General features: G+C 43.3%; 2 protein-coding genes and 1 pseudogene across 2 annotated transcripts in view; 1 reads left to right on the top strand and 2 right to left on the bottom strand.

Moving 5' to 3' along the window:
* Positions 1 to 2,769, bottom strand: part of LOC146548139 (NLR family CARD domain-containing protein 3-like) — a 6,572-nt gene extending 3,803 nt beyond the window's left edge. The window contains exon 1 of the mRNA XM_085266215.1: positions 2,496 to 2,769. Coding sequence (XP_085122341.1) covers positions 2,496 to 2,769 — 274 coding nt within the window. The remainder of the gene's footprint in view (positions 1 to 2,495) is intronic.
* A 35,698-nt stretch (positions 2,770 to 38,467) lies between these two features.
* LOC146548137 (NACHT, LRR and PYD domains-containing protein 3-like) lies at positions 38,468 to 71,071 on the bottom strand. The gene is made up of 6 exons (XM_085265029.1): positions 70,798 to 71,071; positions 66,498 to 68,268; positions 66,245 to 66,418; positions 63,143 to 63,319; positions 45,933 to 46,109; positions 38,468 to 38,588 (listed from the first exon to the last, which is right to left on the bottom strand). Exons 1-6 carry the CDS (start codon positions 71,069 to 71,071, stop codon positions 38,468 to 38,470), a joined length of 2,694 nt encoding a protein of 897 aa, XP_085121155.1.
* LOC146548138 (uncharacterized) lies at positions 54,245 to 55,815 on the top strand (annotated as a pseudogene).
* Positions 71,072 to 72,089: the final 1,018 nt, after the last annotated feature.

The raw sequence follows: 72,089 nt of genomic DNA, 5'->3' as shown, positions 1-72,089 counted from the left end.
ATAAATAACTGCAAAGTGGGGTGTGCGTAATTATTCAGCCCCCTGAGTCAATACTTTGTAGAACCAGCTTTTGCTGCAGTTCCAGCTGCCAGTCTTTTAGGGTCTGTCTCTACCAGCTTTGCACATCTACAGACTGAAATCTTTGCCCATTCTTCTTTGCAAAACAGCTCCAGCTCAGGCAGATTAGATGGGCAGCGTTTGTGAACAGCAGTTTTCAGATCTTGCCACAGATTCTGGATTGGATTTAGATCTGGACTTTGACTGGGCCGTTCTAACACATGGACATGTTTTGTTTTAAACCACTCCATTGTTGCCCTGGCTTTATGTTCAGGGTCGTTGTCCTGCTGGAAGGGGAACCTCCGCCCCAGTCTCAAGTCTTTTGCAGACTCCAAGAGGTTTTCTTCCAAGATTGCCCTGTATTTGGCTCCATCCATCTTCCCATCAACTCTGACCAGCTTCCCTGTCCCTGCTGAAGAGAAGCACCCCCAGAGCATGATGCTGCCACCACCATATTTGACAGTGGGGATGGTGTGTTCAGAGTCATGTGCAGTGTTAGTTTTCCACCACACATAGCGTTTTGCATTTTGAACAATAAGTTCCATTTTGGTCTCATCTGACCAGAGCAGCTTCTTCCACATGTTTGCTGTGTCCCCCACATGGCTTGTGGCAAACTGCAAACGGGACTTCTTATGGTTTTCTGTTAACAATGGCTTTCTTCTTGCCACTCTTCCATAAAGGCCAACTTTGTGCAGTGCACGACTAATAATTCCCCCACCTGAGCTGTAGATCTCTGCAGCTCGTCCAGAGTCACCATGGGCCTCTTGGCTGCATTTCGGATCAGCACTCTCCTTGTTCGGCCTTGTTCGATTACACACAGGTGCACTCTATTTAGTCATTAGCACTCATCAGGCAACGTCTATGGGCAACTGACTGCACTCAAACCAAAGGGGGCTGAATAATTACGCACATCCCACTTTGCAGTTATTTATTTGTAAAAAATGTTTGGAGTCATGTATGATTCTCATTCCACTTCTCACGTGTACACCGCTTTGTGTTGGTCTTTCACCTGGAATTCAAATAAAACTGATTCATGTTTGTGGCTGTAATGTGACAAAATGTGGAAAAGTTCAAGGGGGCCGAATACTTTTGCAAGCCACTGTGACAGACAAACCTGAAAACATAAGGACAGCAGGGAATACACAGAGATGACACAAAGAAGGCTGGATAGAGAGACGAGTAGTAACACTGATTAACACAGTAATGCAGACGACACAACGAGGAACACAGGCAGACACATACTATAAATACACACAAGGTAATGAGGGAATGACACACAGGAGGGGAGCACAGCTGATCCTAATTCACAAGACGAGACACAAACCTTCAAAGTAAAACAGGAAACAGACTGTTTTACAACACAAACTCGGGGACACGAACAGAACACAGAGGAAAGACACAGGTAGAGATCAACCTAAGAACTAATACAAAATCAGAATTAACACAAAGTACACAAGGTGATACCAAAAATGAAACAAAACGCTGAACGACCCAGGACCATGACAGAACTAGTTTTTCAGCGTCACTCTGAGACAGGATATTTCTAACTTTAGAGATGTTGCACAAATGGAAGAAAGCAGTCTTGCATATTTGTTTAATATGTGCGTTGAAGGACATGTCCTGGTCAAAAATGACTCCAAGGTTCCTCACAGCGTTACTGGAGGCCAAGGTAATGCCATCCAGAGTAAGAATCTGCTTAGATACCATATTTCTAAGGTTTTCAGGGCCGAGTACAATAACCTCAGTTTGATCTGAATTAAGAAGCAGAAAGTTAGCGGCCATCCATCCATGATGCTGCCTAAGGGAAGCTTGGTAACGGGAGCGTTGCCAGCAGAAGGCTGAAGTGGAATCTCCCAGAAAGCTGCAGAAGAAAAAACATGAGCTGAAATGGTGGATTTCAGTCAAATAAGGAGAACTGTGGCTTTCCTCCAACCTTTGACCAATCACCTTAGTGTCCTGTTTATCAACCATAATAAAAAGCATTTACTGTCTGGGCATTTTTTTGTTTGGGTCTCCAAACAGCAGAAAGAAATGGCAGCCATTTTTTTAACTTTACCTTCAACTGGTAAATAGATTTAAGAGAAAGCACTTTGATCATATTTGTGACGTGTCCCAAACTGTTGTTGTCGCCTCATTTATGTTGATAAAACAGCTCTAAAACCAATCTGACAATATAAATCTGTAAAATGGGCAGAAAACCTGCTGCTGGTCCCATTTTAATCAAACCAACCCAAAGAGCAGATATTCATGTGTACACAGGAGGTTATTTGTGCAGCTGCATAAAACACAAACTGTTGGCTTTCTGCAGTCTCTCACTCCTGAAAGTGTTGGCAAGTGTTTTGGATTTATTATTTATATAGATTTTAATGGCACCTGTGTAATGTTAACTAAGGTTTTTATTGTTTATGTGTTTTTTGTTTAGTCATTCCCTGACTTACCTGTGGGTTCTGGGATGGTTTTATTTAAATTCTCCAACAGATCATTCTTGTTTATCCTCCCCAAAAGATTTTTAGCAACTTCAAAAGTGTTGATAGAGTAGGTATCAAACATCAGATCCACTATGTTCGTCCTCTCTGCATTCTCCAGTTTACTCACTGGGATTGCTGGTAAACCTTCTACAGACCCGTTCTTCAGATGCCACTTAAATTTTTCAAAGTCATCACGTTCCAAATCCTCCAAAGTCCCCAGAAGGATTTCTTTAGGTGTCGTCATCTTTTACCCTGTAAGGACCCGATAAACAAAGACTGTAACAACAGCTGGAGAGGTAATTGTCTGATTTATCAGAATTTAACTTGATTCTAACAGCAGTTCATCACTACCACCAATAAATTTCTTAGGCTCAGAATGCAACAAAATTGCACATGAAGAAGCACATAGAGAAGTATCCAAGTAACACTTTGCTACAATATAAAACAAACTATTATAAATAAAGAAAATATATAAACTAAATATATACACTACCCGTCAAACGTTTTAGAACAGCCCAATTTTTCCAGTGTTTTTGTCACGGTTTGCGAGCCGTGTGTAAATTATTAAAGGACCCTTTATGCAGGCAGCTCAGATGCAAGTGAGTTTATTCATCACATGGTGATACAAACAGAAATGGCGAAGGTGAGCATGGAAACTAAGCAAAAACCTAAACTGGGAAAACTAACAGTACACGAATATGAAGAATTACACGAAGGGAAGACGAAAACACGGAACACAAGGGGTGGGAGCAAAGCACCACAACACATCACTATAGGGCTTCGGAGCGTGATGTCACGGGGGTGGGCGTGGAAAGGATTTTGGCCCGATTCACCATTTTGGGGGTCTAAGCTAGGAGCGATAGCATAGCCATGGTTCGTACTTGCTGTGTGCTCGGCTGCAATCTTACGACCGGCACGGGAATAAGGTTGGATTGTCTTTTTATGCTTTCCCAACCTGGAAGCGACATGAGGCAGCTCGTGTATCGATGTTACCAAACGAAGGCGTCTAGCCTGGATAGCAGCTGTGAGATGAGCTGACGTGCAGCTCTCTTCCATCTCCAAATATCTGTTGGTGCTCCAGACATTTTCATTCCGGTAAGTTCTAAATATGTTCATATCTCTCTTTATAGCCTATTAGTTTCATTTTCGATGCGCTCTGAGCTCATAGCAAATTAGAACAAACATCCTACTGAGTGATTTTGCAGAACTACCGTCTATTTATAGAGTTGCTAATTATTTGGCATTATTGCAGCAAACCAGCCGATGAAATGGATGAAACATCATGACTGGTTTCCAGCGCTACACGAGGGACCTGCTTCAAACAAACCACCATGCCAATCAGATTACTTCTTCCATGTGAGGGTGAAGAGGTGACCCTTCTGGATAAGATGGTGAAGGTTTGCTGCGTTTGGTGAACAGTGTGATAATAAAACCAGAGAAGAATGAAACCTGCTCCTGTTAAATGTTCTTAAGTCTTGTGCTGTTATTTTTTCAAAAGATACAGTAAATAAAGTAATGTTAGTAGTGGGTGATATCATGTAAACACTCATGATTTGGTGTAAACATTTTGTCATTTGTAAACTGTAAATGACATCATCATTGCAACTGATGTGATGTTCTATAAAGTGGTTTTAATAAAAAAAAAAAAAAAGGCAAAATAATTTAGTTTCTTTATTCAACTTTTGAACAGTGGGACTCAGTCAGTACATATTCAGTAAATGCAAATTATTTACACAGCAGTGCACTACAGGCATACATCTAGACCCCTAGATAAAACATGATGGCATTATAGCAGTGACAACTCCTCCACAGTAGCAGGTGGGGTTTTTCTTTTTTGAGGACGGCTCCTTTTACCTGTCACTACAGATGGTCTGTGTATGTTTTGATCAAGAGCCTTTTTTTGGGCAGCTGAAGAGAAGTCGTCTATCTTATGGCCAACCTCTGGGTGTATCTTGGTATTATTACCAGGCAAAACCCAGTATGCAGGTTCATCTGTAACAGTCCTTGTGCCACGGATCAACACTGTTCCGTCTACTTTAGACAGAAGAGCAGCGACGTGGGTGCAGGTCTCTGCGACTCCGGCCATACAGGTGCAGCGGGCGGCTTCAACCTTCCCTGTGATGCTCACAGTGACCCATGGCTGCAATGCTGGTTCATTCAGTCTTAGAGTGCAGCACCTGAAACACACACAGACAAAGTTCATTTAAAGACAAGAACTATGAGCCAAGGCCGACACAAATGTGTTTAATCTACTTTATCATAAATGTAACAAAGTGTCAAGAAAGTTAGCACATACATGTAATTTTTCATTTCTTTATGTGTCCATCTATAGAACGCTGCATGTTATAGTCTAAATCTGTCTGTTCTGTCAGAAACCTGCCTGCAGAAAATGAACCTAAAGTATGTAATGCAAGGATGTCATCACTTTAGAGATGGAGAAAGCATAAAGTGACAATTATGAATCACTTAATATGTTAAGGAGATTCTGCAGGTCATTAATCAAAGTATAAAACTAAAATAAAATGTATTTTTAGTGACACAAGATACAAATATGGAAGCAAGATGTATAATTAGAATTATTTATAATAAACATTAATAAATCATTGCAATTTCTTTAACCATAGAGAATAACTAAATCCTTCAGGACAGTGTCTCATCAATGCACTGAACTCACTATGTTATCCACCTAACAGTCTCCACATGTTCTCACTGTAATTTCCCCTCATGAATGAATTTATGCTGCAGTAATCTGAATGTTTGCAGGGAAATCAAACGCATTTCACTCGCTGTACTCGAGCTGACTTACCTTTGATTGAATGACGACTTGTACGCGCTGACTCCACAGATAAGGTATGAAATATATCAGGCTACGTCAATAGCGGTTGGTCTTCAGGGTTTCTACTCCACGGCCGTATTTCATACGGGTCCACATTTCCAATGCACGCTATTTTCTGCAAGTACCGCCGCTTCGCCTCTGGACGCAATCGGTCTCTATACAGTCCATTCTCTTTTAAGCTGCTTTTAAGCATCTTGTAATCGTCGTTCCAACACAGTGTGTTTGATTTGATTCGTAGACCCCGAAAATGCCGCCGCGCTCCCACAATGCATTGCGGCGTGACGTCAACTCCGAAATAGTAGTGATGGGTCCAGCAACACTGATGCACCGACGCTTGTATCAAGCTCACAGAGCGAAACCTGTATCGGTGCGTGTGTCGCTTTAAGAAAAAGTCACGTGATCGATACAGCTGCTGTATCGCTCATTACCAACGCGCTAAACTGTGTTTAAAAGGTACCGCATCTGCATCTGTCAATGGGATGAGTCGCCACCAAACCCCCCCCAAAAAAACCAAAATTACTCTCGCAAAGATAAAAAAAATAAATAAATAAAAACATCTCTCCATAACAAAATTGAGCTTGAAAGAAAAAAAAAATGTTTCTGCTGTGTGGGATCATTTTGATCTTTTAACTGCAAATAAGGGAATAGTTTGTCTGTCTTTGTTTCAGTGTAATCTATCAGAATAGGAAAAACAGCAATGTGACTTGCAGTGTAAATTATTTATTTTCTATTCTGCTGAGCTTTGTTACACAATCAAAAGCACCTCCTCAGTGTTCAGGCATTACAGAACCAAACATGAAAATGAGGAGACAAACACACCGAGAATGAACACAGGTCGGCCTATATTGACACTGAACTGCTTTATCATCATTTTTTAATTAACATGCGTTTTATTATTTTGAAATCAAGCACCTAGGAAGTCTGTTCTGGACCATGCAGTCCTGAGTTTTATTATAACGGACTGCCAACCCCTTAGTATTGTGGAGAGTGTCGGAGAGAAACATTCCAAGATCAGAGGATCCTTTAACGTACTGGGGGAACAGGAAGACATCTTATCTGAACCTTTTCCACCTGGCTTTACAGTTTTTGTGTACCCCAGCTTCATCTGTGCCTCTGAATTTTCCAAAGCTGGGGAAATGCACCTTAGAACACACATGCATCAACACTACAATGAGCGGGCGGAGGGAGGTTTTGGAGTCTTCTCACACCCCCGTTCTCTGCGACAGGCACGTGCAGAGGGGGGGGGGCTAGAGGGGCTTGAGCACCCGCCCCTTTCCTGATGGGTGCCCAAGGTGCCCTTTTGTTGAGGCAACTTTTTAAAAAAAAAAAGTATTATTTTTTTTTAATGTGTGCGTGCGTGCGGAGTCCTGTCTGTGCCCTTCAACAATAATATTTAACTATTAATCACAGTTTTGCTAAATAAAAGGATCTGGCTTGCATCAGTCACATGATCACATTTAACCAATGATCGCCCTCGACGGCAGAACGCGCTGGTTACGAGCCGGGAACGAGCTCACAAAGAGCACGCGCATTTTTTGCGGTCCGGAGCTGTAAGAGAAACACAAGTTAACTCAGAGACACAGACTGATGCGACAAACCCAGTAAGTAGCTGTACAGCGTACACTGTAGTGTGTAGCACACAGGAGTATTAGCTTATTACGTACACGTTGGTAAGTTGTCTTGTGGCAATTTGACGAACTGAAACAAACGAGCGTGCTGTGTGTGCAACAGCGTGACAAACATTACCTGTCCTTTTATTAACTGCACATGTAGTGCTGGTCATAGCTGCTGGCTACCTGTGTAAGGCTGTCATGGGTCTGTAGCTCTGTCACCGTTTTAGTGAACATATTTAGTTTTAAAGTAAGTTACAGAGCATTTCCTGCCCTTCTGGGGGGATTATATTTCACTAAAAAACGATCTAATATACATGTCCACATAATTATGCATTATTATAATTATAATATATTAAAAAACACGCTGTATTTTAAAGAACATACATTAAGATGCAGATTATATTAGATTTATATTTTAAATAAGACAAAATTTGGATTTTACAGCAGTAAAATGATTGTATCTCTATACATGTAATAAGCTTTGCCCCTGCACAGAGTGGATAGTGAAACAAATGGAATCATCATAAATACATTATTTCATATTTATTACTTCCCCCTCCTCATTGCTTTATTATTGTAGCTCTAGTAATAAATAATAATGTAAGGATTCTGGATCAGCACCATGATGCCCATAGTATATACAGTATTCTGAAGAAGGTCTAAAATGTCAGTGTGTTGCACCAAAATATTTAAGTAATTATCAGTTTTAGTTCTTAGAGTGTACCTCAAAGCACACTGTGTTCTGTTGATCTTATGTGCTGCACAATAATGTTTAATATTTAGTATTTACTGTTATATTACTATATATCATTGTGATGTTGTTTATTGTATTGCTCTCGTTTTCTTCTGCTTGTTTTCTTTTTTCTTTCTCAACAGGTGATCCAGGTGATTGATGTATGTGTGTGTGTGTATATATATATATATATTTTTTTTTTGTCTGCTTATTTAGTTGGTTTTTGTTTTTTTGCCCTTTATCCCTGTCCCAGGACACAGCTGGGAGTGATTGACAAGATGAGACAGAGGAAACGCAAACTAAACACACTGACATGAGACACGGACCTTCACCACAAAGCAGTAAATACATAGACTGAGGCTACGTCCACACGTACACGGGTATTTTTGAGAACGGAGATTTTCCGTTTTTGTTTTCAAAAATAATCCCGTCCACACGTAAAGGCAGAAATGAAGGAAAACACTGCTAGGAACATGCCAAAGCAACAGGTGGAGATATATTCCTAACCGTGCAGAAATGCTGGCCAATCAGAAGTCTAGAAGCCTCGGTGGGAAAAAGTAAACAAAGCTGGGGCATAGAAGGAGAACCAAGTCGTATGTGTGGAAGGACAGTAACTGTGTGTATATGTAATCATTTAAACACTGCAGAAAGTACAATTAACACTAATAGTATAATAATAGTACCTGAATTGTACGGAGCCCCTCTGATGACATGGTCCAAAAATAAATAAATTGTGGCCACAAAATACCCTCGAAATACTATTTTCGAGAGCACGAAATGGGTATAACGTGGCAACGAATTACGCATTTGTGGCAACATCATATTGATACAATTCCTGGACAGCTGCGTAGAGACACAAGCATGAGAGTAGGCTAAACCTATACACCGTGGACAGAGACGGTATGAGTGAGTTTTATTTTAGGCTGGGAATGAGCTACAATGCATTTTAAAAAGCCTGCAATGCAAGGAACCATTATTACGGAGAGACATTTAAACAGGATACTGAGAGCCCAGTTGCTTTACAGGGCCTGGACGCCGGGATAGATTTTATTGTCAACCAACTGCAAGGGCCTGGGAAGGATCACGGTTATTGGTCAAGTGTTTCGTGCCCACAAATTAGCATTTCGTGCGCACGAAGTAGTATTTTGTGGCCACAATTGATTTATTTTTTGGACCATGTCATCAGAGGGGCTCCGAAGAATTGGGATACAGCCTCTGAGATAGAAAGTGTGCGACCGTGAACTCGACTCTCTTTATGACACATACACACACAGACACACACACAGACACTTGTTTTCAGATTTTAGTGAGGACACCAAAAAGCCTCAAAAATATCCTCAAACTCGTGAGGACGGCCATTTTGTGGGACTCTATTAGCCCACATAGTAGCATACCAACTCTTTGTCCTCACAAACATGTCTAAACAGGTACACACACACACACAGACACACACACAAACAGGTTTGTCAGGTTCCTCGGCTCGTTCTCTGCGTTCAGTCCATTGAAGGTGATTATTGAGCCAATCACAGCTACAGAGCTCACTGTGACTCTTCTTCTCTCTAAAGTCACACAAACAAACACACTCAGAGACTCTGACAGCAAAACTACAACAATGTGGTGTTAACACTCACCCTGCCTCAGCTCCACCGTCCTCCTGCTGCTCTGACGGAGGCTCAGCTGTTTCTCTTCCTGTTCCCACCTGCTCGGGTGGCTCCTCCCCTCTGCAGTTACAGGAAATCAGGTGTGTGTGTCTCTTGTTGAGACTGGTTCTTCCTGCTCTCTATCATCACATTGGGTGTTTCCAAATTCAGGGAGAGGATGCTTCGAATGCCACATTTGTAGGAAATTGTATCACATGGACGTGACGAAGGCTGTTCAAATTTGAAGTCTTCCAAATGCGTCCTTCATTTCCCTGAATTTGAAGGATGGGTCAGGTGTGTCCTTTGTGGCCCAACATATCCCAGGATTCATTGCGGGCCATACAGGAGATATTTTTCTGATAATGATAGTGATCGAAGTGGGAGTTAATGCAGGAGACGAACACTTTCAAATGTAAGTATATGAAAATCTGGTGGTGCAAAAGTTTTTATAGCGGGTGTGTTGTTAGGCTCTGGGCATCTGCATAGACATGTTCTTTTTTTGAGAATGTGAGGACAAACTTGAAAGAGAGACACTGTGAGAGTGGACACATCCACACTGCTGCTGCATCTGTGCTCACCACGATGGCCTCCTTCAGAGAGATGGAGGACTCACTCTGTCTTCTGGCTGATGTAAGTGTTCAGCTTTGAACAGCTGTCGTTCCAGCTGCTTTTAACTTTGTAGTTTCACATTTGTACAGACTTTATATTTTTTATAGACGTGTCATAAACCAGTCCTTAAATCATTTTCATTATCACAGATACAGTCTACACTCTGCATCATGAGCTGGTCAATATCGCAAAAGTTGTAATTCGTTTCATGTTTCATGTAAACTGCTCTGAGGTCACAGTGACACCAGCAGATGTAGTTACAGCCTCTCTGTCCCCACCATCCCGGCCCACGTAGACCGCAAAGGCCGGGTCCTCCGAAGGATGCAGCCGACGAATTGGAACACAGCTCATGTCTGACAGCAGTTTGAAGAGGAAATGGATTCTGTTCTGTTCTTCACTCATCACCTACCTGACAGCTGACACCTCACACCTGTTTCTCAGCTGCAGGTCAGACAGAAGGACACACAGAGGATGGAGGGAAGGAGGATGGATCTGCTAGTCTGAAAGTTGGTATGTCAGTTTCTGGTCAAGTTTTTGTTCAACAGGAAACATAAACAGAAGCAGGATTCATACCAGCCTCCACTTGAACAGCAGCCTGCTTAAACTGTCTGCGTGTCTCTAGCTGATCTCTGTCTCCTGCTGATGTCACAACGTCTCCGTTTTATTTGAACACTGGAGGTGAAGATGGCAGATTGTTGGCTAAAATGGATGTCTGTGGCATCCTGCATTTAATGTTCAGCATCTTTGTGAAAAACCCTTTAAAAGTTGTTTAACATGTCCAAAAATCCAAAACTGTTACAGATTACAAAGATGTTGTTTCTATGAGCTCAGGCTGTACTTGCTAGTTCACATTTCGGTAGTAATGTTGATGATGAGGATCATTATTTGTCATTGCTTTAGTTTTTATTCCACTGTTTCAAGGACATGCACTTAGTAGGGACAGCGGACTGGACAGGTCTTCAGTCTGTCTCGCTCTAAGACAGCTGGGTTAGGCTCCAGCGCCCCCGCGACCCTGAAAAGGATCAGCAGAAGTGGATGGATGGAGGGTCAGTTTGTCAACATTAGAAAAACAAACATACTACCTGCCTTAAATGTGAAATGGACGGGCTTTATGTTTGCTCGTTGTTTGCTAAAGAGACTTTTCTGCAGCATTTCTCTCCCGACTTCTTTGTAGCACCTTTCACTGTCACACATTTGATCTTTACAGCAGGGCTGTGCCATATCATATACCATACTATAGAATTTTGACATAGTAGCTATATAATGTTACTCCTACTTTATAGATCTCCATCACCCGATCCTCCGAAAACCTCTTGGAGTTGGCAGCACTCGACTGAGCCATTTTGTGCAGAAGAAGATTAAAATGATGCTTTAAACTCCAGATGTTATCTGAGCTCAGATCCTAAAGCCAGACCTCTGCATCTTCATTCTTGTGGAAAAGCAGAGCAGATGTTGTTTTCAGGAGGATGCTGCTATAATGGCTTTAGTTCCTTGCAGGTAATTATGACGACAGCGGAAGCAGCAGGAACAACAAACAGCCCAAACTAACAGACAAAATATTAATGAAAGTCCAACCCAATCTCCTCCATCCCCGTATCCTCCACTATTTGCATCTTCATCTGTGAAACCTGCAGAGCAGAAACAGTGTGTGGACAAAGTTAGCCGGTATGCAGACATGTTTGCTTTTGTTACAGGAGTTTGAAACACATCTGCAGCTCATTCAGAGGCTTTGGGGCCGTACACACTTCATTTTAAATCAGTACAGCCGATCTCACAGCTGCTGGATGTTTCTTTGAATCATAAGAACATTAAGACAAACAAGATGATCATGAAAATCATATTAATGATTGATTTGGCCTACGTTTGATGCTGAACTGCAGTAGCTCCTGACATTGTGCTTTTATTTCGTCTGGATTAGTTTGCAGCACTGCTGCACAGTTTACATTAAAGTGCACTTTTGCAGAGCAGACGACCCCCTGCACGACTGATGGGGTGAACCAAGGCCCTGCATCAGACAAAGAAGCATTATTTCAACTGTGAGTCATGCAAAGCAGCTCTAGTAGAGTCCTGTAAATGAACAGACTGGATCCCTGTAACGTACCACCTCAGTGACCAGTGGAAACATTCAAATGTTCAGGTAGTCATCCTAACTGACTTGGGGTTTCTGCCAGTGTGTTACAAGTGAAGCAGCTTGCCTGGTCTACACACTGGGACTCGTTTCTTTAAATCACCATTAATACAGTTTCAGCTGCTGACACATTCACTAGTGGGTAGTAATTAAAGCATGCTGCACCACTCATGAGTGCTATCATTCAGCACTCTCATTCATTTGTCTTAAAGCTGGTAATTAAACTCCCTGATGCCTCACTCTGTCTCACTCTTTTCTGTGTGTGAGAGAAAGAAGATGCAGCTGTGTTTCTAACAGCTGCTCTGGAGGAAGCCCTGCAACTCTAGAATCTCACCTGAGTCTGTGCCTGTGAGCTTGATGGAGTGCCTGAACTCCTTGATGACTCTCTCACCACAGATGCTGTGGTTGGTTGGTTCACTCACTATGTATTAACAGACCTCTCTGCATTGAATCATATCTGTTATTAATCTCTGTCTCGCTTCCACAGCATGTCTTCATCCTGTCTTCCTTCTCTCACCCCAACCGGTCAGCAGATGGCCCCGCCCCTCCCTGAGCCTGGTTCTGCTGGAGGTTTACGTTGAAACCAAGCACACCATTGTTTTTCTTGTGACATTACCAATAAGTTTGATGTGTCACATGGCCCTCTTCCTATTGAAAAAACAAAAGTTGTATCCAAGATGGCCGACTTCTAAATGGCCACCATGGTCACCACCCATCTTGAGGAGTTTGCCCCTCACATATACTAATGTGCCATAAACAGGACTTTAATATCACCAACCATTCCCATGTTATTACGGTGTATCCATATAAATGGCCCACCCTGTACTTACATTATAACCAATCCGCTCCTTTATCCTCACTTAAAATATTTTTACTGAACTATTGTAATATTTGCTGCCATTGCTGCTGTCCTCTTGGCCAACTTACTCTTACAAAAGACATGTTTAATGTTAATGAGATTTTTTTAACTACATAAATAAAGGTTATATAAAAGTCGCTGCCAAAAACTGATCGCGGCTTCTACCTTGTTACACGAATGTTGTTTGTGGCTCAAGATGACTTTATGTCATCCATGAGGGAAGCATTTGACATATGTTTCACATATTATAGCCCAACAAGTTACTTATAGCAGTTTAAATACGAGCAATCACTTTTTGGCAAATACCAGAAATCACTTTTTGGCAGACAATCACTTTTTGGCACAACACCGGTGTCTAGCAGGTTTTATATTTTAGAAAGTTTAAAGCTCAGCTTAATAGAAGTAGTGTGGTCGTGAGTTTTGCATAAACAAATTTGTGCAAACCTCAATGAAGTGAAGCAACATTATAAAGAAGAGTGAGCCTAAATGACTCCCCAATGATGTGAGAGACTGATAGTCATACAGAAAACAATGACTTTGAGCTGTTGCTGCTAAACGTGCTTCTACAAGCAACTGAATCTTGGAGTGCACTTTGGTTTGTCTGCTCATAAATTGGTGGTTCATGATGATAAATGAACTTCTGAACTGGTTTAACATCAGTGCAGTGGCTGGTCCATTCCTTGATGTATATGTCAACGTTCAAAATGAGCCATTTAAATCAGCTGTGTTGGATCAAGGACACATCTAAAACCTGCAGGACAGCGGCCCCGAGGCCTGGAGTTCCCACCCTCAGTGCAGTGGAAATAGTCTCGTGCCAGTCTTGGTGCTGCCTTTGAGTCTATATTGCCGAACACTGTGCGCACACATTTTTTTCCTTCCTAAACAAACACACATTTGTAAAGGAAAATTTAAATTGAACTCACAGTTGGCGGTTAATCGTTATATAGTTTAGATGTACACCGAGAGACGCATTTAGTGGGACTTTTACACCGCCACAGATTTTCTTCTTCTTTTTTGTTACATTATTGACATATACTAGATATTTTAACCTAAGCAGCAACAATCATGTCTCTGGTACAGGCACTTTCCACCATGCAGGTTAAGCTAAAATGTGACTTGAAACAAATTCTGGGTTTCCGTTCCATAAAGGTTCATTTCATCTGGTAAGTTAGCCCCTGAGGTAACAGTCTATGTGAACATAACATACTCACTGACTCACACTCAACTTGACTGATAGTGATTTCCTGAATTAGGCAAAGCGCACAGAGGAAATTCATTTGCATATGTTTGTTTTCACAATCACTGAAATCCAAGTTAGGCATGTTTCCCTTTGTTGTTGTTGTTCTTGACACGAGTGCTTCAGTTATTTTCTCATCAGTATGTTAGGACAGAAAGGATTCTGTTGTGGATTTATGATCATCTCACGTGTGTCCATCTTTCAAACTCTTAGATTGTGTAGACATTAATGCAGCTGTCAGACTGTAGGCCAGTTTCTTTGCACTGTAAGCATTGATTGGATGCTACTGTAGCAATCAGTGCTTACACAAAACGTCCCTGCGTAAACCCTCAGACACACAACAAACAGATCAATAGTATCTGAAATTCAGAGTACGGATCTTTTTACACATTTCTCACAGAAAATCACCTAAATCGCTTTCGTGTGAGATGCACATCATGTTTGCCTCATAAAGACTTGCCCTGTATGTATTCATTTCTTTTGACTTTCACGTGGAATTGTCACCTAATATAACAGGTCCATCAGTAAATGGTGTCTATCTTCAGTTTCTGTCTCCTAGACTTTGTCCCTGTCAGGTTACAGCTGAATAGATAGTCATATCATGCAGAGACTGCATCGTACTATAATGCTCGTATGATCGCGTTTGTCATAAGTGGACTGGTCTTGTTGAAACGTTGCATAAACCTTGCCCAGTAAACTGTGAGTGCTAACATTTCTATGGCATATGCAAATACTTTAGACAAATCCCACAGTTGTCTATATTTGTATATTTGACAGTTTAATGAAGCATTTAGAAATCAAAGGTCAGATTAAAATGCTGGATCACAATAGAATGTGATATCACACAATACAATATTTTTAATATCACACACAGCATGAAAGTTTGCTAGTGTGTATTATAAAAATATTACAGTATGTTGGTATAACTTTATCCCCTCCTAGTTTTTAAGATACAAATTTTGGCCCACACTGATTTGTGATCATATTCCTCTGTCCACTAAATGAAGATGGAGGCTCTGCTCTTTATTTCTGTGTTTCTCTGGAGAATCCTGGTAACATGATGGCTTTCTGTCTCTAAACACACACGAGCTTAACTCCGAATGAACATGATCAGAGTTCATTGAACCAACTCTGATCAGTCTTTTCTAAGGGTTTCAAGCCTTTCTTGTTCGAGCCTCTCTTTGTTGTTGCTACAGTTATGTGTAATTATTAATAGTATTGCAGATGTTAGCCTCTGCCTGCAGTGTTGATGTGGGTAAAGGCTTTAACCATGGATTAGCGGCAGGTCCCAGCTTGTAAATTGTGGAGCATTAATGCCCACTCCAGCTCCTATAACCAAATATAAACAGTTGGGATGAGAGTTAGCTCAAGCCACTACAACAGCCAGCAAGAATGATCTGTTCATGCTAGCATTAACAGTGCCTATACACATAGCGACACACGGGGGAGGGGCCTAACTAATAACCAAGATGACTACAGGCTTGGAGGTGCTAAAAGTCAGATATACCAGGAGCAGTTTGGGCTTTAGAACAAATTTTGTGTAATTATAACAATATGTAATTTAGGACCTGGTTACATATGATGCTGCTGATTTTTTAAATCTAATTTTTACGTTGCATTAATTTCTTTTTGTCAGACAGGGAATCAAACAAGTTCTGTTTTCTCGAATGAATCCCACTGTTATTTGTTTGTCCTACCAACAGGGATGTTTACATGGTATTCATGACTGCTGCACCTGATGACTTTCACAGCTTGAGGACTGCAAACATTTCCCAACAAGACATGAGTGGTGGGGTGATCGTTGGTATTCCTGATCAGGTGAGGATCTGTTCCCATCAAACCACCAAAACCAGTTGTTCAGGATGTTTACAGGATGAAGAATCCCCAGTTATTCTTTGTGGTTGGAATGTGCCTACATGTGGCTGTGTGGGATTCTGGCTTACTTTAGGGTCAGAGCAGTTGGTATGTGGAGCAAATACTGACACAGTCAGAGTGGGCAAACCAGCAATAGGCTTGTTGTCATACCTGGAAGTCTGAAAGCTCCCGATGCTGGATGGTCTTTCTAGTTTTTAATGACAGGTGGTCTAACAAAGCTTCCATGAGGTGCTATAATGGAGACTGTCCTTTTCAAGGAGTTTCTCATGTCTTATCCTACTTTTTTCTTTTTTTTAATTAACAGGAGGGAGAATTTGAAATCCTCTATATTGACATGATTACATTTCTTCTATTAAATGAGAAGTACATTTTGAACACAGTATAGTGAACACAATATCCAAGAAGCTAAATCTGGTGAAATGGTTTCTTTAGCTGTCAGCTTGAAAGGCTGATTGGGGTATTTTTGTCACCTTGCATGCGGGTGGCATGGACACCCGACTTTTGTGTGCATTTATCAAAAAGCTTGGATGATTTTGAAGATCAGTGGCATTCAACTCATGATCAGCGTTCAAGTTTTCTTAAAATCTTGTAACATGATAACTAGAAAGAAGACAGCTAGGATTTTCAAACTGATCCATAGATGGATCTACTATGAAGCTGAGGGACAGCACTGCTTAAAAGATCCTTTTTAAATGACTCCAGCTGTCTGATTTAATGAGACCACGTGTGCTCAAGTTTCCTGCTCTGACTCGGCCTCAGAATGTCTAGAGGCAGAAATCAAGCACACTCAAAGGAAATAAGCGTATCAGTGGGCATGTGCTCAGCACGCAGAGTGGGAGTGACTAAAGGTGCCACTGCAGAGCATCGCAGTTGTTTCGTGTGATTAAGTTGTGTGTTTATGAACCTGTGAGTGTTAGTCCTTTTGGCAGGATGACTCGCATGAAGCTGTTATAATTGTTTGTGCATGTTAAAGTTATGCCTCAGTTCTTTGATACCATGTTGGTAGGATTATTTGGCACTAAGTTAATAGCAGTGGCTGTAATCTCCCGCAGTCATTACATCCAGCGGTATTACAAATAAAGGACTTTTCTATTGTTTAGTTTAACTGTGGCTAGCTTGCCATGTCCGTGCCTTATGATTGGCAATTTGTATGACGTGCTATTTAGGCAATATATGAGCTATAGTGACCCCTTGTGGATATTGTGAGATATTGCTGTGTTGAGTACATTATGTTTTCAATTGTTTTTCTAGTTATTTGTGACTCTACTAATGATAAAATTGCCTGTTTCTGTTTCCAGAAAACCATTGCTCATAGTCCCACATACTATACAATGATAAGTTCAAGTATGGCTGTACCTAATTTGGATTAAGCCTGGCAAGCACTTTGATGTAAACATTTCTTCTGTGGGACTTAAAGACAGTTAACCCAACTCCTGGACTGCTGCAGTCTTCCTGACAGAAAGCTTAGGCCAGGCTTGTATGCCCAGTATATATATTCTATAACGTGTGTAACTACTTCGTTTAGTTGTTTTTGTTTGGATTTAGTTTTGTTTTGTTTCTTTTCAGTGTATTTCAGTGTCAGTAATTTGTGTAGTGCTCACTCACATTTTCAACTGGAAAAGACCTGCAATAGAAACGTATTTAGGAGCAAACAAGTGAATGAAAAGTTTGACATCATTAAGCCCAAACAGCACCTAGTTTTCAACAAAAACACATAACATAAGAGCAGCAGTGACGATGCAGCTGACACACATGAACCCATTTAAACTGGTCCCAGTGTTTTTAGCCTAACTTGAGTCTTGAACCATTGGGGCAAATGAGAAATTCCAGCAGTTCTTGAAAGCAGCAACTCTGTGCTTTTTTTGTGATGTTAGGGACATTATGGTAACTCGAGGCAGAACACCATCCAAATCTTGGTAAATAACACATGAAAGAACAAAACAAACAAACATGGTAAAAAGAAGCCAAACGTGTGATAACATTGTTCCATCACGCTCACTCACTATTCTCTCAACCTTTGCCTTCACGGGGCTGCTGCAACAATGTACCTGGGATTACCGTAATGATGCAAATATTAATGAAAAGTGCAGAGTTGCTGCTCTCAGGAATCATTGGACTTCTTTTAATTGAGGAAATGGATCAGGAGTTACGGTAGTTACAGATGTTTAATACAACCCTAGAAAAGAGCTTTCTGTAGTGCTGTGCGATACGGAAAGATGTTTTATGTATCCGATACAAGTAAATACAGGGCTGATATGATCTCTACTTTTTAATGTGGATGATGCATCATCAAAATGCCAAATTGTTTACATTTTCATGACCTTTACGTTGTTTTTTAGGGGGCTTCATCCTAATGATTATTAATGAGTTAAAACCGAGGACAGAAATAATAAAAGGATTTAGTTTGTAGCCCATAGTTTAAAAACAGTAATCACACATTATCCCTTTCTTTAACAGCAACACAAAAGGATCATTATATTCCATTAAATCTGAGCCATATTATATTCAGTATATTTATTTTAATTTCAGTAAATGTTTTTATTTAAATGACATGTTTCAGTGAGATAAATGTGTTATTTCAAGGTCGTTGCATCATTTTTACTTTTTGAGTTGGCTAAAATAAGAATTAGCCAGTTGCACTTTAAAGTAATATAACCAACATATCGCCACAGTTATCTACCTGGATATTCTTCAGAGCATGCTTTCTTGCATGTGACAACAAGAGACCTCTCGGTTGTCTGGTGGAGCATTTAGCGCCTCGCTACATGTTTCCAAATCGGCATTTCTTCTCAGTGAAAGCTGTCCTAGAGAAGTAAAGCAAGTTTGTAAGTTTCTCTCTCAATGTTTGTAACGCATTCCCACGTTAAGCTTAACAACCGATATATGGAGCGACTGCCGCGTCTCCTCTCCCCCTCCCTCTCCTGCTGCTACTTCAATCATGAAACTAATCAATGATCAGCTGATCGCAAGTTCCGTCTCTCTTGTTTGTTTCCCACTTTGCGCCAGAAAGAGGAAACCAGCAGATAAACCACAGCAGCACGTTTAAGCTTGATAAGCTGTTGTTAGAATTTATTTAATATTACTTTAATGCCTAATGCTATAAGTAGCTGACAGCTGGTAACTGTGCAGGGGCGGGTCTAGCACGGTTTTGCCAGGGGGCCAGCTGGGGCATTAACAGGGAAAAGGGGGCACAAAGAAATACTTTTCTTTCTTATTCTCGTTTAAAATGTCTCGCTTTTAATAAATAATTATCTGAATCTTACAACCAAAGTTTTTATCTAACGTAAAATGTATAGAAATCTGATATTGTATATAGTAACTATTAAGTCTAATATATACCCTAGTAAGTTATAGTACTTTTTCCTTTGGGAAGATACCATCTGTGCAGTCTGCAGTTCTGTTGAAGAAAGATATTGAATCTATTTAATTGTTGTTGAAAAATAATTGATTTCTGTGCATTTTTTTTAAATACATGCATTAAATTAAAGTCGATTATGTCGATTAAGCATCACGAGGCAGAGGGTGGGCGATGGTTCCCTTTAGTTTTTTTTTTTGCTGGGAGTTTGCAACCCTATTAGTTAGGTTGTTTAATATTTCTGCTAAGTACTCTTTAAAATACCAGAATAGGGAGGATGGTGCAGGTTTAAGTTTATTAGATTGGTCAGTGTTGCTGAACTATGAAATATTTTGGGTGCAGTGTGTTTTTTGCATACAGGTATAACTAAATAACTTTAATGTTTTATTTTTTTAAACTTGAGTATGAACTTATACAAAATAAAGAAAGATATTAAAAAAACCTGTTTTATTGATTATAAAAATACGCTGTATCGGATTCATATCGATACTGGACACAAAAAAGTGGTATCGTGCGTTCTCTAGTCCATACAGGAGAGAACCAGAAACTAAAGAAACTAAATTGCGTGTTTACCTTTATGTTGACATCAGTGTCTGTTTTTTTTATTATTATTATTTCAGCATTTCAGCATCTCAAAATATTTTTTAGATAAAAGCAGTCAAAATATTTTTTTTAACAGATGAATCATTAAAGGATGGCAATTTCTAAAATGGTAACCAAAAGACCCGTGTGTTTTCTCTTTGGAATAATAATAATTATTGCTCATTAATAAGAAAACTATTTCTAATCCAATTCAATTTTTGAACAATCAATAAAATACTTTATGACTAAAATGATGAATAACCGCAGCCCTAGAATAAACACATTTTAGAGAAACTTGTGATTTTTGAGATGATGCAGTTTTAATTTGATAGTTTTTCCCCTTTGGTAACTTTGCTGTCCTCGCCCTGAGTTCCTTAGTTTCACCAGCTAGACAGCGAGATAACGATGCTCCAATAACCAGACTTATTTTCCTTTCTGTGCTGATTTATTGAAGAATGGACTCTGATCATTGCCTTCTCTTTGACCATCGTAAAACTGAAAGTACAAAATACTGTATTAGCTAACTAACATTGTAAACTAGCTTGTTACACTCTTACTGCAAGCTAACAGTAGATTACAGCTCAGCATTCAATACCATCGTTCCCTCGAAGCTGGACAGGAATCTGCAGGATCTAGGACTGAGCAGCTCCCTCTGCAGCTGGATCCTTAACTTCCTGTCTGATAGACGCCAAGTAGTCAGACTGGGCAGCATCACCTCATCCCCCATCACACTGAACACTGGTGCACCACAGGGGTGTGTACTGAGCCCTCTCCTGTACTCACTCTACACCTATGACTGCACAGCCACTAACAACTCCAACATCATTGTGAAGTTTGCGGATGACACTACAGTGGTGGGTCTTATCACCAACAGTGATGAGACGGCTTACAGGGAGGTGGTCAGCGCCCTGACCCACTGGTGTCAAGACAACCATCTCACCCTCAACGTCGCAAAGACAAAGGAGTTGATAGTGGACTTCCGGAGGTGCAGAGAAGTACACACCCCCATCACCATCAACGGCGCTGCTGTGGAGAGTGAGCAGCTTCCGCTTCCTTGGGGTACACCTGGCTGAGGATCTTACGTGGTCAGTACACATAAACAAAACAGTGAAGAAGGCGCAGCAGCGCCTCTTCTTTCTCAGGAGACTGAAAAGATTCGGCATGAGCCCCCGCATCCTCAGGACCTTCTATCACTGTGCCATTGAGAGCATCCTCACTGGATGCATCACCACCTGGTACGGCAACAGCACCGCTTACAACCGCAAAGCTCTCCAGCAAGTAGTGCGGTGCTCTGAACGGATAATTGGAGGTGAGCTTCCCTCCCTCCAAGACATCTACAGGAAGCGCTGCCTGAGGAAAGCGGGGAGGATCATCAAGGACTCCAGTCACCCCAGCCATCAACTGTTCAGACTACTTCCATCAGGAAGGAGGTTCTGCAGCATCCGGTCCCGTACCAGCAGACTGAGAGACAGCTTTTTCAATCAGGCCATCAGACTGCTGAACACGTCATAGACACCTCACCTTCACTACTGGAACTTCAACATTATGCACTACATACCGTACAGTAATGCCACTGTTTTGCACATGTCCAACTACCAACCTCTGTATATTTTATTTTATTGTTTACTCTATTTAATTTGTAAAATATGTACACACACGCGCGCGCGTAGAAAAACATATTTAGTATACACATCCAGTAATGCATGTACTATTATATATTGTACATATATTTATTAGTCTCAGATTTAGCCGTTCTTATATTTTGCTTGTTTTACGTTATTGTATTTTTGCACAACTCTGTTGCTTGTGAAGCTCGCAAACAAGAATTTCACTCACATGTACTGTACCAGTGTACCTGCACATGTGATGTGACAATCAAAGTGATTTGATAACAAGATAAAACTTTCAAATGTACAAATTATCGTACCATTTTTACACAAAACAAAAGATAATAATTATTTTATCGTCACTCATACTTACAGACATATCTTGTCCAAGGCAACAACATTTTAAGGTCCATATCAGCTTAGAACGATAACTTTCCGCCATCTTTGATTTTTTCACCTTCTCATTGTTCCTTTCCCAAAGTAGTCAAACCCATATTACAAAGCAGCCACTAGAGGGAGCTCTAGGGCCGTTTGCAACCATAATATCCAGTTTACCTTATAAAAGGCAGAACAGTAACTATAGTGTTTGCAATAAATGGAGACATTTAAAAACAGAAAGCTATCATCTACTGTGATTCAAGTGTATAAACTAAACCACATAAAATGGCTTAAACTGAATATGGTCACGTTTTATTTTTTGTGTGGCCATTACTGCATTTTAATGGTGTTATAGATGCTGTCGAGGCTAAGCCGACATTTAAAGCCACTAAGCTGTTTGTTGGCAGGTTAATGCAATGTCACTGGTATGAATAAACGTATTAAACTTAGTTCAATAACTGAAACCATACTTATCTTGTCCTTTAGATTCTTTATTCCAACACAATTTAACATAACAGCGCAGCGGTCACAATCTGTTTGCTCCTTCCCAACAACAACACACCTGCTGCTAATGACCTATCTACCTTAAATAGACACACCATATGTAACACAAAAGGTGACCCCTAGTGGCATACATGAGGTACCCACACAAAAATGGCTCCTACAGATACTGAGCACAAATATGAGTACAGAGAATTTCCAGCAAGCTTTTAATACTGTCACAAAAAGGTCTAGAGGGATTTATCAGCATCATCCTGTCAAACTGGTTTTATGGTGGTTTTGATGAGAACAGATTATAGCTTGATCAAGAAGACCAACCGTCGAAGTCCTGTTGGGAAACCTTTGCACTTTTTCAAGGTGTGAGTATCATCAAGTGTAGCAGTGATGTCCTCATTGGTCGTTGACACAGTTGACAACTTGTTTGAGGGATGAAATTGTGGCGTTTTGGTCAGAAAGTTTATACTTGTAAATCAGACTGCAGAAATATTTCTGGAAATGTAGTGGTTTGTTTGTTTGTGGTTTGTTTGTTTGTGGTTTGTTTGTTCATGTTTTTTGTTTGTTTTTATTTCAAATATCTTATAACAAGATGAAACTACAATTGTAAACGCAATTTGGTTTTTTGGTTTTTTCTCAAACTTAAGTAACTGAAACCTTTCATTGAACTACAGCAGAAACAGATTGGAAATGCCAAGTTATTCTAACACTAGTGGACTTGTTAAACAAAACATTTGTTTCACTTCTTTCTCAACATGCAGCACCATTAAGAACAGTGGACCAGCATAGTTGGTCTGCATGAGCACACTTACTGCAACAGTTGTACATGCTGAAACTGGTTGCTGGCAGCTGATGTGAAAAAATGTCTGGACACATCAAAAGTTTTCTTTTTCATTTTTTCCCTCCCTTGGATAACATACACATGGCAAATAAAAACATGTAACTAGGGTGACGTGAAGTATGTATCATCAGATTTAACTCAAATATAATGAGGCTGTCCATCTGTGAAGTAATTGTTCCTTCAAAAACCACTGTGACAACAGATTTTATTTCATTCATTTGATGGTTTTCTATTCTGTATACTGGAACTTTTTAATAGCCCCCCTGTCCACACATCCTTGACATGAGACTTTCTGCAGAGTTGCACATGATGAATGCACACAAAACTTAAAGTGTTGCTGTCATATTTTTTTGGATGTGGTTTGTTGTCATAATCAAGAACGTGTCTTATTTTTTATTTGTTTTGTTGCTGATCGGCCATTGGACTGCTGAGCCTGCAGTGAACAGCCAGTCACTGACTCTTGATGCTAGAGCAAGGACAACTGAGCTCTCTCTCTCTCTCTCTCTCTCTTTTAAATAAATAATACGTTCGAGCTGTTTATGTTTTTGACTTGTTATGGACTATGACTGGCAATGGGAGGGCTGGCGGACTCATATTATGGAGGTGGAGGGTAGACACATTTTGTGTGCAAGAGACCACATACTACAGTGGTGATTGACACAGACTTCAATGGACATTTAGGTGAAGGGAACAGAGGTTATGAGGTGTTGGGTAGGTGTGGTGTTTAGGAGAGAAATCTAGAAAGACAGATGTGGGGCAGATTTTCCAAGTGGAAATGGCCGTGGTGCACACATACTTCAAGAACAGGGAGGAACTTGTAGAAATATATGAAAGTGGAGGAAGCTGCACACAGGGCAACTAAATATTATGCAGAAGGTGAAATCAAAAAGACAGGAGACAAGGAGGTGTCAGGGAGAATGCAGCTATGCAGCATCAAATGGTAGTTTGAAGGATGAGTTTGGACATCAAGAAGAGGAAGTGAGTGAAGGCAGAGACATGCAGGAGTATAAACAGGCTCTGGGTAGTAGGGAAGACTTACCAGATGGCTGGGATAGTACAGCTTTATTGAGATAAACTGCCAAGAAGGGCTTTGACGTCTTCTCTGCACAGAAGAAAGGGAAAAAAGAAAAGTGATTTTGAAAGTATTTGAAGGAAGAGATTTACAAAGAAAAAGAAGTGTAGTTAGCGAAATGAAGAAAATAGACCAAGAAACTGGGAGGCTAGGCATGTAGCAGAAAGAGGTGACAAAGGAAAAGGCTCAGTGCCACGTATGTGAAGCTGGACCCCAAGGAAATGAGGGAATGAGACTTGCTAGGCAGAGAGTGAGTTTGAATGGATGTTCAAACCCAAAAAGAAAAAGATATATTCACATAACATAGATTGAAAGAAGCTGCAGGTGGCACAGCAGCTTTAATGTCTTCCAGACAGGAAGTTTTGGAAAGAAATATCATCATTTCCCAGATTTTACTATCTTAGTGTTCTGTAACAAAATCACTGTTGTGCGCATGGTGTTAGAGATGATGATGATTACAAAAAAACTTAATGTGCTAGTCGTGCTTTTCTTGAGGGATTTGTCCTTCCACCAGTTTTCATGTCATTGGAATCATTTGTATTCACTGATTCTGGCACTTATTTCATCAAACCAAACTCCAAGTAAATACTTTCGGCTTTTTGGTTTTGTCAAACGAACTAATGTAAAGAATGCCTGGCTGTGCACTACACCACGCAGTGGGAATTTGTCTTCTCCAGTTAAATTCAGGATTAACTTGCTTTATAACACAGACCTCAAAAGTAACCGTTATAACCCCAAACACAAGAAAATGTGATCTACAGCACAGTGAGAACTGGCAACGCTTATCTGGAGGGGTCAGAGTGAATGAACTGGACACCTGTAGAAGCAGGATTTGATTTCCACTGATTTCCTTTCTGATCCGATACCAAGTAAAATTCAGGGTGGTATCGACGATACTGATCTGATACGATACTCTGAACAAAAACTTATTTTTTTACTCTATCTTTTATTTTATCTCAAATTATAGCGTCGTAATGATCACAGGACATCAGATTACTTGTTCTTATCACTTAATGATGCAGAATTATCATATAGAAATGAAAAACCTGAAGTTGTGGCTATTTGTTGCCTGCCTGCAGCATTAAAGGACTCCGTGAGAGACGTCTGTCTCGCCCTGGCAGCACCTCTCCCTCTCCCCCTCTTCAGTTCGCCTCAACATACGCTCGTCATATTCTGTGATGTGATTCACTCTGAGGTGTTTGACCAGGTCAGCGGTGTTACCACAACACCTCACATTCTTGCCACATGTATGGCAAACCACGTCTCAGCTGTTCGTGGAGGTAAAATACGTCTGCACATGACTCTGTTTACGCTCAGCCATTGTTGTGAGTGTGCACGCCAAGGGGCCGGACACAATGACAGGTATCGGAGGAATCGATATTTCAGTATCGATCCGCACATCACTAGTTGAGATACGTTTTAAAGTAGTCCAAAAAACAAATGCATATTTTCCCGAACCACTGTTCCTTGACTAAGGTGGATAACGTGATGAGGTCAAGGAAGGGTGTGACGGAGATTTGATTGAAAAACTTTGTCGTCCGTTAAAGTTTCACGTTGGCTTTTTCATCTTGAAAGCCCTCTCTGCTCGTGTCCAACCCGTGTGAACAATCATAGATGTGAGAAATGTAAACAAACCGTCCGCAGAACGCTGATCAGGTTATTTTAAGCGCAAGAAAACAAAAACGTTGCGCTCACCGTCGGCGTCACGGACGAGGCCTGGGGGTCCGGGCCCGTCCACAAAGGTCATTGTAACACAAATCATACGATTGCTAATGAAAATGCTATAAAGCTACATCGCAGATAAGTCTCTGGAGTAACAATCAAGGCCATGTTAGTTATTTGATGAATAGTATCTGTGCCACTCATGGCGCATGACTGAGGAGGACGTTGACCTCTGCAAGTCAGGAAAGTCTGCTACTCATTGTATAAATATGAGATTTTTTTAAAAAACCAGCCAGCCATCATCTCGGGAGGCTGACTCCAAAGTACCATCTCACTTCAAACTTGCAAAACAAGTCGAGTCGATCCGAGCGCACTGCTTGTTTCTAGTTAGTCTTTAAGGATGACAGCATTAGTCTGCTCCTTTGTATGAAATAAAGTGAGTCGAGTCCATGTGGTCTGGCACCCACCCACATTTCTCTGCTAGTGATCCATGAGGACTCCACCTTGTTGCCAGTTCTCTTGTGTGGAAGCTTCAGGAAATGACAGCTTCACTCTGACGTGTGTGAGCTGTGTGAGGTCTGTGGTTAGAAGTTTACAGTGTTTGCTCTTTGTGTCGTCTGTAATATGCTCTATGGCTTTAAAAAAATGGCCACATGTTTCTGTAGCTGAATTTGTCCATCTCTGACCTTCTGAGACTGTATTTTCAAACAGGGACGTTCTGACTTTTCTTCACCTTGTACTTCATTCTGCAAATGTTTTATACTCTATTAGAGTTATTACATTATTCTGTTATGCTATAAAATCAACCCCCATATAAGATCGTACTTAAGAAATACATTTAAAAAACCTTCCTGTGCAAATAACCCAAGTTATCTAGAAGAAATAAAAACTGCACCGCAAACCAAACTCAGGTGTTCGACCTGTTGAGCTCGGGAAACTAACTGGTGTTTCATTTTAGTGAGTGCTTTGTTAGATTCCTTCATTTGAACCAAATGAAGTTGATTAAAGTTGATGCATTGATGTGTTTGAAGTGTTTTGTTAGTTGCGATGGATCTCCTGCTGTCTTTTTTCCTCATTATTAAAAGAGGATTTCTTTGAATTTCAAACATCCATTTCCTGTTTATCTGGTCCCGGGTCACAGGTGCAGCAGTCTAAGCAGAGAATCCCAGACCTCCCTAAACAACCACTTCCTCCAGCATATCCAGGACAATACTGAGGCATTCCCAGGCCTGCTGAGAGATATAACCTCTCTAGTGTGTCCTGGGTCTGCCCTGGAGACTCCTCCTCATGGGACATGCCCCAAACACCTCACCCAGGATATTTTTAATGAAAACATCACAAATAAGTCGTCAGGTCTGATGGTCACATTTGTGAGATTCAACCACCATAAAGCAGAGATCACACAGGACACACTGTGTAACCCTCAGCTCAGGTGTGTTCAGGACATTTGCTTGGAAGAAGCCGTCTGTGGATAAATCCTGCTCTCCACCTCAGCTGTCAGGTTTATCCAGAGAGCGGCCGTCCTGACTTCCAGCAGCCCCACAGTCCTCGTTTCTAATAAACTGGCATCACTGAAATGAACTGTCTGCCTCGCTGTTCAATAATCTGCTCTTTGCCAATTTCCCAGCAGAAGCTTCCACTCATATCAGCATTTTTCTGTGATTCTCACATGAACTAAACATAAAAAGCTGAAGCCAACCTCAGAGTTCCCCGTAGTGAGGAAGAGTTTCCTCTGAGCCACAGCTGAGTTTGATGCGTCCACAAAGGAAGACTGACGGGAGGACAGACTCTGGGAGAAAGGCAGATATTAAAAGATATGAATACAAAGTACGCTGCAACAAACAGGACAGCAGATTATGAAGAGCGGTTAGACCTTCATGTGTCAGTCATTGAAATGTGATCAAAGTTACCTGTTTGACATCCTGATAGAAGAAAATCAGCTTCTTGGATCCGTTTGCAGCAAAGAATTCATGGATCAGACTGAACTGGAAGAATCAGACATTAATGACTCAAAGGTTCAACTCTGAGGAAGGATCACGTCTCTGAACTTACTCTGTCATCAGAGACGATGGCGTCTTCCACCGCCGCCTCCTCCAGGCTGCCGGCGTCGGCCAGCCTGCTCATCAGGTATTTATGTCGGGCATCCAGAGCTGCCCGCCGTTCCTCCTTCACGGCTCTCGCCTGTTTGGCTACTTCTCTCCTCGCCTCATTGGACAGCAGCATCGTCCTTTTACCAGACACCTGGAGAAACATCAGCTCAGTCTACAGACGCAGAGACCAGTGAGAGCTTGGCCCAAACATCTGCAGGTTTCTGAGGACCACGTTTGACCCTGACTGGAGGCATCGATTCTGAGTGTGACTGCCTAAACTGAGCTACTGTCCCCCCTCCACTGAGACGTTGTCCTGTGATGTGTCATGGGGGGAAGTGTTCCTCACGGTTGGACTCGTGACAAGTTCAGTCAGTTTATTCAAACTTTAAAAAGACGCATTTTCAGTCTCTGGATTTCAGCAGAAACAAATGTGAACACAGCACTTTTTGATTGAGTATAAAAGGATGAAAGAGTCAGTGATTAGTAACATTGTTGCTGACTGATGCTGTTGTAGAGCTGTCTTTGGATCCTCACCTTCCTGGAAGCCTTCCCTGGATTGCTCATATATCATTAACTTGTTTGTGTTCAGTAGAATCAGGTGTTGTGGATGCAGGTCGTAGCTGTGTGAGGCCTGTACAGTCAGCGCTGTGTGAGCGCTGTGTAACGTTAGCTTAGACTTCTTTCTGTTGTTATCATCCTTCAGGTTAATGTTGTTTTCATTATGCATCACAGGAAGTGTGGGTGGCTGTTAGCCTCACAGCTCATGGAGAGTTGCTGCTGCTCTGCCTCCTTTTTGATGTTTCTGCTCTTTGTGGCTTTGTGTTACTTTGTGTCGTGTCTGAAACAAAGTGAGTCCATGTTACTAACTGTAGTCGGCTCTCTGTCTCGTGCACAGCTGACTGTTGTCTGAATGAAAGTGTTTTTGTACTTTGTGTAATCTGTTGGGTCTTTGAGCCCTTTTTAAACAGCATATGAGCCATATGTATGTGTGTATATGAAAGGTTGTTTGTAAGACATCAAATTGTTGCTTATTCTAGAGCTGCTGCTGTGCCTGATTGGTCTACTCGCTCGAAACTGAAGGTTGACTTGATTCTTTTGGTTTTTTACATTTTGTCAATAAACCAACTTCTTTATGATTTGAACGGCGTCTCTGACGTGTCACAGGCCTGTCAGCTTTCTTGGTGATTGGTATAGATTTGAGCTTCATGCTCTGGCTGTTGTTGGGTTTTCCTCTTTCATATTAAAGCTTTTGTCCTACATTTGGCTCTAAAGTCTAATTCTAATCCCAGCACTGTGTCTGGGTGTGTGATGCTTGTTTTCCTGCTCTTTCTCATGAAACAGTCACAACATTCTCAGTCCAACTTTCACTCTTTGCTGCGTTTGCTGCAGCTGCAGTGAACATGGTGCCGTTTGCCTTTAAGAAAGTTGTGCACAAAGGCTTTGTTCAGAAGGGTTAAAGAAATCTGAGCTGGCAGCAATCACTTCAGAGTGTCGGGTCAGGACACTTGCAAATGTTCAGATGTGAGAGGAACAAACAGGCAGAGTCCAGGAATAAAGTTGTCATTCTTTGTATTTTCAATTGAGAATGTGCCCGCAGCTGGGCGAGATAGAGTGTGTGTGTGTGTATGTGTGGTTTCTGCAGACAAAGCATAATAATACAATCAATTAGGAATCAGATTACATAATAAACATAAAGATACAACTGAGGTGTACTCAAGTACAGTATATAGCTAAATAAGCTGACATTATACTTCAGCCTGGTTACATAAACTTAAAGTCAGACATTATGCATTAACACACCGCATACAACTATGCACTGAAGGCAACTTTACATCGGTTTATCATCTGTTACACAGAGCACAGAATCAACAACACGATAACAACGAATCTCTCTGCTAGAAGCTAATTAGCAAACAAATCTGTTATGCTAGCGAACTGCCACTTGTACATAACGTCACTTAAACAGAAGCAGAAACTGCTGGTAAGTCATCAAATACACTCATGGCTGAACACCAACATAACTGAGTGAAGTAAAACATTAACTTACGGTCTTATGAACGCACACACTGTCCGTTGTTTGGCTGCCGTTTGTCTCTGAACTAAAGTTGCGGACATGCACCCCGATGGTGCATTCAGGGGACATAGGAAATCCCATACACAACCCTAACCCTTTTGTACAGCCGCCCCCAAATTTGGTGTACAAATTTGACCTTGATGGAATGTCCTCTGCACCTAAGCAGAATCCTGGGGTAGAACAGGCAACCTGATGAGCCGGGCCACCGGGCGAGTGTAAGTTCGGTCCTTTACTCGAACGACTGCAGCTCTGACACGATCATCGGCCCCCGGTAGGATAGTTTTCACAGTTCCTACTTGCCAGAGCGCTCGTGGGGTCTGCTGATCAACAATGAGAACCACAGATCCAACTGCAATGTTGTCTGTGTCCTTGTGCCATTTCTGCCGTGGTTGCAAGGTGGGCATAAAATGCCGTATGAAGTGCTTCCAGAATTGGTCAGCCAGGACTTGAGTGTGTCTCCATCTCTTACGACTGAGCAGCTCGGATTCTGGATAGAACACTTGGGGTAGAGAGCAATCTGGCCGCCCCATCGACAAAGAGTAGGGCGTGATGGGATCTGGGTCTGCGATGTCTGAAGAAACATAACCCAAAGGCCTGGAGTTGAGTATACTCTCCACCTCAAGCAGGACAGTCCTCAGCACTTCCTCTGACACTATCTGCGCTCCCAACGTGGTGCGCAGAGCGGTTTTCACAGATCGCACCTCTCTCTCCCAAGACCCTCCAAAGTGTGGAGCACTAGGGGGATTGAAACAGAATCGGATCTGTTCTGCTGCCAGTTGCTGTCTAAGATCTGGCGTTAGGGCGATGAATGCTTCTTGTAGTTCCTTACTTGCGCCTCGAAAGTTAGTACCCTGGTCCGAACGGAGTTCAAACGGCTTCCCTCTACGGGCTATGAACCGTCTGAGTGACATCAAGAAGGAGTCAACATCCATGTTTACCAGCAGATCCAGGTGAACTGCTCGAGTAGTAAGACACTTGAAAAGGATGCCCCACCTCTTTTCTGTGCGCCGACCCACTTTAATGAGCATAGGGCCGAAGCAGTCCATTCCAGTCGAATAGAAAGCAGGTCGGAAGAGCCTCAAACTTGAGGGCGGCAAATCTGCCATTTTCGGGACCTCTGGTTGACCTCTCCACTTCTTGCATTCGGGACAGTAATGCTGATGTCTTCTGACTGCTTCTCTCCCCCTTAAGATCCAGTATTTCCGGCGCAACTCAGCGAAAACACGTTCAGCTCCCGGGTGGTTGAGCTTATTGTCACATCGCTGGATTAGAAGCTTCGTAACTGGGTGAGCAGGCTCTAGAAGTACAGGGTGTAGTACCTCAGGGCTCAGGCCTTCGCATCTGCGGAGTCGACCTCCAACTCTAATCAAGTCAGAAGCCTTGTCATACTCAGGAGTGAGGGTAATTAGCCTGCTACTGGATGGAATCAGCTTCTCTGATTTAAGTAATGTGAATTCTCTCGGGAAGCTCTCCATCTGAGAATGTCTAAGCAGGGCCAGCTCTGCCCTTTTAAAGTCATCAGCATCAGGGTGACTGGTGTCATTAGCCGCCCCGTGCATCACTCGAGCAGTGGCTTTCAGGAGTTCCTCATATGTGCTGAACTGTTTGATGTCAGGTATCGCTGGACTAGCGGATCCAGTAAGCAGACCACAGAACACTGGCTTCTTCAGCTCCTCCACTTCCTCCTTAGCTTCTCCCACCGGTGCTTGTGGCCAAAGGCTGGGTGGCAGCTGAAGAAATGGTGGCCCCCGGCTCCAGCGATTCGCACCAGCAAGCTGAGCCACAGTTTTCCCTCTTGTGATATCGTCTGCTGGATTGGTTCCTGAGTCCACGTACCGCCAAGATGCTGCAGCAGAGAGTTCTTGTACCTCTGCAACTCTGGTTCCCACAAAGACTTTATATCTGCATGAATCTGAATGGAGCCAGTTAAGCACTGTGGTCGAGTCTGTCCAGAACACCACATCTTGGATGTCAAGGGTCAGTTCTTTCTTCAGAACAGAAGCCAGCTGTGCTCCTGTAAGGGCTCCACACAACTCTAGCCTTGGAATTGAGAGTTGCTTCTTGGGTGCAACTCTCGACCTCGCAGCCAAGAAAGCCACCTGGACCTTTCCTTCTCCTTGGTCGGTCCGTAGATATGCCACAGACCCATAGGCACGCTCAGAGGCATCACAGAACACATGAAGGCTTCGATGGCTGTGACTACAATCCGAGCGTGAGTCAGTGTAGCATCTCGGCAGCGTTATCTGTGAGAGCTGGCTGAGTTCACTTTCCCACAAACGCCAGGCGTGGAGCAGATTCTCAGGTAAGTGAGGATCATCCCATCCTCTTTTCTTGTCCCAGAGGTGTTGCACGATGACCTTTGCCCTGGTTGTATATGGAATAAGAAACCCGAGAGGATCATACTGCTGGGCGAGCAGCCGATAAATGTTGCGCATTGTTGGCTCTGAACTGACACTCTGCTGATGCTTGTACCGGAGTGCATCAGTCTTACAGTGCCATACGAGTCCTAGAGTGCGCTCTTGCGGATCGGCTGACTCCTGGGAGAGCCAGAGAACGCTACCCTCTGACTGGGATTCAACTGGTAGGTGGCTGATGACCGTGTGGACATTGCTAGCCCATTGTCGTAGTTCAAATCCACCCTCCAAGAGGAGAGACTGCAGGCGATCCACCAACTCCTTGGCTTGGCCTTCTGATGGGAGGCTCTGCAAACAGTTGTCAACATAGAAATTACGTTCTATGGACAGACGAGCATCCTCTCCTGGCTCAGTGTGTTTCTGGACATGATCTTGAAGTGCAAAGGTGGCGCAGCACGGACTGCATGTAGTCCCAAAGGGAAGCACCTGCCATTGGTAGATGGTGGGTTTTTCGTCTACCTTCATGTCTCGCCACAGGAAACAGAGAAAGGGTTTGTCCTCATCTAGCAGACGGACCTGATGGAACATCCCCTTTATGTCACTGCTGAAGGCGACTGGGTGTTCCCTGAACCTGAGAAGGACTCCCAACAGGCTAGCTCCCAGTGTAGGCCCTGGAAGAAGGCAGTCGTTCAGGCTCTGACCCTTGTAGGTGAAGGAACAGTTGAACACTATCCTGTCCTTCCCGTTGTGGTGCACCATGTGATGGGGGATAAACCACGAACAGTTACTCACTGCGGCCTCTTCCGGTGCAACAGCTGTGACGAAGCCAGCCTGCAGCAGTTTTTGGATTTCCCGAGAGTAGGCAGCTGCCTTCTGTGGTTCTCTGGCAAGTCGTTTCTCTGTACCACGAAGCTGGGCCAAAACTGCCTCTGGTGTAGCACGAAGAGGGGGAAGATTCTTCTTCCACAGTAGTGGGGTGGCATAGCGATTTACTCCATCAATTGTTACTCGCATTGTCCTTTCCTCAAGTCTCTGAATGGCCTCAGCGTCTTGTCGGGACCTAGTAATGAGCCGCTCACTCCGGTATGGCAAGGTATCCATCTTCCAGAGTCTCTCCACATGGCTGAAGAGCTCAGCTTCTGGTGAGGCCCCAGAGGTGAAGAGACACTGCTGTGGGGTTAGCCGCTGACATAGGAATCTCGATGGACCCTGTAAAGTCCATCCAAGTCGGGTGTGCACAGCTGCAGGTCCACCTGGAGGACCTAGACGTACTGGCTCCACAGGAGTGAGAAGATGTGGATTATCTGACCCAATAAGCAGAAGGGGCTGTACTTCCTTTATGTCTGGCAGTGGCAGGTGCTTAAGGTGACGGTACCGCTCCTGTAATGCTCTTATCGGGTAACTATGGCGTGCTAGGCCAAGTTCCTTTGCTGTGAAGGCTCGGTGGATCTGGAAGGACTTGTTCGGCTGTGAGGCAGGAGAAATGGAGAATGACACAGCAGCACCATGGATGGTACAGCTATCTTGACGGACAGTGCGGAGTGCTAGGTCCTCTGCTTCCCCGTGCAGCCCCAAGCAATCAGCCGCTTCGTGCAGAAGTATGGTACGCTCTGATCCATCATCCAGTATAGCATAGGTTTCAACCATCTTTGTACTGCTCCTAATGATGACACGACTTAGCTTGAGTAACACCTGACTGCTATTGGTTTGCCGGTCTACGTACAGTGTCTCAGAGGTGGAACTTACTAAGCATGTGCTTTCCTCTGGTGCACTGGTTGAATCAGAGGCTGTAGCATCTGGGCTGGTATTGACATCATGAAGAACTTCAAGATGTCGGCGCCCACATGGTTTACACTTGGCTTTGAGGTTACACTTAGCTGCTTGATGATCACGGGCGCATCGCCAGCACCTCTTATTCACCTTGATCCACTCTGTCTTCTGCTCCTTCGACAAGAGTTTGAAGTTACTGCACTGATTCAGGTAATGCTGCACTGTATTACAGAATGGACAGTACTTCTTGGGCCTTTCTTGTGCCGCTGACATGTCACCTTCTATCTTTCTCCTGGGCTCACTACCATGGAGAATGGTGGCAACCTTCTGAAACTTATGCTCAGGACGTCTTTCCTTTCGTGAAACTTGCCTCTCCCTGTCAGAGTGGCCGCAATATTGGTCTCCAATTACCTGGACACGCACCTCATACTCAAGCCATTCAGCAAGATGAAGCAGTGTTGGTATAGGAGTGTTGATGGGATTGACAAATCTCTGGAAATTTGCTCTTAGGTCATAAGGTAGCTTAGCTAAGAGGCGAGATACGTGTGAGCCACACCTCAACTCTGTCCGACCTTGTTCTCCCAACTGGTGTAACATACCGACTAGCGCACGGACTTGTAGTGCAAAAGACTTGAAGGCTCTGATGTCACCACTCCTAATGTTGGGTCCATCCATCAGTTTGGTAATCCTTTTTAAGGCCAGATGTTGAGGTTGCCCATACATTTCTGTAAGTGCTCTCATGGTGTCAGCAAATGGGAATGGACTGTTACTGTATGAGTCAGCTACAAGTAGTGCATCTTCACACTTAAGGTGATCTGTCAGGATCTGGAACTTGAAGTGTTCAGGAGCATCAAGTGGAAGTATGTTATCTAGAGCTAACTTTAATCTTGCAAACTCACGTGGGTCCTCGTGCACAAGGTCGGGGATCGTTGGTTGAGGTCCGCGATAAGTCTCTATCGGTTGGGCTCTGCCGAGAGAGAGTGGTGTCTGAGGGCACCCACCTGGTTGCAGGCGATCGGTTGGACACTGTCGGCGGTCATCTGGATAGTTACCACAGCGCCTGTACGGATAACTCGAATCCTGATACCCATATCCATAAGGAGAACGATAGTGACTGTCAGGGCAGCTTGGGTGACCAGGGGTAGGATGCCTGTCATCTTGTCTGTAGTATGGATCATCTTCATAGCAGGCCCCTAGCCTTGGCAATCTAGGAGGAGTGGCAGGCTGACTGCAGTTCCTGTGGCGACGAGCATACACCTCGTCAACCCTTCTTTGGCCTGCATGATACGGTGATCGTCCCCTTGCTGCTGACGCTGGAAGTGGAGAGGGCCTCTCACCTGCTGTCATTGGTGAAAGAAAATCTTGAGATTCAGGGCATGAGTCGACTGAAGGTGATGGTGACTGTGCGCTGCGCTCCCTGTCAAGATCTGCGTCATTTAGACTGTGGGTGAGCTCCTCAATCAGGCCATGCTGGCTGTCCTTTGGATGGTGAGACTCATCCCCAAATGGCACCTGTGGAGCACTTTCAGGCTGATGTGGGCTCTTCTGACCTTTGATTGGCACCAGCTTACTAGTGTGGGCAGGTGTGGTTGACGTCCCATCCTCAGACCGTGATGTGGCATGCTGTGGAGCTAGTACAGGTGAGCTAGAGATCAATTCTGTCAGGCGTTGCACATCTAGTCGGAGTTGATTGTGTTCCTCTTTCATATGATGAATATATTGGAGAATTTCAGGATGAGTAGAATGCTTGCCCTGATCATCATGTGAGAGTCGGTTCTTAGTGAGGTCATCCACTTCATAGTTCTGGAGGTATGATGGCAGCTTGCTATGTCTGTGCGGACGGTCAGATTCTCTGTATGGGTATCGGCCTTCCATTCTGAACATATAAGGCTGAAGCAGTTGCTCACATCCGGCTCGAAGGACCAAATGTTCAGAAGGGTTAAAGAAATCTGAGCTGGCAGCAATCACTTCAGAGTGTCGGGTCAGGACACTTGCAAATGTTCAGATGTGAGAGGAACAAACAGGCAGAGTCCAGGAATAAAGTTGTCATTCTTTGTATTTTCAATTGAGAATGTGCCCGCAGCTGGGCGAGATAGAGTGTGTGTGTGTGTATGTGTGGTTTCTGCAGACAAAGCATAATAATACAATCAATTAGGAATCAGATTACATAATAAACATAAAGATACAACTGAGGTGTACTCAAGTACAGTATATAGCTAAATAAGCTGACATTATACTTCAGCCTGGTTACATAAACTTAAAGTCAGACATTATGCATTAACACACCGCATACAACTATGCACTGAAGGCAACTTTACATCGGTTTATCATCTGTTACACAGAGCACAGAATCAACAACACGATAACAACGAATCTCTCTGCTAGAAGCTAATTAGCAAACAAATCTGTTATGCTAGCGAACTGCCACTTGTACATAACGTCACTTAAACAGAAGCAGAAACTGCTGGTAAGTCATCAAATACACTCATGGCTGAACACCAACATAACTGAGTGAAGTAAAACATTAACTTACGGTCTTATGAACGCACACACTGTCCGTTGTTTGGCTGCCGTTTGTCTCTGAACTAAAGTTGCGGACATGCACCCCGATGGTGCATTCAGGGGACATAGGAAATCCCATACACAACCCTAACCCTTTTGTACAGGCTTTTTCTCTAGCAGACAGCTGTGTGGCTAAAAGTCAGATCATTTTTTACCACCTCAGTCACACTGGACTGAAACAAGAGTGAAACTAGGAAGAATCAGAGTTTGTCCAGTGACTGCACTGATTTTCTTCATATTCACAAACTGATTCTAAGTAGTTGCATCAGCTAATCACCCGGACACTGAGCGTCCAACACGCTCCCTGAAGGGAAACGATTACATCCTCCAAACAATCACAATCTGTCTCTGAACGACTGGAATTATTCTCTGATTTGTCAATAACTGGAGTTTATCAATGCAGACACGTTGCCAACATGATGAAGTCAGTCTGAGTCGCATCTCTTTGGCTAACTTAACTCAAGTGGTTGCCGACTATTCTGGTTCTATTCCCATATAACAGCAGGGTTGCTGAGCACCTCTGTCACTCTGCACTTATGTTCCCAGTTCTCTTTTGTGGAGGAATTTTCCAGGAATTCCTGGGACCAGCTTTCCATGAGAGACCCGATCAGGAGCGTCTGTCCTGGACACTCCCAGCATCACAGGGACTCACAAACCCGTCTACCACAGTGAGAAGACTGATGGTCACAGGCCCACATGTAGCTTTAGATCACACGTGTGCACTTCCTGTGGTCACTGCTGTAACTCTAGACTCACCGAGGGGCCAGTGGTTGGTGAGGCAGCAGCAGCTGAAGTCATGTGACTAATGGCTCTCAGCTTCTGTCCTCCTATTCGCCGGTGTCCTTCACCTGTCACACCTGGTCAAGAAAGAGTGAGAATGTTCAGAGCTTTAATGGAAAAGAATATTATTACATATAAAAGGCCTCTAACAAGTATTGTAGTGTTAATCAGGATGAAGTCCATCATGAACACTTCAGAGTGCTTCAGACAGTCGGTGTTTCATCCACAGAGCCTCCAGTCTGCATATCAAAGTATCCTGAGGAATGACAGTGAACCCCGAGTTCCCCTCATTACATTCATGTGTGTGACTGTGAGGAAAAGGTGATTGTATGAACGTGTGTGAGCGAGTGAATGAGGCTTGTATCAGAGTGGAGATAATGTCAGCGGCACAAGCTGGACGCTGCAGGTGTTACATGTGAATCTGTGCATCAGTGTCTGCACCTTTGTGGAGGTGAAGCTCAGGAGGTTTGGATTTGTTCAAAGCTCTGTCTGCTCCATCTTTCTTTCCCTCAGGCCTCTCCAGATCAGGAAGGAGGTCCTGTTCTCCTTCTCCCTCCTGGATTTCTGGATCCAGGGAAGGATCAAAGTCTCTCAGCCCAGCATCAGAGCTTCTGGCTGGGGGAGGACTGGAAGTTTCAGCTGGAGGCTGAGAGCCTGGATCTGCCATCTGAGTCACAATTCAAATATTCTCAGTAATCTCAAAAAGCAACAGAAAGGTGCCATTTTCATGAGCAGTGGGTTATCCAGCAGTTTGATTCATGTCAGCAGCATTTAGTTTGTAACTGCTGACTCACCTCTGGCTGTGTCCTGCTCTCAGGGTCACAGTGGACACTGTACCTTTGACAGAAGCTGCAAAGACAGTCAGCAGGGGTCTGGATGCATTCAGCACCACGTCCTTGTCGGGCAGACACCTTCAGTGACAGGACAGTTTATTATGCTGGTAACGTTAATAAGTCTGTTCACCTGTAGAGCTCATTTAAACACATCAGCTGTAGAACATCATGTGTCATGGCGTGTCCAAACTCACAGGCTGCATCCTCCTGAGGACCCGGCCTTCAAGGTCTACGTGGGCCGGGTCCTCCAAAGGTCGGGTAGGCGGGAAGTGAGCGGCTGTGATGGTCTGGCCTTCAGATCCGCGTCACCGCTGTCTCGGTGGAGTTATATATATACTATATATATATATATATATATATCTTAGGGGTGCAACGATACACAAAATTCACGGTTAGGTTCGGTTCGATACTTTGGTGTCACGGTTCGATATTTTTTCGATACAAAAAAAATGTTCATGCCTTTTTAATTTGTCATTTATTAAAATTATAAATATATATTTTAACTCAAAAGTACAGTTTTTAAATTTAAGCTTGCTGCGGGAGATTTCACTTGTCATGTTTGCATAGTAAGCTAACGATTAATAAGACGATGTCAGAGGAATTGGTGCACAAATTATCACCACTCACAGATCAGTGCTGTCGCTCTCTATACACAGTTCGCACGATTGCAAAGTGAAAGCAAAAAACAAGCGCAAATTCAATCGCGATTTCAATATGTCACATATTGACAGTGGCTCACCGATGCCAATGACATAATTACCCAGCTACATTTCTGAAAGAATGCAAAAGCATTGACATATATTTTTCCTTCCTACAATAGCCCGACGGGCAGGGAAGAGATAGATTTTGGTAGCCCGACTGAAAAAATAGCTAGCCCCTGGACGTCGGGCTAGCGATATTGCGAGCCCTGTATCTGATTGAGGAATCACTCATCTTTGGAAAAGACAGTTTATTACAGAGAAACGCAGATTCACTGAGCGCTCAACACAGACAGCATCGTCAGAAGGAAAGTTGATAAAATAAATTACAAATTTTGTATTGTTCGATACATATGTGTACCGAACCGAAAGCACTGTATCGAACGGTTCAATATCGATACGAATATCGTTGCACCCCTACTAAGTGACTTATATATCATGTTTAAACCTGAACAGCCAAAGGCCGTGGGGGTCCAGAAACGATGTGCCGGGAGTCCGCTGTTCTCGCCGGCTCTAATGACCCTCGACCTCCCGGTTAGCTATCAAGATGGTGGGTAACAGACGTCTCCAAAAACGTCAGAGCACTTTTGCAAATATGTGATATCTTGACAAACCGAGCAGATATTTGAAGTTTACACTCCTACATTCTCAAACAGGAGCCCCAGCAGAGATGGATGGCTGGCGCGGCTCTCCGGAGCCCCCAGTCAGAGCAGATGCAGGGCCAGCAGGTGTGGAGACCCCTGGCTGAGGCAGCTGAAGCTGTGGGTGGCTGTCAGCCAGCTCAGGATGCCTTTTGGGCTGCAGCAGCATAAAATCCTCAGCAGGCTGGGTAAGCTTGCGTGAGCTCTCTGTGGAGGCTGTTGCAGCTGAGATGGCTCACCCGAGCGGTGCAAACTTAGTTACCTTCAAGGCTCCAGAGTGAGCTGAGGTCAGCAGCTCAGCCTCTGGGGAGGCTACAATCCCTGGAACAGCCAGGTCTCTACAACCAGAAACAGTCTTTGCATGTGCAGCTTCAGAACCAGACTTGAAGTTCCAGTTAGTGTCCGATGTCCCAGAAACACTCAGGTGCTCACTGAGCAATCTCTTGAGGCCAACACTCAGAAAATCAAACAGTCTTTGAGCCTTTGTGGGAACATTTATCGTCTCTGCTGGAAAGGTGGAAACATCTGGGAGATGCAGCCTTAACACACTGGGCTTCACAAGTCCTTGGAGGCAGCTCACTAAACTCAGGGATGCAGACAAAATCAGCACTTGCAGGAACACAATGTGCCCTCTCACAATGAGCTTGGAAGCATAAACTGAGTTTTCCTCACTGACTGTTTCAGACAGGATTGTGGGAGCAACACAAAAAGCAGCTTCAGCTGGAAACACACAGTTTAGTGTCTTTGCTGCTCGCTTTAAGTCACAATAAACAGGAAACTCATTGTGTCTCATGTCAGAATCACTCATATACAGGACAGGAAGAGGCGGAGCTTATTTCCTGCAGGGAGAGGTTAGCAGTCTGTGTCTTTCTCATTTCTGACTCCTAAAGAGCTGAAAAACACAGGCTGTTATTGGCTGGCTGACACTGGGATTAATGTCCTTGAAGCCAGCAGTCTTTAATGTCCAGCTTCAGAACGGGCAGGTGAAAAACAGTCCTTTATGTCCTCTGATGTTCAATAAACTGTCCTGATTACTGAGGGAGCAGAGAAAGTGTCTCCATCACTCACCACAGCTGGATGCTCTGAAATCCTGGAATCCAGCTGTGGAGAGGAGCGCCGGCGGCGTGGACGCAGTTTAGTAATCAGGGAACGGGAGACAGGAGGGAAACACAGCTGGGACCAATTACACACACGAGACAGGAAACAGTAACACAGGACTGTCAAAGTAAAACAGGAAATATAACACAGAGTCCAAAGTAAGGAGACGTGGGACACAGTGAAGACACAGAAACAGAAACCAGAACTATAATCACAAAACAAACTCAGAAACATAAAGAGTGAATCAGCTGATTCAGTGTTTGTGACAAAAACATGGATCCTGGTTAATAACTTTTATTTGTTTGTTTCTGTATTATTTTGTGTATCGTTCTTATGAGCTGTTGTTTTGTCAGTGAAATATTATTTCATTGTTTTAAGCTTTTTGTTGACTTTGAAGTGCTTAAGTTGATATTTTTGAACATTTAATTTGTTCGATTATTGTCGAGTCGATAAAACTGTCAAACGCACAGCTGCTTCCAGCATGGCCGGTGGAGAGGTGGCCGAGCAGACGCACAACACACACAGCTCACAGGTTTGCATTTCTAGATATTGCAGATGTTGCAGAAATTGAGAGTAAAGAACTCAGAGATCCAGCGCTGTCTCCTGCCCCTTATTTATACACCACAACACAACGACAGGCGTAACTCACACAAACGGGTAACATGAGGCTCAGATGCTTTGGACGTGTTCACATATACTGGACACAGAATGATGAAGATGGAGCTGCAGGAAGGAGGAAAAGAGGAAAAACACAGAAAAGATTCACAGATGTGGTGAAAAAGGACACGACAGCTTCTGTTTGTTCGTTTGGTTTTTCTTTATTTGGTAAAGATTCAGAAATAAAGAGAAGATCACATGTTTGAATATTATATTAACGTTCTGTAATTACAACAAGTTGTAAAATCTTTCCAGAGTGAGACAGAGACTGTGCAGAGACTGTAGAAGGACAGAGCAGCAGCAGAGCAGTCCAGATACACTGATGATCCTCTGTCAGATCCAGAGGGACACACAGGGCTGATGCTGGACTCTACATTGTGTCTGACAGTGGAGCTGTTCTCAGAGCAGTTCACTCTGCAGCACTGACAGTCATCTGCACTTCATTCCTCTGTCAGTCACTGCTGGATGAAGCTCTCCTCTCCACCTCCCAGTAACATGGCCCAGTCAGAGCGTCTCTACACACAAGCTGCTGCTGCTTCAACCTCTCTGGATCATCAGGACACAGCTGCTCCTCTCTCAGCACACACACCGTCCTGTTTACCATCATCACCTCCACCTGCAGAGAGAAGGAGGAAGAGCAGAGGGGATAAACGAGTGTTTCCAGAGACTCTTCATCAGCTGTCAGTCAGTGATGCAGCACATCCAGTATAAAGAGCAGCAGGGACGTCAGTGCTGGGACTGTACTAGGACTCATTGTTGCTTCACTTTTTCTAATCTTTGGATTTTTATTGAAGTTGCTGAAAATGTTTTTCCCTCCTAGTTTGAGTTTGGACTTTCATTCATTAGAAGAACCTTGGTGTGTCCACTCTGAGCTCTGTAGGAACCCCAACAACAAGCCCAACAATCCAGATGGACGGTTCCAGCTGTTAACTGGAGGAATTCCATCCAAACATCTGCTCTCACTAAATTCTTCCTCACCTACAGACTGTGTTCTTCACTGCTTTAAACTTGGAAATCAATGCAGTCATTGGTCTGCGTGCTGCTTTGTTCAGAGAGCTGATTGGCTGTTGACAGTGTTTGATCAGAGCGTGTCAGCCGTTACTATGGTGACCATAAAGGTGAGAAACAGGAAGTGTTTGTGTCCAATCCTGAAGCCTGTCACCGTTCTCCTCTCACAGCTTCACTGAGAAGCTGCAGCTTTACAGGAAACACTGGATCTTTGTTTCATACTGACTGTGTTTAGTACAATACTGCTGACAGCACCACCCACTCACTCCATCACTCTACTGACCTCAGAGTCTCCAGTCTGTAGTCTGGACTCTGCTGAAGATCAGACAGCTGCTTCACATCTGGATCCTTCAGGTTGTTTCCCCACAGCTCCAGCTGTCTCAGATGGGAGGGGTTGGACTTCAGTGCTGCTGCCAGATAATCACAGCTGATCTCTGACAAACCACAGTAACTCAATCTGTATAAAGAATGAAAGATGTAAGTTTATTAGACAAAGTGCTTGAAATCATTCAGTGTTTCATCATCTGTTCAGAGCTGAAGAAGGTTCAGAATGTAGAAGTTTAGAAAATGGAAACTCCAAACAGCTGAAGCCAACAGGAAGCAGCTTCAAACAGGAAACTGTGCAGAGTTTCAGACTATATGTCCTGATGCAGCCAGTTGGATTTTGGAGATTTGAATCTCTGTTCTGTGACTAAGTCCTTGAATCATTTCTTCCAGTTGGTCCAACAAGACAGACTAAGTATTGGACATGTGTTGTGGCTCCATCAGGGGAGCTTCTAAATGTGATGTGATGGCCCCTCTGGGTCTGTCAGGTCACAGCACTGAAGAGAGCTCAAACTGGGCACACAGCTGTTCCAGTCTGGACCAAAGACTCTATACTGGGACTGAGGGACTGCTTTGACTGCACCCACTGGGACTTTTTAAAGGCTCATGTTCTCACTTAGATCATCGATTTCTACTGACATTTCTTTCTGGGAAAAATGGGGATTACTTTGCAAACAGGAAGTATTTTCCCCAATAAGCAGCCCTGGATTAGTAAATCACTCCAACATGTTCTCAGGCAGAAGAAGCTGTCTTGTTATGAGGGAGAGAAGAAAAAGATTGAGGCACAGAAACCTGTTGAAAGAGAGATAAAGCAGCTAAAATCAGGTGTAAAAGTAAAGCAGAGGATGAGCTGAATAAAGGACACTCAAGGCTGGCTTGGAAAGGAATGAAGTCAATACACATATATCCCCCCACACACATACACACACACACACACACACATACACACACGCGCACACTTAAAGAGTAAAAATTGGGCTGGGCTCGCATGAGCCAAGTGAGGAAACATTATAACAGGGAGCCGTCTGCACCGGGAGCCGGTCACAGACCGCAGCCTCCAGGCTGGGCACACAGCAGGAGGGAGGCAAAGGAGCCCCCCAGCCAGGCTGAGAGGACACCCAGAGACCCAGCAGCCACGGTCAATCACAGCCCCGGTGCAGAGAGCGCCCTCCGAGGAAACACTGGAGATATGACGCAATACGATATACACAGGGTAAAATGATAAAATAAATAAGAACAGGATACAATATAAATATAAATATAAATATAAATATAAATGGAGTAAGAAGATTAAAAAATGAATAAGAATAAAATCAAATCCTAAAATTCTAAATCCTAAATTAATAATAGAATAACAGGATAGAATAAATAAGCATAAAATAAATAAACGCTAAGTAAAAGCTAAATTAAAAAGATGAATGTGATGCTGAATCAGCAGAAGACTTGGACTCATTTGATTCCAGCTTTGATATCATTGATTTCAATGAAGAGCTTTGTGATTGTAGCAAAGGGCTGGTAGCTCTGAGAGTCCCACTGATGAGGTGTTTGTGTGGAAATCTCTTAGTGGGACCAAAGAGAGAAAAAGCCCTGGTCCTGATGCTGTGGGAGGGAAATGATTGAAGTGTGCTGTGAGGAACTGACTGGGAGATTTTCACACATTTTCCAGTCCTCCTTGGAACAACAGGAAGTTCCCAGCATATGGAAACAAAGGTTAAGTGTCCTATGGCACTCAGTGATGATGGTGCTGTGGCCCCACCACCTCCACCTCTTTGTAAAGGAACTAACTGTAATCTGAAGCTTCAAATGGAACTAAGACTTCCTCCACTAGGTGGCAGTGTCTGATGAGAAAGTGTTAGTGGAGCTGGCCTGGAGTCAGAAACAGGAAGATGCAGGATTTGGGCTGAAATGGGCAAAAGTGGTTAGCACTAGTGCCTTAGAGCAAGAAGGTTGTAGGTTGAAGCTTGTTGGTCAGCTGGGCCTTTCTGTGGAGGTTGGATGTTCTCCCACAGTCCAATGAAATGCTGCTTAGGTTCATTGGTGCTTCTACATTGGCTGTAGGTGTGGATGTGAGGGAGTGCTTCTCTGTCTCTCTGTTGGCCCTGTGATGGACTGCTCACCTGTGCAGGTGGACCACGCCTCTTGCCCTATGACAGCTAGGGCACAGGCTGCAGCCCTGTGAGCCTAAGCTGAATAAACAGTTAGCAAAAATGATCCATAGATGGCCTGAAATCCCCCAGTTAGCAGTTTGGTAGATAGCTATGACATGCTAATCCCATCCAGCAGCTGTATTCTACCTGTAAGCTGATCCCTGCTGAGCCAAAGCACTTTTTCATATACAAATTACAACCTTTAATAGAAACCTATTGGTCAGCATCTTATTAGCCTGCTGTTAGCTTCATTCCACAGAAAACTGAGAGAAACTAACAGAGTTGATAAAGAATAAAGAGAAATGTGCTGATTTAAAGCCTTTGAAGTGCTTCAGATGATCTCTGTCCACTTCTGTCCACTCATTCATTCATGTAAGCTTTCTAATGCAGCTTTGATCTTCACAGTCTGCTTGATGAAACTCATTCTAACCCTGAATGTCAGAGTGTTCCTCCTTCTCTTTCCCATCATTCATGCTGGCAGTGGAGGAGATTTGGATGTTGGACTGTGTTTTGGATGATGTGTGTATGTTTGTGTTGGACTGCTGTCTGTAAAGCAAACGCACATTTTGCTTTGGATTTCAGTGTCACACAGACTTTAAGGTGCAATGAAGAGTTTGAGAGTTTCACAGTGAATTTTCCAGTGGAGGATTTTTCTTCTTCTTTGAAGGTTTGAAATGTGAACATTGTTCTGCTGCAGTCAATGGGCTAAACCAGAGAAGAAGAAAACAGACTTTACCATGAAGATCCTCAGTGTGGATCAGTATAATATCAGCCTGATGTCTGCAGTTTAGTGTCAGCACAACTTTCACATCATATTCATCTCAGCACAACTAAAACATGCTGACTGACCCCAGAGTTTCAAGTTTACATCCTGGACTCTCCAGGAAACCACACAGATGCTTCACTCCTGGATCCTGCAGCTTGTTGTTTGTGTACAGGTCCAGCTCTCTCAGATGGGAGGGGTTGGACTTCAGTGCTGCTGCCAGATAATCACAGCTGATCTCTGACAAACCACAGCTCCACAATCTGTATAAAGAATGAAAGATGTAAGTTTATTAGACAAAGTGCTTGAAATCATTCAGTGTTTCATCATCTGTTCAGAGCTGAAGAAGGTTCAGAATGTAGAAGTTTAGAAAATGGAAACTCCAAACAGCTGAAGCCAACAGGAAGCAGCTTCAAACAAACACAACAAGAGAAAAAACTCTGAATGTTTCACATTAAAGTCGTACATTTCTCATAAAAACAGGACAAAGACTTGAAAAAGTCGTGTTTTTCCTTCCAGGAACCACATGGCTTCACTTTTAAAGGTGAAGTGTGACAGAAATGGACATATTTGAAGTCCAACACCTTTTTCCAGTCACATTATTAAAGCAGACAAACTGATGATGACATCTCTGGGGTCTGATTGATAGAAAAAAAATCTCTTTGAGACCTTTTGTAACTGACAAACTCTTCATCTGCTAACAACACTGAGTTGAATCTCCATGGCTGATAGTTGGAGCAGGCATCAGGAATACACATTGAAAAAACAAGAGGAGAAATCACCAGAGTCTTATAATCACATTCTGTAACTAAAGGGAGACGTTTTTCTATACAAATATATGTTTTATGGACATTAGAAAAAAAAAGAGTATTGATGTGAAGCAGGATTATGAAATCTCCATACATCAGCCAGCCCATAATTATCAAGAAAGCTCTGAATGACGCATGCTGAGTTTGGACTAAGTGTACTTTTGTGTGAACTGTGGTCCATAGCAGATAATGAGCAGTTTAGGTCTCCCTCAAAGATGATATTGTGTGATGACATATTGGGGAGCCGCGCAAAGACATTAGTGAAAAATCTGTGATCGTCCCAATTAGAGGCGTAGATATTTGCTAAGATCAAAGGAAAACCATAAACTATATTTTCTGCACTTAAAATCCTGTAATTTTCTCATAAATCGACAGTGCGGCTTATGGATGAATTCTGGTTGTGCTTACTGACCTCGAACCGATTTTATGTGCTACACGGCGCTCAGAAACCTTTCAAAAGATGTTTTGGTACGACTTTGCTCAGCTACGAGGCTGCACCGCTTGATGGATTGTTGGAGCATTACAGCTACGAGGAGCCTCGCGGAGTGATACGTACTCTGCTTCAACGTAATATTACTGTATTGAGTGTGTATAAGGACCATAAATGGCACCTGTAAGAGACACGGTTACAAAGAGGATTTCAAACTCCAGGCTGTCAGTCACGCAGTAGAACCTGGGAACAGAGCAGCTGCTTGTTATTATGCTCAGCGTCTGTTTACATTTTGACTGCACGATTGTGAGCTTTTTGTTATGCACAAACACAACATTGTTTTCTTTTATTTATGGAGCATTATTATTTAATAAATGCTGATCATTTATTTCTGAGTAATTGTTTCATGTACATCTACGCTGTATGTTAATAAATGTGCCTGTGTGAGATTTGGGACACAGCTTTGACTAAGAACTCTTTTTGTTCGAACTTTCTGGCTTCAAAAATATCGAGATATATATCGTATATCGCCATCCAGCTAAAGAATATCGAGATATGAACTTTGGGTCATATCGCCCAGTCGTAATATTGCAATAGGTTGTCCGTTAAACTCAAGCGGGGCTTGGGCCCTGGCACGGCGTAGCCACACAATCCTGGTAGTAGTGACGCTCGGCTATGACGGCGTGCGGGTTACCAGCTGGCTTTCTCAGGATAGGGCTCCTGTGTGAGCGGTCGACAATAACGTCTTTATCCATACCCAGCACTTCACGTAGTAGCACGGATACGGCCGTGGAGGAGCTCGAGTCCAGGCCCTCTGGGATCCCTATGATGTGGATGTTAGCTCTCCGCTTCCTGTCTTCATCACATTTATCCTTCAGGTCAGACAGCTCCTCCTTCATACTCTCTACTGTAGACTGCAGGGTGGTCACCTCATCGCTCCACATTGACAGCCCATCCTCAGCTTCTTTCACTCTAACCTTTACTCCATCAACTTCACCGCACGTCGCCGCCATGCTGTTAGCGATCTCATTTCTCAGTCCTTGCACGTCAGCCCTTATATTGTCAAAATCTTCTTTCAATGCATTTCTGACTTCTTCTTTTAACAGCGTACTAATGTCCTCTTTAATGGATTGAAGAAGCTCCAATTTTAGAGCAGTAGGATCCACATCACGCGCGTCTGTTGAGTCTGCTCTTCAGCGGCCGTAGAGCTGGACGCTGCCCTTTGGCCATCATCGATACTCTCGCCCGAGATCGCACCGGGGCTAAAATATTCACCTGCTCAGCTGTTTTTGATCAGTTTGAGCCTGTGTGGTTTGATCAGGTGGAGGAACGATGTGATGCTATAAAGACATCATCTTGTCCAAATGAAGTTGTTCCAACACGTGTTTAAAAAGATTTTAAAGGTTGTTGGTTCCGACATCTTAGCGATTTTTAACAGCAGTCTTAGATCAGGTGTTGTACAGCCTGTTTTAAACATGCTGTTGTACAGCCTGTACTAAAAACCTGATCTGGATCCTCTGTCCGCTCAAATTTCAGGCCTATTTCAAAGCTTCCCTTCCTGTCGAAGATTTTGTAAAAGATTATATTTGTTCAGCTGCAATCTGTTGTAAAGGTTTCAGTCTGGTTTTAAAGCTCTTCACAGCACTGAAACTGCCCTTTGAAAAGTTCTTAATGATGTTTTATCAGCCACTGATCAGGAGACTCCGCTGTGCTTTTGGATCTGACCGCTGCCTTGACCACAGCATCTTGACCTCACCATTGGAGCATGGCGGCATCAAGGGCGCTCTATTAGACTGGTTCAGCTCTTTTATTAAATCGCATTATTACATTTGGGGCTTGTATTTGACGGCAATTTGAAAAACAGCTGAGCTCAGTTGTACAGCGGTCTTTCTTCAAACTGAGGCTTTTATCTAAGGTGAGATCATTTATATCTTTTAAAAACCTTGAACGGGCGATCCACGTTTTCATGACGTCCCAGCTGGATTATTGTAACTCCTTATATGTTGGAGTTAGTGGGACCTGCCTGGCAAGACTGCAGCTGGTCCAGAAAGCTGCAGCTCGTCTTCTGACACAAGCTCAAAGACATTTATCGTCCCAACAACCACATATACGCTGGTCCCTCGCTGTAACACAGTTCACCTTTGGCGGCCTCGCTGTTTCGCTGATCTTTTTTGTGCAATTTTGCATGTTTTTGTTTTGTACAGCGCATTGTGTTCTGTGTCCTGATTGGCTGTAGACCATCGTCAGTCAATCTCGTGCCGTGTCTCCTGTACAGTACAGAATGTGTTCAAATTTACAGCAGTGTGACTCTGCAGTGCTGCACTGTATGTTTGTACGTTTTGTCCCAACAAACAACAATGATGACGAGACGTTTTGCACCTGTGGTAGCAGCCAAAGGCAGAGGAAGATGCTGACCATCATAGTTTCAACAAGGAGGCAAAAAGGTTGTAACTGTCCACAACAAGAACATCGTAAGGATGGAGTCAGCTTTGGCTTTGTGGCTCAGTGACCGCAGGAAAAAGAACATCGTGCTGGACACCAACATTATCTGCAGAAAAACTCAAAAGCTTTATGAAACTTTACCTGACAGCGAGGAGCCCAGGCCATGGACGAGTGCTCCTCACACAGAACCAAGCTCATTTAATGCCAGCAAAGGCTGATTTGACACATTTCAGAAACACTTTGCTTTCACTCTTTAATAATGAACTTATTTTTCTATGAAGGTTTGAACTTTGTTTAAACAAGAGAGAAAAGTGTGAAAATGTTCATGCCTGTCTGAGAAAAGTGTAGAAAGTGTGCAGTGAGGGTTTAACTGCCTTAAAACTTCTATAATACTTGTAAAACATAAAGCTGCTACTTCATTCTGAGACTTATTTTTAGAACGTAACTCGATAAACGAGCGACCGCAGTACTGTATTGTGTTTATTTTGAAAACTCTCAACAGGATCTTCAGATTTATTTTGAAAGCTTTATCTGGAAAACACAAACACATAAGCAGGAAACAAAGAGCGTGATATGAAACGATAGACGTTTTCATATGGTCATCATATATACATCGTTCTATCGAACAGCCCCAGCTCCTGCTGTCAGTCTCTGTAAATCTGCTCTTAAAACACATTTGTATTCACTGGCTTTTAATACAGCATGAGAGTTATTTGATATTTGATGTGTGATATTAATATTAGGAGTTATTTTAATCGTTATTTTGGATTCTTGTACAGCACTGTGGTCAACGCTGCTGCTGTAATTAATGTGCTATAAACACATAAACAATCTGCAGTTAAACATCCAAAACTAAAGATGTGATCGCTGCCTTTAGAAAATGTGCTGATGCACAAGATATCAGCTCCATTAAGGTGGAATGTGGCCGTGTTAGAAACATGTTGGAAGAAGTTTGAAGCTGAAACTGTGAAGCTGAGAGTGAAAGAGCTCCAGCGTCTGTCACAGGAAACTTTCTTATTTCCACACTGATGAAAGCATCAAGCTTTGATTTCCTGCTGCTTTTATTGAGTCACACTGTGAAACTGAGCCACAGCTGAACCAGCATCCCTGTACAGCAGACACTTACAGCGCTTGGCTGCTTCCATTGGACCCTCTGCACAGAGCTTCAGTTTCCTCTTCTGGTCCCAAAGTGCAGAACAACAAGGTTTCAAACAGCTTCGTTCCAGCAGCATCAGCCACAGACATGCATAGAGAATCCTTTGGTTGTGTTGTGTGTTTGCATATCTGCTGTGTTGCTTTGTGAGGATGGATCATCTCCTGCAGCTCCAGATAAACAAGCTGGACCTGAACCTGGTAGCTTCACTTAGAAGACACTTGTGACGGGAACGTGTGAGAAGTTTTGTGCAGACAAGTTTGGATTTAGAGTGTGGGACGAGCTCTCCACAGTCTTTGTGGAGATCCACATTCTGCATACTGCCTGTGAGAAGCTGCAGACATTTGTCCTCCAAATCCACTGAGCAGCTGCTCGTGGTGGTATTAGCTTCATGTGTGCGTGTTAGCATGAAGCCTCGGTCACACTCTGCTGTGGACACGTCACGGACAGCTGGACGCCTGATGGACGAGTCGTCCTTCCTGTTAAACTTCTTTGAGCATGAGAAGAGCATAAGAAGCTCAGTGGACACTGGTCAGTGTTTTAACTCTCGCTTTCTGATGGGTTTAGATTTTATTATTGTCATTTGTATTAGGAAATATTTAACCATATATTCTTAGAGGTGTATAATCAATTGTGTAGTGATAGGATGTGTGATCTTTAGCAGGCTGCAGGGGCTTGGTGTGTATTCCACACTAGAATGCACACCCACATCCTGGGAGCACGAGAGAGGTCGTACCTTCTCTTATTGTTTTATGGCAGGATTAACGTAGCTACGTCTGTTCTAGTCTAAGTGCTTTTTGTTTAGATGAACTGCTGGACTTCCTCACCATGTTATCTAGGGTGAACCATCTAGGGTGAAGGGGGGTCTACCCTCTTCCTGACCAAGGATGTTATATGACCCTTTGATCAGCAGTACCACACACACACACACACACACACACACACACACACACACACACACACACACAGTATTCTTTGTTCACATGTATACCTATGTGAGATGCTATATGTTAATGACCCTATGCATATTCATGTAACCACAATAAAAGGAGTGCTATGGGGAGCCTGGCTGAGAGTCTGATGGTGGTCAAGTGGTGGAACGACGCTTGGCTCCAGCCAGGTCTCCCTCATGCATGAGTAAACCAGAGAACTTTGGTGCCTTGTGTCTTGCTTTTTGCTGCGTAGCAGATTGTCCTTAACGTTCCAGTGGATAGGTTCAAACTACAAACCTATCATTAATTGGTCCTTCGAGAGCCGGATCCCTGGAGTCGACATTCACCGAGGGGAAAAGAGACACGCCGACAGACTGACGTCAGCCAGGACTTATAGAGGTCCTGCAGCAAAGTCCCGAGGCGTGAGAATTCGTCATCGAGCCGGTGGATTAGCCGTCTGTTTTTTCTCCTCGATGGATGACGATTGACGGGATTCGGGACTGATGCTACTCGCAATAAGCAACACCAAGTAGGTATGTGAAAAATCTAAGCCACTGTGTGAGGCTGAGTTGTAAAGTCTTTATCACTGTGTGCGATAAAGCGTGTAGTCACTGTGTGCGACTATTCTTTGCCGCTGTGTGCAGCAAAGCGCGCATCCACTGTGTGAGGTTGCGTTGAAAGTCTTTATCACTGTGTGCGATAAAGCGCGTGATCACTGCTATGTAAGTCTTTGCCACTGTGTGCGACAAAGCACGCAGTCACTGTGTGAGACTGCGTTGAGACAATAGGCCTAATTTTTGTTGTTTGTGTGTGAGGATATTTTTTGTTGTTGTTGTTGTTGTGTGAGTGTGTGCGGAGCAGAACACGTGGTCTGTGACGTCGGCAGCTGTTGTTGTTATTATGGGTTCCCAAGCAACCAAGAGTGTGTCAGAGGGTGACGAGAAGTTTATGGTGAAATTCGCTCCCGGTAGCGCAAAGTATTTAGGACATTGGCGCAAGAAATATGATTTTGAAGGTAAATTGGTTGTAGGACAATGTCAAATGTTAGTAGACCAGTTGACAGTGAAAGCAGCTTGTGCGACAGGGAAATTGAAACAGGAGAGAGAGTTACAAGTGGCGTCCGCTAAATTGTGGTTAGAACAGGCGCAGAAGAGACAGGAGGCAGTGACTATATATACTGACAGTCAGTATGCATATGCTACACTTCATTTCTTTGCCGCTCAGTGGTCAAGACGAGGCATGACAACATCAACAGGTAAACCTGTGGAGCATGCGACATTGTTGCAGGCCCTGTTGAAAGCAGTCTTACTGCCTAGTAAAGTTGCGGTTTGTAAATGTGCAGCACACACACGTGGCACTGACCCCATTGTACTAGGCAACGCCTTTGCAGATAAAATTGCAAAGGAAGCGGCCCTTGGAACACATGGGGTTCATGTTCTGGCGTCACAGGAGCAAACTACGCCCATCACACATGATGTGTTAGCAGACATGCAGTCACACTCACCTCCAGCTGAGAAGCAGCTGTGGCTCACTAAAGGAGCAAGCCTGCGAGGTGATGTCTACTATCTTTGTGATAAACCTATATTGCCTAAGAACCTATATAGGACTGCTGCAAGTTTGAGCCACGGGCTCTGCCATGTCTCGACAGCTGGGATGGTGGCAGCAGTCGAACGGCAGTTTTTCACACTGGGATTCAATGCTTATTCAAAACATTTTTGTAAAGCATGTTTAATATGTTGTAAACATAATGCTCAGGGAAACCTCAGACCTAGGAGAGGAAAGTTTCCCAGACCCAGCTACCCATTTGAAGTAATCCATATGGATTTCATTGAGTTGTCTAACTGTAACACCTACAGGTACTGCCTGGTGATTGTGTGCCCGTTCTCAAAGTGGGTAGAAGTTGTCCCCACTAAGAAAGCAGATGCTATTTCAGTGGCTAAAGTGATATGCAAAAATGTGATCCCAGAGCATGGGATCCCCCAGACTATTTACAGTGACAATGGTCCTCATTTTGTGAATGAAGTAATTGAGAAAATGTCACAACATCTGGGGATAACGCTGAAAAACCATTGCTCATATCACCCACAAAGTGCAGGGCTGGTTGAAAGGACTAATGGCACAGTAAAGCTGAGACTCAGGAAAACAATGGAGGAAACAGGCAGAACATGGGTAGACTGCATTGAGCTAGTGAAAATGTATATGAGAATCACGCCAACTGATAATGGCCTAACGCCTTTTGAAATAATATATGGCAGGCCATTTAGAGTTCCAGTGTTTTGTAATGATAATGATAAAGCAGAAGAAGAAAACACACTAGCAGACTGGATGATTAAAATGCTGAAAAGCAAAGAAGTCATGAGTGCAAATAATCTGCCAGATGATTCTGTTTCTGTACAGGAAGAACGTCTGAAGCCAGGGGACTGGGTACTGATAAAGGTCATAAAGAGGAAGTGCTGGTCGAAGCCACGGTGGGACGGACCATACCAGGCTCTGCTGACAACACCAACTGCTGTGAAGATTGCAGAACGACCCACCTGGATACACCAAAGCCACTGCAAAAAGGTGACACACATCCAGGCCAGCTCGGAGTAAGTGGCAGGAAGACCGGGTACAAAGGGGGGGAAAGCCTCTAGGGCCCTTCGTCTCAATCCGGTGAAGAAACCAACTGAGCCACAGGTACTCATCAGAATGGCTGGTAAAGTGTTGTCTACCCTGCTGGGTGTAATGGCTTTGATGTCATCATGGTCAGCTGTGGAGACCCTGTATGTCCAAGGAAACCACACCCAATACCCTCATGGCTATTCTACAAACTTTTGGTGGCAGTTTATGAATACAACTGCTCACTTGAACAATAGGACTGACTGCTATGTGTGTGCTCATATGCCGTTATCCGCATATACATCTGGACTGTGGCCGTACAGCATACCAGAGGACAGGAGTTGGTGTCTGTTGGGCTTAGCAACTCATCCTGGCAACAGAGTCCTCTGGTCCCAGGCCAACTATAGTACACCTCTGAACATCACCTGGAGTAAGTCGCCACTTATAGATGTGAATTGTTCTGAGCAAACTGACTTATTGGCCTGGCCTCAAGTGTCAGACCCACTGCCAGACATAATATTGCTGAACAAGCTGAATACAGCTCAACTGCCGTTGTGTGTGATGAACAATGGATCACTGTCAGTGGGGGAGCTGCCGCTTCGTTTATGTGGATACATATACACCTACTGCCCTCCAGAGAATGAGAGCAGGTGTATGAAATGCTTGACCAGTGCAAAGTGAGCTGAGAACTTGACATTAAGGAGGACTGAATGCAAGTCCAACCGGGCTTACAGGATACCAGTAAAAGCAAAGAGTCAGAAGTGGACAGGATGTGCAAGGATGGTGCCGAGCAGTAAAGGAACAAGAGTTTTGGCTGATTGGTATTTCTTGTGTGGACATAAAGCCTATCTATCACTCCCTGAGGGATGGGGAGGATTGTGTGCCGTGGTGAAGTTATCGGATCATGTCTTCTTCATGGACAGAGTTGAACATCACCCTAGCAACCGACGGAAGCGTGAGGTGAATATAGCCTCACCTAACTCTTTTGGAGTGACAGTAGACACTGGAGTGCCACGAGAATTCCGCATTTGGAGTGGAGGAGCTAAATTCTTCCAAAGTTTGATCCCAAACATCGGAGTTGCAGAGGTGCGGGATCATGTGGAGATCAACCGATATGCCTTACTGCGACACATTAATCTCACTAAGACTCTGGGAACAGCCTTAGCGGAGGAGCAAAAGGCCATCAGAACGATGGTACTGCAGAACAGGCTGACCCTAGACTTGATAACAGCATCACAAGGAGGAATGTGTAAGCTGATTGGAGAGACATGTTGTACGTTTATTCCGGATGGATATACGACTGGAGGAGACATCTATGAGGCACTGCAGAACTTAACTGCTCTGCAGAAATATGTGGCGGACCACACATCAGGAGGAGACACGTCACAAGGCTGGATAGCCTGGTTGACATCTGGACCATGGTGGAATATGTTTCTAAAGTTTTTGACTCCCATTCTTACATTATTGGCTTTGCTTTGCTTGTTTACAGGTTGCATTTTGCCATGTGTAAGATCGATGGTGAATAAAATGATTGCTAACACCTTTACCAATTTCATACTGTTGCAGCAGAGTGACATGGATGCTAAGGCTAATATGTGTGTATGAAATGAAGCCTGCACTGAAAATGTTGACAAGTGGTGTAGAGCTGAAGATATATATATGCCGTTAAGCCTTAAAAAATGACAATACAGGGTGGTGATGATGGGTTTAGATTTTATTATTGTCATTTGTATTAGGAAATATTTAACCATATATTCTTAGAGGTGTATAATCAATTGTGTAGTGATAGGATGTGTGATCTTTAGCAGGCTGCAGGGGCTTGGTGTGTATTCCACACTGGAATGCACACCCACATCCTGGGAGCACGAGAGAGGTCGTACCTTCTCTTATTGTTTTATGGCAGGATTAACGTAGCTACGTCTGTTCTAGTCTAAGTGCTTTTTGTTTAGATGAACTGCTGGACTTCCTCACCATGTTATCTAGGGTGAACCATCTAGGGTGAAGGGGGGTCTACCCTCTTCCTGACCAAGGATGTTATATGACCCTTTGATCAGCAGTACCACACACACACACACACACACACACACACACACACACACACACACACACACACACACACACAGTATTCTTTGTTCACATGTATACCTATGTGAGATGCTATATGTTAATGACCCTATGCATATTCATGTAACCACAATAAAAGGAGTGCTATGGGGAGCCTGGCTGAGAGTCTGATGGTGGTCAAGTGGTGGAACGACGCTTGGCTCCAGCCAGGTCTCCCTCATGCATGAGTAAACCAGAGAACTTTGGTGCCTTGTGTCTTGCTTTTTGCTGCGTAGCAGATTGTCCTTAACGTTCCAGTGGATAGGTTCAAACTACAAACCTATCACTTTCACTTCAGCTTCACCAACAACAGCACAAGCAGAGCAGCCCACTGCCTGCATGGCTGGGACAGCGCCCCCTGGTGACTGTAAACCACTACAACATGTAGACGGCCGTCTGCAGGCTGGATGTAGCACCACCGCAGAGACGTGCTGCAGCTCTGTTTAGTTACCCAGCTGACAGCAGAGGCTGTAGTTTACTGTTACCAACATGGAAAACTGAAGCTTCACCAGCTGGAGCTACAGAGCTGGAGAACAAAGGAGACTGAGAGGCCAGAATGATGTGGGAGGAAACATCAAGAGCCTGTTTGAAAGGAGACACATGTGGATGCTGTGCCAGTCTGTGGTCTGTCAGAAGTCAGCTGAGTCACACTGCAAGAAGCTGCAGAATCTCAGAGGAGGAGATTTGGAAGTGTTTGTGGGACAAACTGGACTCAAAGAAAGAAGATGTTTGTGAAGTCTTTGGTGGAGGTGAGCAGTGTGAAGCAGAACACATGCAGATGAATCAGGAGGTCAGCATCAGTGTCTCCTTGTGGTGGACGGTAAAAGAATCAGAGCCAACGCTCCCGTCCACCCTCGGCATGAAGCAGTGCTGTTTCTGAAACAGGAGGACAAGTCCAGAGAAGACAGAGGAAGCAAAGATGAGGGTGGGACAGGACAGCAGGACTTCCTTCACACCTGCAGCTCCATCACACTGCTGTAGCTCCTCTTCATCACACATGTACCTGCAGCCTGTCTTCAAGTCCAGGAGTCACCTCCACACAGTGTAGAAGCCTCCTGTGCAGACCATGGAGTCCAGCCTCTGTCAGGGAAGTCGGCACTAAAGCCTGAAAGACTTCAATCTGTCTCTGCTCCACCCGAGAAAGACCAGCACCGTACTTGTTGTGCATTCAAGGAGGGAACATCAGCGCTGCATCGTGGGAACAACACCGCAGGAACAAAGACACAGCACGGCCGATGAAGGACGAGGACAAAGGAAAGGTGAGTGAGAAGACCCTGGTGGTGTGGACGGACCTGCAGGGGCTCCAAGACTGAGGAGCAGAGACGTCCATGTACCAGCTGAGGATGCTGCAGTGATCCAGGGAGCTCGGTCCAATCTGAGGCCGTGTGAACTACGTGGACCACAGTTTCTTCACAGACTTCAGCCACGTGAACATCTGGAGATCCAACAGTGTACGAGCTGTGAGCCATCAGCTGTTTCTCTCATCAGCTGCTGTAATGAGAGCTGCTGGAATCATCTCGAGCAGCAGGAAATCACTGATGTTGTTTCTAACCAAAGATATGGGACTGAGCTCCGCTGAGCTCCTTCTACTTTCATCCAGATAGAAACTGCTACAGTCTGCTGATTATTGCTTTGCCTCCATCACACGAGCTCTTTATCCTGTTCTTCACTCTCATTGGTTCTTTGTCTGCTTGTTTTTACAACAGTAGTCTTCTGATTGGTCAAAGGAGACAATCAGCTGTGACTAAATGTAGCTCCTACAGCAGTGATGGGAATAACTACTGAAGCTAATTCAGTATCAAAGCTCAGGAATCAGCAGCTCCCACCTCGTTTTCTTTCAACAACTATTTTTAGCTGCTGTGTTTTTGTGTTTCTGCAGACCTCAGACATCCTGCTGCTCTGGACAACTTTTTCATTCTTTTGTATCATTATTTTGCTTTTCTTTTATTATTATGTTATATGTATTAATATGTGAAACACTTATTCTTTGTGTTTTTGCTTTGCTCCTGTCAAACTGCTTTAATAAAATCTGCTGCAGTCTAAACTGTGGACGTTCCCTTTTTAACCCTTTGTGAAACAATAAAGGTTTAAATCTGAGTATTCATCTATGTTAGTGTTTAATGGGTCTAATAGGTTGCTTTGGCCTTTCCCAGTAATATCTTCCCTTGCAGTCTGTGGTCCAGGCTTCTAAAACCATCCCAGGTTAACAAGAACTACAATCTAGAGGAGAGCTGCCATAACAGGTGTGACTGATGAGATCTGACCTGCAAGGTTACTCAGGTTTGTTTGTATCAGGACAAGCAGGGAAGCCGCCTGGACGTCAAAGTAGTTAGAGCTGGGCGAGTGTCCTCACCCACATCGGCTTCACAACTCTGCATCATCTACTGAGTAAGACTCAGAGCATCAGAGATTAGAAGGTCTACAAAGAGCTGAACCAGACTTCCTGTATAAAGGTTTTAGTTCCACAGATCGACAGTGTCAGCACAACTAAAACGTGGAGACTGACCTCAGAGTTTCAATTTGATGTTGTGGATTCTCCAGAAGAACACACAGCTGCTTCACTCCTGAATCCTGCAGCTTGTGGTAGCTCAGGTCCACCTCTCTGGGATACGAAGGGTTGAGCTTCAGCACTGCTTCCAGATAATCACAGCTGATCTCTGACAAATCACAGCGCTCCAATCTGTATAAAGAATGAAAGATGTAAGTTTATTAGACAAAGTGCTTGAAATCATTCAGTGTTTCATCATCTGTTCTGAGCTGAAGAAGGTTCAGAATGTAGAAGTTTAGAAAATGGAAACTCCAAACAGCTGAAGCCAACAGGAAGCAGCTTCAAACAAACACAACAAGAGAAAAAACTCTGAATGTTTCACATTAAAGTCGAACATTTCTAACAAGAGTATTTTAAAGACAGAGTCACTGATGATCATCTTCTGCCCAGTAAAACTTTGGTTTTCCACATGTGAGTGTTAATGATGCACAAAGACTGTGAGTGCAAAGAGGGAGCGAGGAGGATGACAGAGAGATGGTACAGGAGCATCAAGAACCCGGCGAGGAAATGAGCAGAAGGACTTTGGAGCCTGTTGGATTGAAGCTTTCACAGAGACGTGTTTGACTGGACACCACCAGGACAGACTTTTAATCCCAGGATTTGGATGAGCTTTCTGTCTTTATGGTCACAAATGATGCTGTAACTCTGTGAATGTCCTGGAACTGTCAGCAGTGTGGTTACGTCCTTTTGACCTGAGTTTCCACAGCTCTTATAACAGCAGTGTACATTCAGACTGAGACACGCTTCAGCCTGTATGGACCTGTTTCTGTAGCTGCCACCATCATTCTACGGTCGTGTCCAAATTCATGGGCTGCATCCTCCCGAGGACCCGGCCTTTGCGGTCTACGTGGGCTGGGTCCTCAGAAGGTCGGGTAGGCTGGAAATAAACGGCTGGGGAAATTGGACGGTCTAGCCTTCTGATTAGCGTCACCGCTGTCTCGGTGGAGTTTAATAAACTCAGCCGTCTGCTCCTTGCTATCTAAAATATAACAGGACACTGGCGTAAATTCTCGACCGTCTCATACTTCTGTTTAATCAGTTTTCTGTTTGACGTTTAGTCAGCTCTGTAAAGACCAAGGAGGAACCCACCTGGGGGATTAATAAAGTTTTATTTTATCTAATCTAATAACTTTAATCTCAGCCAAACCGATTTACTCACGAACAAACAAAACACTGAAAAAAGCCAAACAATAACATTTTGAGGTTGTCTAAGTGACTTATATATCACGTTTAACCTGAGTAGCGAAAGTCCGCGGTGATCTGAAAATGATGTGCCGGGAGTTGTGCCGTTCTCGGCGGCTTCAGTGACCCTCGAGCTCCCGGCGAGCTATCGAGCTGGTGGGTAGCAGACGTCTCCGAAAACGTCGAAGCACTTTTGCATATATGCGGTATCTTGATAAACCGAGCAGATATTTGATGTTTACACAGCTACTTTCTCGCCTGAAAATATGTTAAAAGTTTATTTTGTGACCGAAAAAGATTAGTATGAGTAATTTTAAAACTTAGTAGCGGCCGCCATTGTTGGAAACTGGAGTTTGGCTGGGCCGCGCTATGAATTCTGGGATATGGTAGGCCACGAAGGACACACCCGACCCATCCTTCAAATTCGGGGAAAAGGAGGACGCATTTGTCTGCTGCATTCGGAGGAGTCTACGAATTTGGACAGCCTTCGACGTGTCGCTGTGACGTAATCGGTCTACAAATGCGGCCTCAGGAGGATGCAGCCCATGAATTTGGACACGACCTACATGTTTGTACATCAGCTTATCAAATCCTGTCTGCTGTCTTCATTTATTACTCTTCACCTGCTTCACTGTCACTGTGTGGGCGGAGCAGCCTGAGCCCCGCCCACACAGACACAGCTCCTCTCTGGAGCAAAACTTCTGCTTCATCTCCGCCTCTTTTCTTCATCCTCCACCTCTCTTTTCTCTTCTTCGGTGTTCTGCAGCCACAGAGCCTCACAGCCGTTACCACACCCATACCTGAGCAGCTAGCATTACCCAGCATGCCGTGCAGCAGTGTCAGTTTGTAAATGTGCAAGAATTCCTGCTCCAAACTGTTTCACAGAGTGCTGTGTGCCGTGACCTTTGACCTGCTAAAGACAGTCAGCTGTGGATTATTCATTGTTGTGTCTGATACTTAGAACTGTGAGGAAGAAGCTACACAGTTAATCAGGGTCCCCTCTCTCTGAATCAGGAAAGGTGGGCAGGCCGCGTGTGGGCCGCGGGCCATACGTTGAGTATCACTGTTTGAAATGTGAACATTGTTCTGCTGCAGTCAATGGACTAAACCAGAGAAGAAGAAAACAGACTTTACCATGAAGATCCTCAGTGTGGATCAGTATAATATCAGCCTGATGTCTGCAGTTTAGTGTCAGCACAACTTTCACATCATATTCATCTCAGCACAACTAAAACATGCTGACTGACCTCAGAGTTTCAAATCGACATCGTGGATTCTCCCGAAAACCACACAGATGCTTCACACCTGAACCCTTCAGGTTGCTGTAGGTTCCACTCAGGTCCACCTCTGTGGGATACGAGGGGTTGGACTTCAGTGCTGCTGCCAGATAATCAAGGCCAATATCTGACAAACCACAGTCCTTCAATCTGTATAAAGAATGAAAGATGTAAGTTTATTAGACAAAGTGCTTGAAATCATTCAGTGTTTCATCATCTGTTCAGAGCTGAAGAAGGTTCAGAATGTAGAAGTTTAGAAAATGGAAACTCCAAACAGCTGAAGCCAACAGGAAGCAGCTTCAAACAAACACAACAAGAGAAAAAACTCTGAATGTTTCACATTAAAGTCGTACATTTCTCATAAAAACAGGACAAAGACTTGAAAAAGTCGTGTTTTTCCTTCCAGGAACCACATGGCTTCACTTTTAAAGGTGAAGTGTGACAGAAATGGACATATTTGAAGTCCAACACCTTTTTCCAGTCACATTATTAAAGCAGACAAACTACAAGCTCATTTTCATTCCAACAAGTCATCTTCTGACCTGGACTAACAACACTGGTCTCTATGTGCAGCTGGCTGTGAGACCAGTGCTCAGGGAGCGTCTACAAAGTGCAACACTGAAAGAACATCACACACTCATTTGCTTCCAGCACTTTCACACAAACATCTACTGTCATTATTGTCACCAAACTCTGTGGATCCTTTATTGCAAATTCAAATGGGATCAAATGGTCAGACAAAAGAGGGTTATGAGGAAATATGATGAAATGTTGTGTATTAGCAGCAAGTTATTGAATCTTTTTCCTCAAAAACCAAACAAAATGATTGACAAACATGTTTTTACAAACTCAGTGTCAGCTCACAGATCCTGAAGCTGCAGGTTTCATCTGTCTCCAACCAAAACTGAGTGAAGCAGCAGCAAAAGAAGATCCAAACTCTGCTTCACGTTTGATCAATATGCTCATGAATTCTCTCTGACTTTGGCTGTTCCTGCCTGCACAGCTCTCTCTCTCTCTCAGTGTACTCCAAGAACAGCTTCAAACATCTGTTTCTGCATCATTCACTGTTTATTAGCCACCAGTCTGCTGTTGTGTTCAGTGCTGTCGGCCTCTGACAGTAAAGCCTCATTTCTGCTGTTCCATGGAAACTTTTTAAAATGATGACAGATTACAAACTCTCAGCTGTGTCTGTAATCAAACCTCTGTAACTTTGCTTCACTTCAGCAGCATCAGCTCATGTTCACATGTTGCTTCATGGTTTGCTTCAGTTTTTGATCGACTGCAGAATATTTTGAAGGTTATCTGCTATAAAAAGCCAGAAGAGGAAAATCTGCTTCATGTGTTTCTGTTTGATCCTCAGTGACTTTGACACAAAGGCCTCTGCTGTGATGATCACACCTCTGATCAAGTCTCACAGTGTCACAACTGATAAATGATCAGAGTTAGAATATTTCTGACTGTCTGCTGTGTGCCGTGACCTTTGACCTGCTAAAGACAGTCAGCTGTGGATTATTCATTGTTGTGTCTGATACTTAGAACTGTGAGGAAGAAGCTACACAGTTAATCAGGGTCCCCTCTCTCTGAATCAGGAAAGGTGGGCAGGCCGCGTGTGGGCCGCGGGCCATACGTTGAGCATCACTGTTTGAAATGTGAACATTGTTCTGCTGCAGTCAATGGACTAAACCAGAGAAGAAGAAAACAGACTTTACCATGAAGATCCTCAGTGTGGATCAGTATAATATCAGCCTGATGTCTGCAGTTTAGTGTCAGCACAACTTTCACATCATATTCATCTCAGCACAACTAAAACATGCTGACTGACCTCAGAGTTTCAAGTTTACATCCTGGACTCTCCAGGAAACCACACAGATGTTTCACTCCTGGATCCTGCAGGTTGTTGTTGAAGCTCAGGTCCAGCTCTCTCAGATGGGAGGGGTTGGACTTCAGTGCTGCTGCCAGATAATCACAGCTGATCTCTGACAAACCACAGCTCTCCAATCTGTATAAAGAATGAAAGATGTAAGTTTATTAGACAAAGAGCTTGAAATCATTCAGTGTTTCATCATCTGTTCAGAGCTGAAGAAGGTTCAGAATGTAGAAGTTTAGAAAATGGAAACTCCAAACAGCTGAAGCCAACAGGAAGCAGCTTCAAACAAACACAACAAGAGAAAAAACTCTGAATGTTTCACATTAAAGTCGTACATTTCTCATAAAAACAGGACAAAGACTTGAAAAAGTCGTGTTTTTCCTTCCAGGAACCACATGGCTTCACTTTTAAAGGTGAAGTGTGACAGAAATGGACATATTTGAAGTCCAACACCTTTTTCCAGTCACATTATTAAAGCAGACAAACTACAAGCTCATTTTCATTCCAACAAGTCATCTTCTGACCTGGACTAACAACACTGGTCTCTATGTGCAGCTGGCTGTGAGACCAGTGCTCAGGGAGCGTCTACAAAGTGCAACACTGAAAGAACATCACACACTCATTTGCTTCCAGCACTTTCACACAAACATCTACTGTCATTATTGTCACCAAACTCTGTGGATCCTTTATTGCAAATTCAAATGGGATCAAATGGTCAGACAAAAGAGGGTTATGAGGAAATATGATGAAATGTTGTGTATTAGCAGCAAGTTATTGAATCTTTTTCCTCAGAAACCAAACAAAATGATTGACAAACATGTTTTTACAAACTCAGTGTTGGACTTGGATCAGCAGGATAAGCTGATGTTTAAAGGCATTTGAGTCTCGCTGTATGAGAGTCCAGTTCTTACTCAATATTTATGGATGATGTTCTTTCAGTGTTTCACTTTGTAGACGCTCCCTGAGCCTCACAGCCAGCTGCACATGGACCAGCTGACATTACCCAGCATTAGAGGCGGCTGTAAAAAATTCATGTTCCCATTTAAATGGTTTTAATTTGAATAAAACGATGTTGATTCATTCAATCCTGAATCGATGTTTAATATAAATGTATTTTGCCAGAATCTCAGGTTAAAGCTCACAAACTATTTCAACAAGCAGCAAACAGCTAAAACAGTAAATGAGAGCAGCTAAACACACAAAGATGGAAACACAGAGCGTGGATCGTTCACTCGACGGCACGTACACGGACACGCCGTCGGGGCTGAAAGTGGACAGCTCACAGATCCTGAAGCTGCAGGTTTCATCTGTCTCCAACCAAAACTGAGTGAAGCAGCAGCAAAAGAAGATCCAAACTCTGCTTCACGTTTGATCAATATGCTCATGAATTCTCTCTGACTTTGGCTGTTCCTGCCTGCACAGCTCTCTCTCTCTCAGTGTACTCCAAGAACAGCTTCAAACATCTGTTTCTGCATCATTCACTGTTTATTAGCCACCAGTCTGCTGTTGTGTTCAGTGCTGTCGGCCTCTGACAGTAAAGCCTCATTTCTGCTGCTCAACACTGAAGAAATGTAAACTTTTCAAAATGATGACAAATTGGAAAACACCTAAACCCAGGAGATGTAACCCTTCTCTCTGGGGCGGAGGCAAGCGGACCACCTCTTTGATTAGAGCTGTGTCTCTAATCAAAGCAGAGATGGAACGATGCCACGTTTTATGTCCGATATCGATATGAATCCAATATAGTCGATTTTATGATCAAACGTTTTTTTTTAATATCTTGCTGCATTTTGTATAAATTCATACTCAAGTTTAAACAATCTAAACACTAAAGCTGTTCTGTTATACCTGTCTGCAAAAACACACTGCAGCCAAAACATTAGACAATACTGATCTTTGTATTTAAACTTTTTTCAGAACTTTAAATCTAAGTATTTAAAGTAATATTCAAAAGTCATTTAAATCAGTCTGATGCAGACTTCAAAAACTCTGGTTGTGAATAAAAGAAGTGCAACATCAGCACAAAATAATGTTTCTATTGAACAACTAACACAAACAGGTTGTAGAATGGAGCCTTTTATACTCACAGCTGAACAGAAACAACATCCAGAGTGGAAAACAGTGCAAATAACTGCAAACAGGCTTCATGACACTCATGTTTGATCAGATTCACTCCCTGCTCTCACACAGCAACTCCAGACCTGCATTCATCTTTTCCCTCTGAACCCCCCAAACATACAAACCCTGAGCCACCACCATTGCCCTTTCACTGACTGCCCCACTCCACCATTTGACTCTTAGAACTGAAGACGCTTCTCTCATAAGAGGTGAAACATCTTCAAGGAAACTTAAAGAAGTCCAGACGCTTTTCTTTCCAAGCTTCTTAGACTACGATGACCTGGATGTCTGAGAACCTTCACAGACTGATTTTACAAGAACAACTTGTGTCAAAAATCCCTGGCAGTGCCTCTCTGTCACACACACAAATCACTACAGTTACAAATTTAATAACTTAAAAAGTAAAAAGACCACTTTTGAGCCGTGTCTTTTTGGCCGTAAAGAATACCAAAGGACCGGAATTTAATAACATTAAAAGCAAACAATAAATGAGCAAAGTAGTGCATGATAAATATAGATGACAAATACAAAGTGCAATATAGAAACACTGGGTAAAAAGAAAGGAACAATTAAAAAGGAGGATAAAAGATGTGAGCAGTAGTTAAACAGTAGAAATAAATATATAATAAACAAACAAAAATAGATAATAAATGAAAGCCAGGTCTGAAAGGTGAGTTTGGCTTTAAAAGCATGAAAACACACTGCTGTCTTCAGGAAGGCTGCTCCAGTAACAGAAAGTCATCTACATGTGGGTTTAGTTCTGACTTTAGGGACAAGTAAAAAAATAAAATAAAATAAAAACATCTGTCCAGACAACCTGACAGTCAAAAATATAAACTCAGGAACTTAAAAGGAAAATTGTGCTGATTTTGAACGTCCGCATCAAGATAAACTTACAGATTTAAGAGTCAAAAAGTGTCAAAACGTCTGTATCCTTACCCGAGAGTTTCAAGTTTACAGTCAGGACTCTTTAGTCCAACACACAGCAAATCCAATTCTGAATCCTGCAGCTTGTTCGAGCTCAGGTCCAGCTCTCTCAGATGATTGGATGGGGAGCTGAGAATTTCAGACAAAGCTTCAAAGCTTCTTTTTGAGAGTTCACAATCTCTCAGCCTGAGGAAGAATAACAATGGAGACATATTATTTTATTCATCTAGCATTATTAAACATATTTGTTCATAGATTCACTTACAGCACTTTCTTGGATGCTTTGACCACTGGCAGCAGCTTCAAAAATGCCTCCTCTGAACGGGAGTATTTCTTCAGGTCGAACTCATCCAGATCTGATGACAGTAAGATGAAGACCAGAGCCGACCACTGAGCAAGAGACAGTTGATCTGTGGAGAGACGTCCTGATCTCAGGGACTGTTGGATCTCCTCCACTAGAGAACGATCATCCAGTTCATTCAGACAGTGGAACAGGTTGATGCTTTTCTCTGCAGACAGTTTCCCACTGAGCTTCTTCTTGATGTAGTGAACTGTTTCCTGATTGGTCTGTGAGCTACTTCCTGTCTGTGTCAGCATGCATAGGAGATCCTGATTGGTCTGCAGTGAAAGACCCAGGAGGAAGCGGAGGAACAAGTCCAGGTGGCCATTTGGACTCTTTAAGGCTTTGTCCACAGCACTCTGGTAGAAGTCTTTTACAGTAAGTGTTTTCTGGAAGATTTTAAAGAGAGGAGATTGTTTCTTAAGCAGGTTGACTCCAGAGTTGATGAAGGTCAGATAGACATGAAGAGCAGCAAAGAACTCCTGAATGCTCAGATGGACGAAACAGTAAACAACGTTGTTGAACATGTGGCACTCATCAGCTTTAAAGATCTGTGTGAACACTCCTGAGTACACTGAGGCTGCTCTGATATCGATGCCACACTCTGTCAGGTCTGATTGATAGAAGATCAGGTTTCCTTTCTGCAGCTGATCAAAGGCCAGTTTTCCCAGAGACTCAATGATCTTCCTGCACGACTCTGTCTCAGCTCCTCCATCATACTTGATGTCCTTCGTTTTTAGGTGAAATAGCACAAGGCGTAGGTAGAGCTCTGTGAGAGTCTTAGGCAGATCTTTGCTCTCTTTGTTCTTCATGACAAACTCCAGAACTGTAGCAGTGATCCAGCAGAAGACTGGGATGTGGCACATGATGTGGAGGCTTCGTGATGTCTTGATGTGGGAGATGATGCTGCTGGCCTGCTCCTCATCTCTGAATCTCTTCCTGAAGTACTCCTCCTTCTGTGGGTCAGTGAACCCTCTGACCTCTGTCACCACGCCAACACAGTCAGGAGGGATCTGATTGGCTGCTGCAGGTCGTGTGGTTATCCAGAGGCGAGCAGAGGGAAGCAGTTTCCCCCTGATGAGGTTTATCAGCAGCACATCCACTGAGGTGGACTTTCTAGGGTCAGTCAGGATTGTAGTTTTGTGGAAGTCCAGAGGAGGTCGACACTCATCCAGACCATCAAAGATGAACACAACCTGGAAGTCTTCAAAGATGTAGATTCCTGCTTTTTTGGTTTCAGTAAAGATGTGATGAACAAGTTCCACCAAGCTGAACTTTTCCTCTTTCAGCAGATTCAGCTCTCTGAAAGTGAATGGAAACATGAACTGGATGTCCTGGTTGGCTTTGTCTTCAGCCCAGTCCAGAGTGAACTTCTGTGTTAGGACTGTTTTCCCAATGCCAGCCACTCCCATTGTCAGCACTGTTCTGATTGGTTTATCTCTTCCAGGTGGGAGTTTAAAGATGTCTTCTTGTCTGATGGTTGTTTCTGGTCTGTCTGGTTTCCTGGATGCTGTTTCAATCTGTCTGACCTCATGTTCATCATTGACCTCTGCAGTCCCTCCCCCTGTGATGTAGAGCTCTGTGTAGATCTGACTCAGGAGGGTCGGGTTTTCTGTTGTAGAAATCCCCTCGAGCACACACTGGAACTTCTGCTTCAGGTCTGACTTGAGTTTGAGCTGACACTCAGTGAGAATCTCTGCATGAATAAACAGCAAATGACACAAATGAGAAAACTGCATTCTGGTTACTGTGGTTATGTGTTCAGTTCACTGGACTCTTGGTGTCATGATCCAGGTGAGTCTGAGTAACTTTCCACAGCATCAGCTCTCCTCGCCTGGGTGGAGCCCTCCTCACTCCTCCCTGCTCCTCACCTGTTGCCAATTACTCCGGCAGTATTTATGAGCAGCACTCACAATGAACCTTCTCCAGATTGTCTGCTTAGCACAGTCAGTTCTCTGCCTCACATTTTGTCTTGTGCTCCTCAGCTTGTTTCGCGTAACCCTCTTTTCCTGTTCCCTAGTCGGCACCTGGATACATCTTCCAACTCTCGCCATAAGTCACGCCTCAGGATTCTGGCCTGCCACTGCTGGGAAAACTCACTCTTGCAAACTGCCATCCTCAGCTGCCTGCCTCCATGTGCACCCACATCTCACTCTGTACCCAGATTTAATTCATCTCCTCCTCCAGCTGATCTCCACCTGCAGCCACGTAACACCTCTTAGTTTTTAAATCTTGGACTCATTCACTACACTGTGGACCACTCTGATTATTATCTCCTTTGTTCCAGTGATCCTGGATAGTTTCTATTCGCCCGATTCTGCCCCTGTTGTTCCTTTGACCTGCCTCAGCTTATGTTCTGGCCTCAGCTCTGCACTTCTCATAATACCTCGCTTGCTGTTGAATTTAGCCGTGATTCAGCTTTCTCCGTCAAGAAATCTAGTAAAATACATTTCTGTTAAAAGTCACTCAGCCTCCGTTTTTTGGTTCTGTGCTTGACTCCATTCCTTTTCATGAGCCATTGAGCCCTGACACTTGGGTTATAACTGAGGGCAGGTTTTATAGAGACACATTCGATTTAATTATGTTTATTTATACAGCACCAAATCAATACTAGCAACATTTCACATATTACATAAACAACACTATGGAGCCAGTAATGAATAAATATGTAGAATAAATGAAAGAATTTCAAGTATAAAAGTTTTTTTTTAATTCCTCCAAATAACAACAACAGTCACCCCAATGTGCTTTATATTGTAAGATAAAGAACCTACAATAATACAACTGAAAAAAAAAACAAATATCTTTTTGGGTCCTGAAAACTGAAGGCTCTGCCTCCCATTCTACTTTTAAATACTCTGTGAACAACAAGTAGGCCTGCAGAGCGAGAGCGAAGTGCTCTAACAGGGTGATATGGTACTACAAGGTCATTAAGATAAGATGGGGCCTGATTATTTAAGACCTTGTATGTGAGGAGTAGGATTTTGAATTCTGGATTTAACAGGTAGCCAATGAAGGGAAGCCAAAACAGGAGAAATATGCTCTCTCTTTCTAGTCCCTGTCAGGACTCTTGCTGCAGCATTTTGGATTAGCTGAAGGCTTTTCAGCGAGTTTTTTGGACATCCTGATAATAATGAATTACAGTTGTCCAGCCTGGAAGTAATAAATGCATGAACTAGTTTTTCAGAGTCTCTCTGAGACGGGATATTTCTAAATTTAGAGATGTTGCACAAATGGAAGAAAGCAGTCTTACATGTTTGTTTAATATGTGCGTTGAAGGACATGTCCTGGTCAAAAATGACTCCAAGGTTCCTCACAGTGTTACTGGAGGCCAAGGTAATGCCATCCAGAGTAAGAATCTGCTTAGATACCATATTTCTAAGATTTTCAGGGCCGAGTACAATAACCTCAGTTTGATCTGAATTAAGAAGCAGAAAGTTAGCGGCCATCCAGGTCTTTATGTCTTTAAGACATTCCTGCAGTTTAACTCATTGGTGTGTGTTATCTGACTTCATGGACAGATGGAGCTGGGTGTCATCAGCATAGCAGTGTAAATGTATGCTATGTTTTCTAATGACACTACCTAAGGGAAGCTTGGTAATGGGAGTGTTGCCAGCAGAAGGCTGAAGTGGAATCTCCAAGAAAGCTGCAGAAGAAAAAACATGAGCTGAAATGGTGGATTTTAGTCATATAAGGAGAACTGTGGCTTTCCTCCAACCTTTGACCAATCACCTTAGTGTCCTGTTTATCAACCATAATAAAAAGCATTTACTGTCTGGGCATTTTTTTGTTTGGGTCTCCAAACAGCAGAAAGAAATGGCAGCCATTTTTTTAACTTTACCTTCAACTGGTAAATAGATTTAAGAGAAAGCACTTTGATCATATTTGTGACGTGTCCCAAACTGTTGTTGTCGCCTCATTTATGTTGATAAAACAGCTCTAAAACCAATCTGACAATATAAATCTGTAAAATGGGCAGAAAACCTGCTGCTGGTCCCATTTTAATCAAACCAACCCAAAGAGCAGATATTCATGTGTGTACACAGGAGGTTATTTGTGCAGATGCATAAAACACAAACTGTTGGCTTTCTGCAGTCTCTCACTCCTGAAAGTGTTGGCAAGTGCTTTGGATTTATTATTTATATGGATTTTAATGGCACCTGTGTAATGTTAACTAAGGTTTTTATTGTTTATGTGTTTTTTGTTTAGTCATTCCCTGACTTACCTGTGGGTTCTGGGATGGTTTTATTTAAATTCTCCAACAGATCATTCTTGTTTATCCTCCCCAAAAGATTTTTAGTGACTTCAAAAGTGTTGATAGAGTAGGTATCAAACATCAGATCCACTATGTCCGTCCTCTCTGCATTCTCCAGTTTACTCACTGGGATTGCTGGTAAACCTTCTACAGACCCATTCTTCAGATGCCACGTGAATTTTTCAAAGTCATCACGTCCCAAATCCTCCAAAGTCCCCAGAAGGATTTCTTTAGGTGTCGTCATCTTTTACCCTGTAAGGACCCGATAAACAAAGACTGTAACAACAGCTGGAGAGGTAATTGTCTGATTTATCAGAATTTAACTTGATTCTAACAGCAGTTCATCACTACCACCAATAAATTTCTAAGGCTCAGAATGCAACAAAATTGCACATGAAGAAGCACATAGAGAAGTATCCAAGTAACACTTTGCTACAATATAAAACAAACTATTATAAATAAAGAAAATATATAAACTAAATATATACACTACCCGTCAAACGTTTTAGAACAGCCCAATTTTTCCAGTGTTTTTGTCACGGTTTGCGAGCCGTGTGTAAATTATCAAAGGACCCTTTATGCAGGCAGCTCAGATGCAAGTGAGTTTATTCATCACATGGTGATACAAACAGAAATGGCGAAGGTGAGCATGGAAACTAAGCAAAAACCTAAAAACTAATAGTACACGAATATGAAGAAGTACACGAAGGGAAGACGAAAACACGGAACACAAGGGGTGGGAGCAAAGCACCACAACACATCACTATATAGACAGTTACACAGAGGGAGACACAGAAGGCAACAACACAGGGCGGAACAAATGGACAGAGAAGACTAAACACAGAACAGAGCGCACAGAGAAACAAGGGGGGCAGGGAATCAAAACCTAGGAAGCATAGAATAACTCACAAACTAAACTGACATAACACAAAAATCACAAAGAACTGAAACCACTAGCTCAGGAGACCCAGGACCCTGACAGATACGCAGACGAACCAGCAACTAACAGAGGCAAACACAAGGTTTAAATACACAGAGGGATAACGAGGGAATGAGACACAGAAGGAGGACACAGCTGGGAGTGATTGACAAGACGAGACAGAGGAAACGCAAACTAAACACACTGACATGAGACACGGACCTTCACAACAAAGCAGGAAATACAAAGACTGAACTTAGAGGTACAACAAAACACAGAACCAAAACGTAAGAATAAACAAAGATACATCATGAAATCAAAGATTAACAATACAAAACAGAAA

Source organism: Mchenga conophoros, linkage group LG23 (assembly GCF_057382185.1).
Source record: "Mchenga conophoros isolate Kocher_MC1m ecotype Shallow Benthic linkage group LG23, M_conophoros_male_GT1.1, whole genome shotgun sequence".
Classification (NCBI taxonomy): Eukaryota; Metazoa; Chordata; class Actinopteri; order Cichliformes; family Cichlidae; genus Mchenga; species Mchenga conophoros.
This window is presented reverse-complemented; position numbering and strand designations above follow the sequence as displayed.

Bases quoted from the DNA above. Each gene is read 5' to 3' on its own strand.
- LOC146548137 (XM_085265029.1), bottom strand. From the start codon at position 71,071: ATGACGACACCTAAAGAAATCCTTCTGGGGACTTTGGAGGATTTGGGA. The intron at 66,419-66,497 runs GTAAGTGAATCT...ATTCTTCCTCAG, and splicing joins AAAGCATCCAAGAAAGTGCT to GCTGAGAGATTGTGAACTCT. The intron at 46,110-63,142 runs GTCAGTCAGCAT...TTCTTTATACAG, and splicing joins TGTAAACTTGAAACTCTGAG to ATTGTGGAGCTGTGGTTTGT.